This window comes from Heterodontus francisci, chromosome 4 (assembly GCF_036365525.1).
Source record: "Heterodontus francisci isolate sHetFra1 chromosome 4, sHetFra1.hap1, whole genome shotgun sequence".
NCBI lineage: Eukaryota > Metazoa > Chordata > Chondrichthyes > Heterodontiformes > Heterodontidae > Heterodontus > Heterodontus francisci.
This window is the reverse complement of record NC_090374.1, coordinates 49284599-49347442: the sequence shown is the minus strand read 5'-3', so window position 1 is coordinate 49347442 and position 62844 is coordinate 49284599. Positions and strand designations below refer to the sequence as shown.

The window sequence follows — 62844 nt, the reverse complement described above, 5'->3', positions numbered from 1 at the left end:
TACATTAATGATGCTATATAAGTATGATATAAGTTATCCCTCGTGTCCTCAATCAACATCATTAAAAAATATTATCTGATCATTATCTCATCAATATTTGTGGGAGCTTGCTGTGTGCAAATTGGTTATCACATTTCCTGTATTTGAACAGTGACTACACTTCATAAGTAATTCATTGAAGGTAAGGTGCTTCAGGACATCCTGAGGTTGTGAGAGCTACTACATAAATGCAAATCTGCTCTTTTTTTGTATAACTGTGAACCACAATGCATCAAATCATCTAGAGTCTAACCTTTGATTGACATTCTGCGATTAATCTTTGCTTAGATTGTCATAGAGTTTTACTTGTTATTATCTCCCTTAAAAGATTAAATGCATTGAGAAAATCAAAGACAATGCTTAATGTATACAAAAGTTGGGTATAGGGAAAACCATTAGGGTTATATAGAAGAATTGATATTGACTCTTCCTATCACAGTTCACAGAAAGAGCAAACTTGGTTTAGAGACTGGAAATGGATTGGGATTAGAATTGACAAAAAATATTAAGCTTGTTATTAGAGTCCAGTTCATGGCAATCTTGCCTAAGTTTTCGAAATGTTGGTTTAACATTTTTTACTATTTTTAGGAGACATGCTTTTGATACAGAAAGACAACTGGAGTTTATTTTATAGTCCAAATAAATCAGGAAGAAAAAATACACTTTTTTTAACGCTATCTTTGGCTGTAGCCGATTTAATTCCATTAAACATTTGACTGTAGGTTAAAGTAAAGGAGGATTTGATACAATAGTCAATTTTAAGGGTTATTTGATTTCTTAAGGATATTTTGATACAATACAATTGCACCCACACACCCCACCCCCACCCCCACCCCAAAGATACTGAACTCAGGATACTGAATGAGTATGATTGGATTACAATTGACCCAATAGATAGTTATGTATGGCATTATAAACTATGGTTAACACTCAATAATTTCTTAGCATGGATTTACGCTCCACGAGTTCAGTGTTGGTGCGAAGCTGAAATTGCTTCAAACCATCTGCCCAGATCTGAACCAACTCTGAAGTCAAGTGGAGTATTACTCCTTCCTTAAGGGGATCTCTTTTGTACTTTGGGGCCTCATTCTGCTTTGTTCAGGTCTTCCATCAGCCCCAACGACAGATTTAGGCCAGATTTACACGATAACTGTAATACAATATTCTTATGTTTAAAGTAGAGATTGACAGATTTCTAAATACCAATGACATAAGGGATTAGAATTAGAATTAGAATTAGAACATTACAGCGCAGTACAGGCCCTTTGGCCCTCGATGTTGCGCCGACCTGTGAAACCATCTGACCTACACTATTCCATTTTCATCCATATGTCTATCCAATGACCGCTTAAATGCCCTTAAAGTTGGCGAATCTACTACTGCTGCAGGCAGGGCGTTACACGCCCTTACTACTCTCTGAGTAAAGAAACTACCTCTCACATCTGTCCTATATCTATCACCCCTCAACTTGAAGCTATGTCCCCTCGTGTTTGCCATCACCATCCGAGGAAAAAGACGCTCACTATCCACCCTATCTAACCCTCTGATTATCTTATATGTCTCTATTAAGTCACCTCTCCTCCTCCTTCTCTCCAACGAAAACAACCTCAAGTCCCTCAGCCTTTCCTCGTAAGACCTTCCCTCCATACCAGGCAACATCCTAGTAAATCTCCTCTGCACCCTTTCCATAGCTTCCACATCCTTCCTATAATGCGGTGACCAGAACTGCACGCAATACTCCAGGTGCGGTCTCACCAGAGTTTTGTACAGCTGCAGCATGACCTCGTGGCTCCTAAACTCGATCCCCCTACTAATAAAAGCTAACACACCATATGCCTTCTTAACAGCCCTATTAACCTGGGTAGCAACTTTCAGGGATTTATGCACCTGGACACCAAGATCTCTCTGTTCATCTACACTACCAAGAATCTTCCCATTAGCCCAATACTCTGCATTCCTGTTACTCCTTCCAAAGTGAATCACCTCACACTTTTCTGCATTAAACTCCATTTGCCATCTCTCAGCCCAGCTCTGCAGCCTATCTATGTCCCTATGTACTCTACAACATCCTTCGGCACTATCCACAACTCCACCGACCTTAGTGTCATCTGCAAATTTACTAACCCACCCTTCTACACCCTCTTCCAGGTCATTTATAAAAATGACAAACAGCAATGGCCCCAAAACAGATCCTTGCGGTACACCACTAGTAACTAAACTCCAGGATGAACATTTGCCATCAACCACCACCCTCTGTCTTCTTTCAGCTAGCCAATTTCTGATCCAAAGCTCTAAATCACCTTCAACCCCATACTTCCGTATTTTCTGCAATAGCCTACCGTGGGGAACCTTATCAAACGCCTTACTGAAATCCATATACACCACATCCACTGCTTTACCCTCATCCACCTGTTTGGTCACCTTCTCAAAAAACTCAATAAGGTTTGTGAGGCACGACCTACCCGTCACAAAACCGTGCTGACTATCTCTAATGAACTTATTCTTTTCAAGATGATTATAAATCCTGTCTCTTATAACCTTTTCCAACATTTTACCCACAACCGAAGTAAGGCTCACAGGTCTATAATTACCAGGGCTGTCTCGACTCCCCTTCTTGAACAAGGGGACAACATTTGCTATCCTCCAGTCTTCCGGCACTATTCCTGTCGACAATGACGACATAAAGATCAAGGACAAAGGCTCTGCAATCTCCTCCCTAGCTTCCCAGAGAATCCTAGGATAAATCCCATCTGGCCCAGGGGACTTATCTATTTTCACACTTTCCAAAATTGATAACACCTCCTCCTTGTGAACCTCAATCCCATCTAGTCTAGTAGCCTGAATCTCAGTATTCTCCTCAACAACATTTTCTTTCTCTACTGTAAATACTGACGCAAAATATTCATTTAACACTTCCCCTATCTCCTCTGATTCCACACACAACTTCCCACTACAATCCTTGATTGGCCCTAATCTAACTCTCGTCATTCTTTTATTCCTGATATACCTATAGAAAGCCTTAGGGTTTTCTCTGATCCTATCCGCCAATGACTTCTCGTGTCCTCTCCTTGCTCTTCTTAGCTCTCCCTTTAGATCCTTCCTGGCTAGCTTGTAGCTCTCAAGCGCCCTAACTGAGCCTTCACGTCTCATTCTAACATAAGCCTTCTTCTTCCTCTTGACAAGCGCTTCAACTTCTTTAGTAAACCACGGCTCCCTCGCTCGACAACTTCCTCCCTGCCTCACAGGTACATACTTATCAAGGACACACAGTAGCTGCTCCTTGAATAAGCTCCACATTTCGATTGTTCCCATCCCCTGCAGTTTCCTTCCCCATCCTACGCATCCTAAATCTTGCCTAATCGCATCATAATTTCCTTTCCCCCAACTATAATTTTTGCCCTGCAGTATATACCTGTCCCTGCCCATCGCTAAGGTAAACCTAACCGAATTGTGATCACTATCACCAAAGTGCTCACCTACATCTCAATCTAATACCTGGCTGGGATATGAGGATAGTGTGGGAAAAAGGCATTGAAGTGGATGATCAGCCATGATCATATTGAATGGCGGAGCAGGCTCGATGGGTTGAATAACCTACTCCTGTTACTATGTTCCGATGACTATCTCGAACCTGCCACAAATTAAGCCATTTTAAACATTCATGGAATTTATTTTTAAGTCTACACCTCTGTTGTTGGATGGTGATATAAAATGACACAGGTTCTCCCAGAATATTCGGTAGCAGTGCAAGATATATAAATAAAGTACAAAGTATATAACTCTTCCACCACATTGATACATTCCCTATGGTGATTACTTAAATAGTCGACAACTATTTGTACCTGTACAAGTTATCAAAAGAATTTCTCGTGATTGCAGGTGTTATTTAATGTCGAGACCGCTTTATGAAATATCTATTAAACTCCCCTTAAATGGGTTTGCTCCCGGATCTGTATTCCTGTCGGTAAGTTTTGTTGTATTACTGTTTAAGGAATAGAATTCTATGGACGACCCTTCCAATTTGGAAAACTGATCAGGGTTTGTCTTTCATTTCATTTGGGAATGGTGGGCTATATCAGTCATGACAGCTCATGTCTTTGTGTATTCCGCTGAGAGAAACAGACATCAGATACAACCTGAACGTTCTAGATCTGTACATTTGTAAGGACATTTTAAGTAAGCATGCTTCATAAAGATGCTCACATTAAGCCCAGTAGCATTAACTGAAATGTGCTATTTTCCCCTTTAGCTTTTCCGGGACACAATGACAAGACGGAATAACAACGGAATGGGCACAACATTACCCGAGGGGCCCTTTTGTTTGGGAAGAGTTCGTATTTGTTTTTAATTCAAATTTAATTGGGTCGTTTGGCTAGTGGGGAAAAGTTCAATCAGATTATTTGGACATTGTTTTCAAATAAACAAAAAGCACAGAGAAAACTGGAAGTTATAAAGTGGAATATTTCCAACTATTCTCCAGGGTGGGAGTTGAGTGTTTTTTTTAATTGTATGTTGATGAAAGCCTGCTGTTCGCTTTTTCGCTACTGGTGTCATATTGCATCTAAAGTGAACATGTGGGCTGATTTTTTCATTCTATGTGATAATGAGAATCCGTGTTCCGCCACCGTCACATTCACGTAACTTAGGTAAAAGAGAGAGTAGCCTAGTAACTCGATTGCTATCAACGACTACTACCCACAACATAAATTACAGACAGCTTTCAACGCAGTATAAAAGGCGAATTTCAATCATGTTCACCAATACTCGTCAGTGACTGCAAGCTGCTAACACGCTGAGACAGAAAGAAAGATGTCTTCTGGCTTCAAGGTTCCGCTGCACATCGTGCTGCTGTGGATAGTGATTCTCCAGGGAAAAGCCAGATACATTGAGGTGGGACAGTACCATCAGTCAGTGTCTGGCAGACAGGGATTCCTCTGTCTATCCATGTATTCATCCAAACACTCGTCTGTCTCTTTTAGTCTTTATTTCTGTGATTTTTTTTAACTTGTTACAATATCAATATCCATCTTTCGTTCTCATTCTGTACTGAAATAAATCTTCTTTTTACTTTCAATTGATAACTAGCTCATGTGCGTGTTAATTTAGCTAATCCATTCTCAGTCGTATATTCCTTCTAATATCTGCGCCAACGTTATCTTGTGTTTTGCCATTTCATGGACGGTATGATGTGCGGACCATTAAAGCTTTCTCACTAGCTAATGAGAATCTTTACAGAAGGCGCTATATTTACTTTTTTATATAAAGTTTTTTAAACCCTCGTGTTGAATTTACATTGGGGGAATGTCTATCAACTCAGACTAGCAGTGTGCAGAAGTGATCTATAAAAGGAGTTGAGAAAAATCCTGATACAGGTACTGCACAATCGAGAAAGCTGGTTAGATGTGCTGAACTGGTTCTGAAAGATAAGGTGTAAGTTTTGTTCACATTTAATTGATAGAAATTATAGGGGAAAGGGCTAGTATCGAATCTACTTGTGTTCAGCACTAAATCTGATTCATCTCAACTTTTTTTTAAAGAAAGAAATCCACTTTAATATATTTCGACGAAAGTTTGCTAAAACTTGCTTTCCGCACACGTTTCATTTTCAGGGCAGCGTGACATGGCTCTATAATATGTTTTCTTTTTAGATTTCACAGATGTGTTTATGTTTAACATATTAATTCCAACTTTTTAAAGAAAAATGAAATAATCGAGGACACGCTAGGGCTTCTAAACTCGGAGCTGAAGCGAGAACTTTCTCAAGAGTACATGTACAGTCGAAATCTGAGTGAGTATTATGGGTTGGGTGAGTCAGAGGGTCTTCGTTGTTTACGATTACAGGCTGTGCTGCTGGGAGGATTCATGTGCCCTGAACCGTTCAGGCTCAGTCCATTACACAAGTTAAAGAAACAAGCAGAGATTCTGGAATTGCAGTCCGCCAATCAACACTAGGAGTGTTGGGCATGGATTGCTGCGACGTGCTTGGTTTCAGGCTGTTTGCCATATGAAACTAAATACCAAATTTGTTCATCTTTTTAACCCGCGCCTTGTCATAAATTATAATCTTGCCCACTGAATGACTCAGTACAATTGGTCAGGTTTTTTCCATTCAAACTGGTGTCCTAAACGAGTTATGAACATTAGCCCATCTTTATCTTCGCTTGTTTTCAATTCTAAATCACAGTCTAAAATCCGACCACCGTGTCTATGTGGTCCGTGTGTTGGCCAAATTTGAATCAACGGGGTTTGCATGTCGCCGGGCCTTTCTGAGCTAGAAACCAAAAGCAAAATACCGCAGACGCTGGTAATCTGAAAAACAAAAGATGGGAATAGTCTGTGAATTCTAGTTTAGAAAAAAATGTGCCTGAGATGGGGGCCAGAGTGGCCACAGGTGAAAGGGAAGCGTGCAGGGTGAACCTCACACTCTGCCAACAGCTGAAACTGTACCAGCACCATGTTGGCCCAGGTTCGTTTGGAGTGAAGATTCCTAAATGAGATTCCTGGCCGAGTGGGACTGAGGGTGGGGTGGGGGAGGTGGTGAGAGACAATAATTGCATCCATTAGTATTTAAAAGTAAGCTTCGGCATCAGTAACACCTGTATAACCATTCCCAAGATTCTTTAATTTTTGTTTTTAAATAATATGCATGTTCGAGAGTTGGTTTGGAGGAGTTACTGAATTAATACCAACAGCTCACCATACCATATGTAACCATTTTAACTGCTTCTGTTAATTTGACTCCCTTACAATTGAGGGGCTCGGTTACTGCTCCAGTCCTGTTTTCCGATTACACCATCATTGTCTAAACTGCATACGAGTTTGATTTGTTGAAAAGGAGCGTTGATGGTGAAGACTACTCTTTAATAGCGGATATCTTTGAAAAACACAGCTCTGCTGTGGATCTCAATCACAGTAATTTAAAAGAATTAAAACCATGTCATCTAAATGGTGAAAAGACAGGCTATTCACCAATTTGAAATCTTTATTAAAATTGATATAATCTGCAGATTGTTAAAATAAGTGATGTATTTTTTCCCTTTGAGAAGGCTTTTAATTTGGAAGCTCCACATGTGGATTTTAGTAAATGTAATTGTAGCCTTCCACTTGGGATATTAAATCACTTATGGTTATCTTAATGCAATCCTTCTGGCTACAGAATGCATTGACATGTTGAGTGTAGATGGACGGTTCACATTCAGTGCAGATCGACCACAGCTCCATTGTGCTACTTTCTTCATTGGCAGTCCAGATGAGATTATCTCCTTTGAATACAATTATGTCAACATAGACTGTCAAGGTGGAGATTTCCTCAAGGTAAGCATGAACAAGCTTGCTATTTAAAAAAAAATCAAACTTTTAAAAACACTGCTGTTTCAAATATTTTTTACTTAATTTTTGTCTAAAAGCCTAGTTTGATTAGTACTATTATCTCTTATGCTTGATGGTTCCATTCTTTGTTACTTTTTCATCTGTTGATATTGTTGTCCTTACTATTTCGTTTTTTTTTTCATTTTTAAAATACAGCACTGAAACAGGCCCTTCGGCCCACCGAGTCTGTGCCGACCATCAACCACCTAATCCTACACGAATTCCATATTCCTACCACATCCCCACCTGTCCCTATATTTCCCTACCACCTACCTATACTAGGGGCAATTTATAATGGCCAATTAACCTATCAACCAGCAAGTCTTTGGCATGTGGGAGGAAACCGGAGCACCCGGAGGAAACCCACGCAGATACAGGGAGAACTTGCAAACTCCACACAGGCAGTACCTAGAATTGAACCCGGGTCGCTGGAGCTGTGAGGCTACGGTGCTAACCACTGCACCACTGTGCCGCCCTTGATTCAATGGAATCCTCACAATTCCTCCAGTGCTAAAATTGTCTCCAAGATGATTAGTTTCCTCTTTCATGTCATAATTTATTTTCCCCTCCACAATTTTTAATTTGCTTTTAAAACTCATCTCCATCCAAGATCAGAATAATGCCCTCTGGGGAAAGCTCTTGTAATAATTAATGTATTAGATTAGAGAGATACAGCACTGAAACAGGCCCTTCGGCCCACCGTGTCTATGCCAACCAACAACCACCCATTTATACTAATCCTACATTAATTCCATATTCCCTACCACATCCCCACAATTCTCCTACCACCTACCTACACTAGGGACAATTTACCTATCAACCTGCAAGTCTTTGGCTGTGGGAGGAAACCGGGGCACCCGGCGGAAACCCACACGGTCACAGGGAGAACTTGCAAACTCCGCACAGGCAGTACCCAGAACCGAACCCGGGTCGCTGGAGCTGGGAGGCTGCAGTGCCAACCATTGCGCCAATGGACAACTGCACTCTCACCTCTAGTGTCCACTCTTTTTCTCTCTCTCTAATGAAGCCTTTCTAGGTACTTTATCAATAATATTAACTCAGAACTTTCCCTTCTTGATTACTACTGTCTCTTAACTCATTGGCGGCAATTTTAAACTAACATGCTGGATGTAAAATGGGCAGGTTCAAGTCAGATGGCCATTTTACACCCCATTCGATTGTTTCACTCCATTAAAGAGATTAATTAGGCAGGGTGTAAAATGGCCATCTGACTCAAACCTGCCCATTTTCCACCCAGCAAGTTAGGTTAAAAGTACTCCCATTCTGTCCCAGGAGAAAACCATATGGAACTCTTCATCTCCCTCAGTTGTTCTTTCTTCTTACAATCCACAGGCTCTTAAAACCTAATCAGTACTTCCTGACATAGTCTATATTTTCCTCTAGCACTGGGAAATAACCCACTGAGTGACATCCAGCCTCAGCTCATCAATTTCTGATATGCTCCAAGATCCAAGATCTGCAGGCTGGTTTATTTCTCAGTTAACTTTAGCTCTTCATTATTTGTTCTACTTAAACCAAACATTGTGTAACTCTTCTTTCTCCTTCCAAGGTTCTTTGTGTTTAAAGAAAGTATAATTTATTCCATTGTTTACAGAAGGAGAGGGGCACAGAAAAAGCTGGATGAGGCAGCTGTGTAATGCAGCCAGGCTCCATTTCATACTGACAGCTCTGCAAAGAAGTTGGCAATAGATGGAATCAGAAACAGATGTTTGGGAGTAAAGAAAGAAAGTTGGCCGGCGTCAGCCCTGGTAGTTAGAGAGATTTGCAGAGTTTGAGATAGTGAAAGACCTAAAGACAGGTTAGGAAGAAAGTCAGCATGATTGAAATAAGTTAGTATGATGGAAAAGTTGCAGTTTTTTGGGATGTGGGTATTGCTTGCATGGTCTGCATTTATTGTCCATCCTTTGATGCCCTTGAGAAGGTGGTGGTGAGTCTTCTTGAACAACTGCAGGCCATGTGGTGAACACAATGTGCTCCCACGATGCTGTTAGGGAAGGATTTCCTAGGTTTTTGACTCAGTGACTATGAAGGAGCAGCGATTATAGTTCCAAGCCAAGATGGTGTATAACTTGGAGGAGAACTTGGAGATGATGGTGTTCCCATTCGTCTGCTACCCTTGCCCTTCTAGGTAGTGGAGATTGCAGGTTTGAGGGTGCTGCTGAAATGTAACAAGAGGAGGGCATAAAAGTGGAAGTAGAATGATTAAAGAAAAACAGATGTTGAGAGACAGATTGAAAGAAAAAGCAGGATAAGATGGATGGTGCAATAGTCCATTCATTCAAGCAACTTCCTCTCTTTAATAAGCAAAAAAGATGGAGAAGAAATGAGACTTGGGCTTGAAATGGGAAAATGTGTGTGTGTTACAATCAGGTGAGGAAGGGGTTGAAGGCCTTCCCTTTTGACCCTCCCCTTGTATGACTGCATCAGGGTTTATTTCTTTTTTAAAGTGAATGTACTTGCCAATTCAGTGAATGTTTAACTATTTACGTGCTATCTTCATAGAAGAACAAATTTGACAGGTTTTCTTGAGTTTAACTTAAATTGATCTAAGTAAAATAATAAACTACACTCCAACTTCCACACGCACACACACTCAAGGTTCACACACACACAAATAGGTTATAGAGTGGGTAGGATTAGAGTCTGGAGCAATAAAATGGTGTATACAGTCTATGGAGTTTGTCGACGCAGCTAGCTTCTGGCTGAACTCGGCGGTCCTGAGGCTTCTGGCTTGCAGATGTGGCAAGCTGGTTCAGTGGTTCTCCTGGAGAACAGCAAGGCAGATGATTTCCTTCACAGGGTCTCAGTCTGCGGCCGCAATAGGCCTGGGTGGTTACAGCTAGCAGGCAGGGTTTGAAGCTTGTAAGGTGGACTAGAGAGAGAGGAGGGAACCCACTTGGGTCTTCCCTGGTCAGTGTCCAGTTGATTGTCTCGGTTGCTACAGAGGTAAAAACAGCTTCAACACACAGATGGAGGGTCTGTCACATGACTGTCACCCAGTGATGCAACCTGCTGGCTATCATTGTGTATTCTCTCTTGCAAATTAATCAATTCATGTGTAGGAATTCCCTTCTCTCAACCAGGGTCCCATTGTTCAAGTGATTAGGTTGGAGTGGTTCGTCTCCACCAGTTTAATGTCTGATGTGATTGTCTTAATGTCTTTTTAATGGGAACAGGACAGGTAATTCACTCAAATTCTCCCAAGTTATTGTTCTGGAAGGGACTGGCCAGACAATTCATTTCCACCTCGATGTATTGGAATATAGGATATAGTGATGCAAATTACGGTGCCATTTTAGTTGCTAGCACTCACCTTTTATCTGTTCCTTTTTTTCCTTTTTAAAAATTTAATTCAAGTTTCCATCCGGTGATTTAAAAAATCATCATTCAGCATAGCACATATTCGTGACAGTGTGGTTATCTGAAAAGCAATAAAAACAATGAAACCTGTAGTCTAACAGTGACAGACTTGTACTGGAGCAATAAAAATAGTCCAAATGGATAGATAAGTCTTCATGTCTCACAGGGCATGTGGCATTAAAGTTATCAAACCAGCCCCATTTTGTTTATGTACAATAGAAATTTCATGAGCATTGCCAGTTATGGCTGTATTGGAGAAAACAGAAAATTCTGGAAATAAACAGTATGTTGGTCAACGTCTTGTAGAAAAAGATGAATTAACATTATCCCATCTTTCACTTGCAGATGCTGACTTGACTGGTTGTGTTTCCCACATTTCTGTTTTATTTCAGATATCCTGCATTTGTGATTTTTTTTTCTTCCTATTTCTGGCTTTTGTTCAATATTCTTCTCAATTTCCTTGCATTACAACAGTGACTAACTTCAACACAGTTCCTTGGCTGCAAAGTGCTTTGCGATGTCCTCGGGCAGCGTCTGTGGAGAGAGAAACAGAGTCAAGAACTGATAGAAGGTCATTGACCTGAAACATTCTCTCTCCACAAATCCTGCTTCACCTGCTGAAGATTTCCAGCATTTTCTGATTTTTATTCCTTCTATTCTCTTAAATCATGTTGTATTGATTGACAGGTCTTTGATGGCTGGATATTGAAGGGGGAGAAGTTCCCAAGCGTAATGGACCACCCACTCCCCATCTCAGAGCGTTACATTGATTTCTGTGATGGCAACAACATCAGGACAATAATTAGGTCCTCTCAAAATGTGGCAATGCTGTTCTTCAGAATTCACATGCCTGGAAATGGATTTTCCTTAACAGTAAAGAAATTAATCAATCCTTTCCGTAAGTATAAAGAAGTATTTATTTTAAGGAATGTTTTTGCGTGATATGTACTGTTTAGAAACGATAAACTATCATGATGTCTTTTAGGAGTTAATTCTTTGCTTTCTCAACATTGTATTCCAAATTTCTCACTGTCTCCTGAAGGCAGTAATTCATGCTGGGTTACAGTTCCCTTACCAATGGCAGCTCTCACTCACTTAAGGGACCACTTATCATGTGGTCTTAGATGGTGAGTGCTATTTAACTGTGTGTGTGAGGTGGGGGGAGAGGGGAAACCTGGGTCGGGGGGAGGGCCATCACCACAGCCTCCCCTGACATCCACATGCAAGTATTATCCAAGATGGCTCACTGGATAACAAATAAGTGGGAACCCTGGTTGATTTGCCTTTTATTATTTCCCCCTTCATAGCATATGATGCTGAGGCCAGTTGTATCATCTCACTGCTGTTCAAGCTGAGGCCAACTAACTCAGCACAGACTTGTGATTGAAATTTGATATGTCTTTCAAGCATCAAGAACAGAGTTTCTGGAATGTTTAACTTGGTAGGGGTGTAAAATGGGAGATATTTGGATCATTTGCCCGTTATACAACCACCTAATTTTCCTTTCTATTGAAGTCAAATATTTTATACCCGTTTTACACCCCTCCTGAAGTTGAAATTTCCACCCACCATGTCTGCATTTTTAAGAATGTACAAAACTTAAATCCCATGTTAGATCTGAATTATGCTTCACAACTATCAGCCGATATGTCTAAACATTCATTCACCCCACCATCAGCATACCATAGCTGCAGTGCGTTCTATCTACGGGATGCACTGCAGCAACTTACCAGGCTTCTTTAGTCTTAGCCCTCGATCTCCACCACCTGGAAAGACAAGGGCAGCAGGTGCATGGAACACCATCACCTCCATGCTCCCTTCAAAGTCACGCACCATCTTGACTTGGACGTATATTGCCATTCCTTCATCACTGCGCAAAAATTATGGAATTCCCTATCATAGCATTGTGCTCATTCACCGCATGATGGTACTGATTCAAGAAGGCCACCACCATCTCAAGGGCAACTACAGTTTGGACAATAAATACTGAACTTACCAACAATCCCACATCTTGAAAATGAATTTTTTAATGGTGCTGTGAAATTATCAGCACTTTTTTATTCATGGGTTGTGGACTTCATTAGCAAGGCCAGCAGTTTTTGCCCATCTCTAATTTCCTTTGAGCTGCCACCTTGAACCGCTGCAGGCCATGCAGTATAGTTACTCCCAGCACTGTTGGGAAGAGAGCACAGCAACGATGAAGGAATGGAAATTTTTCCAAGTCAAGATGGTGCATGACTTGGAGGGGAACTTGCAAGTGATAGTATTCCCATGCTCCTGCTATCCTTGTCCTTCTAGGTGGTAGAGTCACAGTTTTGAGAGGTGCTGTTAAAGAAGCCTTGGTGAGTTGCTGCAGTTCGTCTTGCAGCCATTGGGTGCTGATGGTGGCCCTTCTTAATCTGCTGCAATCGCTATGCTGTTAGGTAGTGATTTCCAAGGTTTTGACCAAGCAGCGATGAAGGAATGGTTATCTATGTCCAAGTCATGATGGTGTGTGATTTGGAGAGGAACATAAGAGGTGATGGTGTTCCTGTGCATCTGCTGCCTTTGTCTTTCTAGGTGGTGGTGATTGCAGGTTAGGGAGGTGCTGCCAAAATATAACAAGAGGAGCGAATAAACACAGAAGTAGAATGATTAGAGAAAAGCGGATGCTGAGAAACAGGTTGAGAATAAAAGAAGCATAAGATGGATGGTGCAGTAATCCATTTATTCATGCACCTTCCTCTCTCTAGTAATCAAAAAGATGGAGAGGGAGAATTGAGACTTGAGCTAGGAATGAGAAAATGTGTGTGGTTACTTAAACAGTAAAAGCATTGAACAGACAATCAACAGATCAGATCAAAGTTCTGTAGTCCTGCCACATGCTCTCATGAATGGTGGTGGACAATCAAACATCCAATGGGAGGAGGAGGTTCCATGAACACGACAAAGCCCAGCACATGAGTGCAAAAGACAAGGTTGACATCTTTGCACCACCTCCAGCCAGAAATGCCAAGTGGTGGGGTGGCATGGGGATACAGTTGGGGAGACATATTACCCTCAGGCAGGATGCTATCCTTTTATATTGTCAAAGTGAAAGAATAAAGTAGAATGTAGATCATCTATGCAACCCAATCATCTGATAAATAAAGGATCTCCAAGGGGGAAAAATGTTTGAAAGTCAAACAAATTAAAATAAATCACTTACCAAAATAAGTTGTAGTCTGTGGCACACTCAGTCAAATGCAGCCTCTCACCTCACCTCTGGAACACAGCTCTTTTGCCCACGTTTGGACCAAGGCTGTAATGAGATCTGGAGCCGAGTGGTCCTGGTGGAACCCAAACTGAGCGTCGGTGAGCAGGTTATAGGTGAGTAAGTGAAGCTTAATAGCACAGTCAATGATACCTTCCATCACTTTGCTGATGATTGAGTAGACAGTAATTTTCCAGATTGGATTTGTCCTTTTAACAGGACGTAGCTGGGCAATTTTCCACATTGCTGGGTAAATGCCAGTTCTGTAGTTTGTCTAGGGGAGCAGCTAGTTCTGGAGCACAGGCCTTCAGCACTACAGCCAGCATGTTGTCTGGGACAAAAACAAGAAATGCTGGATTCACTCAGCAGGTCTGGCAGCATCTGTGGAAAGAGAAGCAGAGTTAACGTTTCGGGTCAGTGACCCTTCTTCGGAACTGACAAATATTAGAAAAGTCACAGTAATAATCTGTGACTTTTCTAATATTTGTCAGTTCCGAAGAAGGGTCACTGACCCGAAACGTTAACTCTGCTTCTCTTTCCACAGATGCTGCCAGACCTGCTGAGTGAATCCAGCATTTCTTGTTTTTGTTTCAGATTTCCAGCATCCGCAGTATTTTGCTTTTATTGTTGTCTGGGACCATTGCCTTTGCTGTATTCAGCATGCTCAACTGTTTCTTTTGTCATGTGGAGTGAAATGAATCGAATTGGCTAAAGGCTGGCTTCTGTGATGGTGGGGACTTCAGGAGGAGGCTAAGATGGATCATCCACTTGGCATTTCTGGCTGGAGGTGGTGCAAAGACTTCAACCTTGTCTTTTGCACTCACGTGCTGGGCTTTGTCGTGTTCGTAGAATCTCCTCCTCCTATTAGATGTTTAATTGTCCACCACCATTCATGAGAGCATGTGGCAGGACTGCAGAACTTTGATTTGATCTGTTGATTGTCTGTTCAATGGAAACATGAAGAGTGGGGTGGCATGGGGATACAGTCAGGGAGACATTTTACCCTCAGGCATGATGCTATCCTTTTATATTGTTAAAGTGAAAGAATAAAGTAGAATGTAGATCATCTATGCAACCCAATCATCTAATAAATGAAGGATATCCAAGGGGAAAAATGTTTGAAAGTCAAATAAATTAAATCACTTACCAAAATAAGAAAATCGGTGTGATGGGCGGGAGGTGTGGTTGTGGAGAGGGGTGGGGGCTGGTCAATTACTAGCTAACAGGAGATTTTAAAACTTGAACACAATGGAAAAGGTCCATATCTCACTCATGCTGATAAGTCTTAAGTCGCACAACAAATGCTTACCTGAGAGTGACACTGCAGGAATATGCAGAAGCACATCTTAACACTGTCATTGCTCCCCAGCATTGAACCCAAGATTGCCCATAAACCACACAAGAAGACTCACTCATGATCACAAAACATGCAATGCAAGGGGAACAATATAATGTACGAAAATGCATTGTAACATGAGAACAATTGAAATCTTTTAAAAAAAAATCTGTAATTGCCTTTTGGGAACATTTCAAGCATGAATAAGACAAACATTTAAAAATGAGGAAGGATTGGGACATCTTTGTTCCATTGAATAAACATAGCACATCCCTATGAAAAATTGTGGCAGCTAGATTTTAGTCATATACCATAAATCAGTTGAATAGCATTATTAGACTAACATCAGTAGCACAGACAGCTATTGGGAGCTTTAAAAATGCCCCCAGATGCAGTGTTTGATCATTCTGAACCCATTAGGTTATGGTAATAAACATGAATATTATACACATATTATATTTCAAAAAAATAATTTACCAGTGTGTCATTAGTCTGATCATCTACAAACATCCGATGTAATATTTTACAGTGGAGCTGTTAAATTATCTTTCGCTTAAAGAGACCCAGGAGATGTTAAACTGAGCTGTGAAAATTGTACAATGTTTACATTTTACCAAAAATTTTCATTTTGTTTATTATTGTAAAATAAAGTCAATGCAAACTGCATACCTAGCCAAGCTAGAGAGTATGGCATCGAAATTGGTATGCATTGTGCCTGCCTTTCTAGCATAAAACAGACGCAAAGCACATCACTTTAGTAAGGGGATAACCTGAGTTGGCATTGGTCCCACTGCCTAATTGATTTAAGCATTTAGAATATCCCAACCCCCCCAACTCACGACCAACCTGAAGGTTGGTGCCAGTGAGGGAGGTGGACCAAAATTGATGTCTCCTGTTCGGCGACCTGCCCGTGGAAGGATGACTAGCGGCAGCTCACCCCATTTTTTCAGATGAGGCCTTAGGACCAATTTCTATTGCTATTCGGGCCTCTTGCTTTGGCCACCTGCTCCCTCTGCAACAATGAGCAGGATACCCCCCCCCCCCCCCTTCCTGATGGGGGCGAGCATAGAGATGGGCGGGCATGAAAATTCGCACCACTGGTGTCATGCTGGTTTGTGGGCACAATCCCACCTCCAGGCCATTTTCCCTCAGGCAGGCTGGTGGTTGGCAGGGCTTCCCAGCACTTAAGGGGCCACTTAAGCACAACAATCGCTCAGTATGGCTTAATGTATGAAGTCTTTTAAACATTATACAGCCATTAATCAGTTTATGGCTCAAGGTGAGCAAATGCATTATGAGAATTGTATATTGCTTCCCCAGGTAAAGTAATACAACACACGGAACATCTTTTCCAGAGAAAACATTTGTAGGCTTATTCTAACACCATTCTAACAGATATAATATACAGAGCATAAAAATTGGAATAAAATCATTTATCCTTTCAACTTTGTAAACTACATTAACTGTGTGTGCACCCATTTTTGTGTGTTTATTAAATACAACCAGAATTGTTTGAAGTAATTTGTTTTATGCATAGTTTAAAAAGTTAATATGTGAGAATGGGGAGTAATCCAGTGTTAGATGTGTACTAAGAGGTACCATCTGGGAGAAATTAAACTCCCAGTACTTCAGGTACCAGCACAATTTCAGAGAAGATTGTGTGCAGGAGATCCATGACCCAAAATTCATCCCCGAGGAATGTTTACAATGATATTCAATTTGTACCTCCATATATCAATTGTGATGGGACATTACCCTAAAAAGGGCACACAGTATACCCATATTTGTTTGAAAGTTACATTTATGCTTCATTCAACTGACTTTAGTTGAACAGTAAATAGGAGCAATGAACTTCAAGTCTTTAGAATACCTTGGCCCACATTTTACTCCCTCGTGGAAATGGGATACCTCATTTATTCGCAAAATTGATGTGTTCCTGATTCAGGCCAATTATCCAGGCCATTAACTTGCTTTTGGTCGGCTGCCCAAGCTGTACTAGGGAGTTTGCCTGCACTGGGAACAGAATTTCACTTTGTAGGCCTCCAAGCTGATAGTAAAATCCAGAATTTCTTCTTCTAAATTTTGGAATCTTCCTTCTACTCTAAGCAACCAATTGATTTTACAGGCATTTAGGATTTTTAAAATGCAAAGTCTTTGGCTGAAATCTTACCAGCCCCTTGATGATAGGCAGGGAGTTGGGAAGGCTGGCAAAATGCCACAGGAAGGTGTCGGGGGAGGTGCCCGATGTCATCCCACCACCATGCCATTTTGCCAGCGGTGAGAAAGCTGGCATAGGTGTTGCCTGCCTGGAGCCCAATTGAGCCATTTAAGTGTTAAGCATTTTGCCAGTGGCAGGGAGACCCAGGCTGTGTGAAAAGACTGTCTGTTGCAACCTGGCAGACTCCCAGCAGGCTCCAGTTGGGAGGGGGCCCTCATTTTTGTGCACACCTAGGCCCACAGAGGGGCTCCCTGGCAGCAACAGTGCTACCTTCCCTCAGCAACCCCTTCCGACTGCCGAGGCCTGCCTGCCTGGCCCTGGAGCCCCCAGACACCGCTTACCTGTCTTCAAGAGCGCACGGTCATCAATGTGCCCCCATTCTGCAGGTGCAGTCCCAATATTGGCCACCACTAGCTGTGGTGCTGCTGAGGTTGCTGAGCTGCTGATTGGACCAGCTGTTCTTGTGGGTGAACAGGAATCCTTGGCACCCAGCATTGCTACGCCACAGATGACAAAAAATACACCAGTGTAGTTTTCCACCATTTGCATATCTGTTACATGGGCTCATCCAAAAATGGATTGGCATAGTACATGCCACAGGTGTCTCCAGATGGGAAATGGGAGGGACATGCCAAACACATCCATGATTCATTTCGCACTCCTACTCACCAGATCAGTGGAGGCAGGTTGAGAACTCTGTTTCACCATGTTTAGAAAACAGATTGGTGAAAATGAGTCAAATTATAATAAAAGTGAATGTAAATAGAATGCTCTAGCAAATAAAATAATACGGGGAAAAAACTTTGGCATATAAGGCATAACTCCATTGCAGACCTTTAAGAGCTGAAGAGTTTGTACTTTTGTTGCTATTCTTGCTCTCAAATATTGTTCGGTCTTCCACAAAGCTTGCAACGTGATTTCCCAGACCGCTGATGGAAGATTCACAATGGTCATTCCTCATCAGAAGAGAAACTGCAGCTTTTCCATCATTTACCCAGCAGAAATCATGATCTCTGAGCTGACCCTGGGACACTTCAATGACCTGCAGGTAATTATGATTCACAAAGCATTAAGGTTGGGTTGTAATGCCATGTAATTTATTATCACATAATAATTTAGCATGTACATAATTTATTTTTAAGATTTATAATTTAAAAAGCATGCTGCTGGATCCTGCAAAATCTAAAGTCTTCCAGATCAGGATGCTGCAGAAGTTTGGATATTTTAGGGACAGGAGCAAATACATGAAACACGTTAAAGCTGTTCACAAACTTCCTAGCAACTGAGAGCAAGAGGTTATAAAACTGCTTTCTCCAGATCAGATTAATGGAATGCCAGTCAGGAATTGTAAGTTTAGGCTATCTCAATCCTGGGCATGGCAATGCATGGGTCCAAACCACAGAATCATCCCTAGTTTGACACTAATTGCTATTAAGTTTCCAGTGTCACTCCAGAAATCACAAAAATGATTGATATTGCCATTGTCTTCTGTTCCCGCGACAAACTCTATTCCCTTTCCGCCAACTCCATCCCTTTCCCTGACAACTGTCTGAGGTTAAACCAGATTGGTCACAACCTTGGTGTCATAGCTGACACTGAGACAAGCTTCCAACCACATATCCACACCATCTTGCCTATTTCCACCTCTGTAACATCACCCGACACTGCCCCGCCACAGTTCATCTGCTGCTGACACCTTAATCCATACCTTTGTTACTTCTAGACTTGACGATTGCAATGCGCTCATATGCAGCCTCCCACATTCTATCCTCAGTAAATTTGAGGTCATCCAAAACTCTGCTGCCATGCCCAACACACACCAAGTCTCATTCACCGTTGATCCCTGTGCTCACTGACCTACATTAGTTCTTGGTTAAGTAACACCTTGGTTTTAAAATTCTCATCCTTCGTTACAAATCCCTTCAAGGCCTCATCCCTCCCTATCTCTGTAATCTCCTCTAGCCCCACAACCCTCCATGAAATCTGCACTCCTCTATAATTCTGGCCTCTTGAGCATTCCTGGGCTCAATTTTCTCAAGTTGTGAAGTCCTGCTGCCAGGACCCAAAGTGGGACCCGACCCCATGCAGCATTTTACTGGTGGCAGCCAATTTAATAGGCTGCCGTCAGGACCACCGTCAAATTGAAAGGTAAATTTTGCTTTATAAAACTCCTATGAAGCACCTAGGGACTTTTATTATGTTAAAGGTGCTATATAAATACAAGTTTTTTTGTTGGAATGGAAATTAAAATGTGACATTCCTGCTGCAGGGTTAAGGCATTATGTTGGGGTAGAATAGAAATAGTAGAGTAGAAATAGCTATAATCTGCTTAGACCTGACTATACTTGACCTAGAGTACTTGTTGCTAATACTTAATGCAAAAAGTGGAAAATGTTCTATTTCTCAGCATGATGAGCAAAATATTCACACCTACGCAAAAAAAAAAGCAAATTGGAGAAGATTTAGCAAATTCCCTTGTATGAGACAGCATCCTTAGACAGCACATTCCAAACCCACGACCTCTACCAACTAGAAGGACAAGGGCAGCAAATGCATGGGAACACCACCACCTGCAAGTTCCCCTCCAAGTCGCACTCCATCCTGACTTGGAACTATATCGCCGTTCCTTCACTGTCGCTGGGTCAAAATCCTGGAACTCCCTTCCTAACAGCACTGTGGATATACCTACCCCAAATGGACTGCAGCGGTTCAAGAAGGCAGCTCACCACCACCTTCTCAAGGGCAATTAAGGATGGGCAATAAATGTTGGCCTGGCCAGCGAAGCCCACATCCCATGAATGAATTTTTTAAAAATGAGTACATTGGGGATCATATTGCCCTTCACAAAGTAGTTGTTCACAGTATATACTAAAATAAGCCTATGTCACAAATCTGCTATGTATTAATTTTGTACAAGTATAACCAACCTACCATTTGAATGTATCTTGCTGCCCAGTTTCACTAATCAGTTATATTAATTGCAATCTACACTGCATATTCCCTTAGATAGAAATATTATATTGTTAATCTTCCACTGTCACACACACTAAGATTCAGCTCTTCATCATATTGAAGGTAGCTACTGAAAATTGACAAGGAGTCATTAGATGCAGTGTTATTCTCTGGCCAGTGAAAATAGATTTCTGCTCATGTGAGTTTGCATGCAGATACAAAACACTGCTCACTGGCATCCAAACGCTGGCTGGCTCTCTGCTAACAAAACAATTTTAACTTTCATCTTTGAATTATACTGTAGCTGGTGAGAAGCCAAAGCATTGTGACACAACCCCCTGGAGGTGGACTCGCAACACTTTGATAAATTGAATTCAGGCAACTTGACATCTGAATTATACTTCACAGCTTGTGTTGATGCAAAGCCAAAAACTGCTTCTTATTTATGCAAGCTGAGTAGTATAACTGGAATAGCAAAGACAGCTGTTTCAATACAGATAGAGATGTGAAGATTCTATCATCTCTATTCCCATGGCAGCCTACCTGCTAATGTTCAGAAAATTGAACATGAACCTCCTGCAGAAATATCACACATCCCCTGACACATATGACGTCTGGAACATGTTTCCAAGTTGTACCCTGTGGACTATAATGTGAAGTTCAATTTACATAATTCCATGTCGACCTCACCCGAGGAGACTGACTTTGGATGTTTTGCGAACAAATGCAGGATGAATTCATTTCATCCATGTAAACATTAACCAATATAAAGCTTTTAGGTTAGAATTTACATTTTCATTTAAACTAAACTGATGTGCCCAATGTCTTTATCTTCTGTGAAATGTGGGCCTGGGTAGATTATTTTGTTCTGTTTTGTGATATGCCCTCTATGGAGTACCATACATGAAAGAGCTTTAAGGGTTTTGTTGTGTTGTCTCCATTAGATACCTGTTAAAAGTTGTGGTGGAGCAACTGATTTTGTGCAACTTTTGGGAGGGAATAGACTGGACCCCAGCAGAATGTACCCAGTGGCTGACATTTGCTATTCATTCAGTGGACCAGGTGAGAAAAATTGATTCCGTAAATCCAACCATTCCATTCACAGATGAATTAACAGTGCACTTCGACTTTAAAAAATATAGATTTTTCTGTGTCTGGAAGGACATTTTTTGCAAAGGTATATATTTCTGTCTATATATTTTACTTATTAATTTACTCATTAACAACTGCAATAATTACTTCTGTGCTGCTCTTTTTGATGTTTATTGGGATTTGTAGGGCTATTATGAAAGCGCAGAAGAGTGGGAATATTGGATAGCTCTTTGGGCTGAAAGGTTTCCTTCTGTGCTCTATGATTCTATGATGTCAACCTTTTAAATTCAGTTTTGTCTTATCCCAAGTAATCTTTTCTATCAGAATTTTACTTCCTTTCAGTTTATGCCTGCCCATTGAATCTGGGATATGAGAGCGATTTCTGATCTAATGAATAAGTACTCACTTTGTTTCACCACATAAAACATGAGTGTCTGATAGTTTTAATAGAATCCTCATCGACAGGTTAGTTTCTGGTTAATTTCTGCTGGCTCTGTTTGAGTTTGAGTTTGTCGAAGTGCTTGGTGGTTTGCAGATTTGTTTAAAGTAGGTGAGGTTGACAGGGAGTAGTGCTGCATGTGGAGAAGGCCTTGGCTCTGACTTCAAGGGTTCTGGTCAGACCACTTGCTTCCAATCATGGGTGCTGTAGTAACCATCCCCTTTCGACTGTAGCATGCAGAGACAAAACAGAAGAGGACAAGCTACATACAGAGGTGGGGGTGGGGTGGGGGGGGTGATGGGGGGATGTGGTGGGTGGGGTGGGCGAAAGGGCTCTCAAGGTTCTTTCCACCCAGGGTCTCCCAGGAGCATTTCTGTTATCTCAGGCTAACCCAGAAGCACCGTGTGTGCTGACTCCATTTTACAAAGGAGGTGCTCACGGAAATCGATCATCTCTTGCAGAAAGACCTGCAATCTCAGAGGAGGGCAAGAACAGTGCTGCCAGTGGCTGTGAAGGTGACTGTGGCTCTGAATATCTTTGTGTCGGAGGTTGGAGGGGACTGACGCTCTTTAGCTAGGAGAGGGGAGTTCATTGTCTTCTCTTCAATGGCTTTGCCACAATAGCAGGCTTTCCCATGGTTCAGGGTGCAGGTTGTCATCAACTATAGGCTTTGTAGGGAGGTAACCAACACATCCTCTTTTCAAAAGCAAAATACTGCAGATGCTGAAAATCTGAAATAAAAACAGAAAATGCTAGAAACACTAAGCAGGTCTGGCAGCATCTGTGGATAGAGAAAGGATTAACGTTACAGGTCGATGATCTTTCATCAGACTTCAAGATCACCAACGTGAAACGTTAACTCTGTTTCTCTCTCCACAGATGCTGCCAGACCTGCTGAGCATTTCCAGCACTTTCTGTTTTTATTACATCCTCCTTCCAACCTGTCTGTCCATGATCATCTCATTCATTTAAAGTTCCACTGAACACAACCCAAAATCCCCATTCTCCCACCTTACCATCCCTCTGTTACTGACCATCACAGCATCACCTTGGCCACAATGCTGAAATAAAAGCAACCATAAAATTGTCATCCAAACCAACTCTATCAAACAAACCATTCAACATTCCATGCAAAAAACAACTAATCACCCTTGTGTATTCCCTTAGTGCCTGGCATGTGGGTGCTTTAGTCTGGCCTGGTGCTCTTACACAGTGCTGCAGAAGGCTGCTGACTCTCAGTGGAGGAGACTGCAGATGGCCTTGCAGGATGTCCTCAAGCAGCTCTGGACCAAGTAGACATGGGCAGCAGCAGCCTGCACTGGCTGGCTGACAGGCAACAGCAAGGGCACTGGCAGAGTGGCATGATGAATGCTGTCTTCCTGAGAGAGGACGGCCGGTTCATGATTCATGGAGCCACTGGCACTCCCCCAGTTTCAGCAATTCTAGTAATCTGTTGGATGACAAATTGCTGGACTGCTGTGAGACCCTGTAAGCCTCTTTGAGCTCTGGTATCTGCAGTCATGAAGGCAGCATAGCACCAAGCTGCCCTTGCAGGGCAACAAGCTGAGATTTCATATCCTCAGTCTGAGCTTCCACTGCAGCACTCAGACATTGGGTGGCCACTGGTTGTACTGCAATGGAAGCTGAGACATTGGCAATCAAATGCCACATCATGGTTGGGTCTGCATGTGCTATCATGAGGTTGACCATCACTGCCATGTGGAAAGAATGGGCTCCAAGCTCTGCACAAAACCCTGCACTAAGTCGGTGCCAGATCTTCCATGCTCCTAGACAAACACAGCAGGCTGTCTGGCAGGCTTGCCAATGCAACAAGCATCCACCCTGTCAAGTCCCCTCAAGATCTCGTATGTTTCAATAAGATCACCTCTCATTCTTCTAAACTCAATGGATACAGATCCAACCCATTCAACCTTTCTTCATAAGATAACCACCCCCCCACACCTCACCTCATCTCAGGTATCAGTTGCGTCTTTTGGACTTCCACTGTTTATCATTTTTGACCATTAAGAAAGTAACCTGTACAATCCATTTTAGGTCCAAAGTGGATGGCCTCACAAGGGCTAACATTGAGCAAAATTGTGGCAAATGGATTTCATTCACTTAATCTATCAATATCTCTTTGTAATTTTATCCTTCTATCTACACTGCTTACATTGTTGCTTGTCTTTGTGTCAGAAGCAAATTTGGATATGTGGCTTTCTATTCCATCCTCTAAGTTGTTAATAAATATGGTGAATAGCTGAGGCCCCAATGGGATACCACTAGACTCATGATGGCAATTATCCCTACTCTGTGGCTCCTGCCGTTCAGACATGTGTCAATAACTTACCTTCAGTTCTATGAACTTTAACTTTAGCTAACAGTTTCTTATAAGGTTCTTTGTCAAATGCCTTGTGGAAGTCCATATAAATAACACACATGAGACATTGCCTTGTAGGGAGCTGGCAACTTCTCTACCCTTTCTCTCAGCCCTCTTGTGACTCCAGACCACTTGTGACCAGTGATTCACCATTTGCAGATCCCAGCTCCACACTCCCTCCTAAAGTTCACACAGTGCCAGCATCTGAGCTCGTGGTTATGTGTGTGAAATCAAGTGACAGTGTTTCTTCATAATCAGTGTCTACTCCTCTTGCACTTCCTTCTTCCACACCAGTGCTTGACCAGGTGGCAGTTCTTGGGTACCTGAAAGGAGAAGGTCACAAAGGTGGTGTAATGGGTTCTACAGGTAGGGTTGCAGTGATGGAAAGGGGTATTGGTTAAGCAAAAGGTCCATGCTTAGACAATCTGCAGCTTGTATATCAGAAAACATTGTGGAATGAGAGGGAAGGAAGCTGTGAAAAGCTGGATTAGCTAGGAACATACTATGGTTTCAGCCTCGCTGCTCACCATGGCCTCAGTCATGGGCATTCCAATGATGACCTCCTCTAAGGGGGTGAGGATATGCAGACACACCTGTCCCCGCCAGTTATGTGCCACCTCGTCCTGCAAGAAAGAGGAATTGTGTCAGTGACTGTGGTACAATGTTTTTGGGTATGCCTGCCATAGTTGAATAGCTGGCAGTGTGTGAAAGCTGAGATGTGGCTTGCAGCAGTGTTAAGTGTGTGAGGGTGAGGTTATTAATGTTGGGTATGAGTCATGTTTGAAAGAGAATGTTGGTAGGTGAGTGAACTGTGGCAGGTGGTCATGAATGGAGCAATGTGGGAGGCAGCTGGTTCATTTGTAAGGATATGGCATTTGAAGATGCATTCACAGACCTTGACTACTCCTGTGAGGTCATTAAACTTCTTCCTGCACTGTTTCCAAGTCCTCAGGGCTATACCGCTTGCACTGATGGCCTTGGCTAGCTTCTCCCACTGCCTTCGCAGTGTCTGTCTGAAGGGTCACGTGGCCCCCTTTGGTAGAGAACCTCTCCCCTCCTGATCACCTCTTGTACCAAGGCCTCCAGTGCTGCATCAGAGAACCTTGGAGCACGCTCCCCAGGCACTTGCAGCACCTTCTGCAGCCAGAATGTGATAGCCTTACACCAAGCTGCACCCCCTGCTGAGATGTGGAGCCACTCAGCAACACATTTAACGCTGGGCTGCATGCTGCTACCATTATAATTAGGAGGCAGCATGAAGATTGTGTGCTGCCTGCATCGCAACGATCGCATTGTGGTCCACAAACCTGGTTTTGGGTCTTAACCAATTTCTCCCCCTATGATTCTATAGTATAACTTTGCTAAACTTTAAATTGTGGGAATTTACATTATTGTTTAGTTTGCTGTACAGTTCTGTTAAATCCTTCTGGGCTTGCAGGTAACCACTACAGTTGCCTTTGATTCTTTTTAGTACCAGTTGGAAGTAATTTTTTAAAACTTAAAAATCTTTCATTGCAGCACAAATGAAGATAGGCTGTGACAACAGTGTGGTGCGCATTGTGTCCAGTGGCAAGTATATAAATCGCCTGACGTTTGAGTACCGCCAGCTGGGGCAGCACGAGTTGGATAAACAGAATGAAAACGGGGTTGAGGATTTCTGCTACGCTGCTGATTGAGTGAATACCTCTGTGCAGATTCCTCCTGCTCTTCAATTAAAGGATTAAAGCTGTGGCACAGCTGTAATTTTCTCAAAAAATACATTATGGGATCTATAGTGGACGTCTGTTACTACTTTGTTAATTCATTTATTAGAACTTTGCCAGATAGCTGCTGCTTTATCTTTCTGATTAATTAATGAACTCTGTGGTGGGTTCCCGCTGCTTTGCCAGTCAATTAGTCAGCAAATGTCTAGTCAGATCAACTGCCAGAATGTTCAATAGGCGACAGAAAAATATTCCATTGCTTGCTATAGCCTTTATTTGATTCAATTGTGATGGCAAAGTATACTTACTTTATATTTATTGTTTAGAAATGATTGTTACACTGGATCACCAGCACTGTATAAAACACTTTGTGAGGCAAACAAATATTCTTTAAATAAAGATAATTAATAGCAGTATCTTTATTCTCTGCCATGTGCTGGAAAGAGTGGTCATTTTGTTTTGTTCTGACAAAGTGTAAACTCAGTATATAGTTGGACAGTGTTAAAATCCGTCAGAGGAAGGATCAGTAGTCCCTCTTCAATTGTGGCAAAGACACTATTGGTCAATAATAATGAGATAGCAACATATTTTTTTTTCAGGGATCAAACTTATATGAAAAGTTCAAAAGCGAAGCATATTTATATTTATTCTATTGACTTGGAAGACCCGTGGGGGAGTGGAATTAGAACCTGCGTGAATAGGGGGGGGGGGGGGGGTGGTGGTTGTGGGGGGAGTGCGGTTTAAACAGGAAAAATTTCTGAGCGCGTTCGGAAGTCAACTTTTGGGTTTTACTGAGGCAGGAAAGAGGTGGGCAGCCAACCCACTCCCAGGAGGACGGTTAACATTTTAAATATGTTAATGAGGCTGGAAGCCTCAGGAATACAGCCTCTCTGCCTCCTAAGCTTCCCCCACCGTCAGACTCACAACCCCTCCATACAAACACCCTGTGGATGGACCCCCCTCTCCCCCCGGGTCACTGATCAGACCCTCCCCCTAACCGGGTCAGGGATTGCATTCCCCCCTGAGTTTGGGGATCAGAATCCCTTTGGGTTCAGATATCCCCAGGGTCATGGACCAGACTTGCTCTGGGGTCAGACACCCTCCAGGATCGGGCATAACTGGTCCCCTAGCCTCTTTTGGAATGCTACCCGCCTGACTGCAAGCCAAGCCTGTTAAAACTTCACCACATGTGCACATTACCAAACCCCGAACCCAACCCCAACTCCCAGCATTTTAATAAGTAAAATCCCCCAAAAGAGAGCAAGGAAAGTTTAGACGAGTGTTCCCGTTTAACTGGCTGATGCAGCATTTCTAACAGATTATATCATTATTGAGTATAGTCATATTATTTAGCATTTAGTCGTAATTAAATCCTTTTTCATAAATTTTTAATGGCATGAGAATCTGTATATTGAAGTCTAATTATCTATAACCCAAAGACAAAATAAAGTACTATAGACCGTCAATTTTTTTCAAACGTATTGTTTTATTGACAATGAGTCTCATTCGTCACGACTACCTCTTTATTCCATGCAATTCACATGAAAGTTATTGCACTCAGTAAAACAGTTCAGGTTGCATTATATTATCTCGAGCTGCAATCTAGCACGATTTCTGGATTGACTTCTGCATCACTCAATTTTTAAAGGGTCATTAGCCAGAAGGTGATCAATTCACTCTCAATAATCCCTCGATCAATAGGAAACCTTTATTAAAAATAGAAAATGCATACCAAGTGAAAGAGAGCTGCCCTTCTGCACTTGAAGGTATAACGAGATCAATTTAGCTCCGAAATTATACTACCGGATATTATCGCACAAATTCTTAACTCTTAAAATAAACAATCTAACACCCCTGCTGAAATGATGAACAGAGGAATATCCACATGATAATATCACTGTGTAATTTCTGTATTTATCACCCGAATATGTATTAGGCATCCTGAGGGGAAATTGGAACGTGCATCTCTTGCGGGTGTGAAAAGCATCCACAGCAAGGTAATTGGGAGCATTGATCTCATATGACTGCACCAGAGGTGTGGTGGAAAACCCTGGGGTCCTCACGGTAGCTATTTCAGGAATGTCTGAAGTGTTCAGACAGGTTCCAGTATCCAGCAACAAAACCCACCATTGTGTTGTGTGGTACGACTACTGTGTGAAATGGGACCAATTTCGAACAGATCTAGCAACTCAAAACTGGGCATCCATGAGGTGCTGTGGGCTATCAGCAGCAGCAGAATTGTATTCAATCACAATCTGTAACCTGGCATATCCCCCACTCTACCATTACCATCAAACCGGGGGAACTAACCCTGGTTCAATGACGAGTGCAGGAGGGTATGCCAAGAGCAGCACCAGGCATACCTAAAATGAGTTGTCAGCCTGGTGAAGCTACTACACAGGACTACTTGCATGCCAAACAGCGTAAGCAGCATACTATAGACAGGGCTAAGGGATCCCATAACAAATGGATCAGATCTAAGCTCTGCAGTCCTGCCACATCCAGTAGTGAATGGTGGTGGACAATTAAACAACTAACAGGAGGATGAGGCTCCACAAATATCCCCATCCTCAACGATGGGGAAGCCCAACACATCAGTGCAAAAGAAAAGGCTGAAGCATTTGCATCCATCTTCAGCCAGAAGTGCCGAGTGGATGATTCATCTCGACTTCCTCCTGAGGTCCTCAACATCACAGATGCCAGTCTTCAGCCAATTTGCTTCACTCCATGTAATATCAAGAAATGGCTGAAAGCACTGGATACTGCAAAGGCTATGGGCCCTGACAACATTCCGGCAATGGTACTGAAGACTTGTGCACAGAACTAGCCACGCCCCTAGCCAAACTGTTCCAGTACAGTTACAACACTGGCACAGACATGATGGGCTGAAGGGCCTGTTTCTGTGCTGTATAACACTATGACTCTGTGACTGTATCTTCCCCTTGACATTCAATGACATTATCATCGCTGAATCCCCCACTATCAACATCCTGAGGGGTTACCGTTGACGAGAAACTGAACTGGACCAACCACATAAATGCTGTGGCTACAAGAGCAGGTCAGAGGCTAGGAATTCTGCAGTGAGTAACTCACCGCCTGTCTCCCCAATGCCTGTCCACCATCTACAAGGCATAGGTCAGCAGTGCGATGGAATGCTTGACTGGATAGGTACAGCTCCAACATTCTAGAAGCTCGACACTATCCAGGACAAAGCAGCCCACTTGATTGGCACCTCACCCACCACCTTAAATACTCACTCCCTGCACCACCAATGCACAGTGGTAGCAGTGTATACCATCTACAAGATGCACTGCAGCAACTCACCAAGGCTCCTTAGATAGCACCTTCCAAACCTGTGACTCTATCAGCTAGAAGAACAAGTGCATGGGAACACCACCTGCAAGCTCCCTCCAAGCCACACACCATCCTGACTTGGAACTATATCACCATTCCTTCACTGTCACTGGGTCAAAATCCTGGAACTCCCTTCCTAACAGCAATGTTGGTGTATCTACACTCCAAGGACTGCAAAGGTTCAAGAAGGCAACTCCCCACCACCTTCTTCAGGGCAATTAGGGATGGGCAATAAATGCTGACCTTGATGGCAAAGCTCAAATCCTATGAATGAATAAAAAAAAAGGGTTCTACATTAGTTGTAGGACCATAACTGCAGTTCTAATGTTAAAAATGGACTGAGCCATGCATGCCAGTCCCAGTTGTACAAGGAGTTGAGTGGCTTAAACAAGGATCCCTGAGCAGGAAGACGCTCAGAAGAGATATGTTGTTCTAAGGTTTTGTGGGGCCAGAAGGAACATTGATGATGCTCTGGCCCCACAAAAATCTTCCAGCCTTCTGCCTACCTGTTCTTGCCTGGCTTTCCCTGGCCTGCCGGCAGGCTTGTTGCAGATTTTCCACCATCCAAAGCTGGCACTTTCCACTGGAGTGACCGGAACTCATAAGGTAAAATTCAAATGAGACCCAATTCTGAAAATGGTTGAGGTCTCCTGATTGTGACCTTGGCAAGCTCTGCAGACACACACTGCCTTCCCGTCCAATTTGGGCCAAAGTTGAAAATCTGTCTGCAGGGTTACTATTTCTCCAATTTTATTTTAAATGCTTTGCGTATTTGCATACATACCACTTAATCCTGAATCCAATTTATAGGAACATTGTGGGCTGAATTTTACCCTTGGAGTTGGGAATGAAGGCAGGGCGGGGGGCATGAAATCGGAACAGGAGATGCCAGACTGGAAGTCAGACGTCGTGATGTCCCATTCTGATTTTATCAATTGTGACAAACATGGAGGGCAGAGATCTAACATCGACGTGGTGAGCAGGCAACTAAGGTAGTTAGAGGCCTTTTGACAACGATTTGATTCTCAGTTTTCAGTATTGCTAATGGCACTTGGGAATCTTGGGGCTTCAGAGCATCACCTGGTTGAGGGAGGCGACATGGAGGTGGCAGCACATTGCTGGCTGCAAAAGGTGTCCATCAGGCCAGGCAGCATCAACTGCCAGGCAGGATGGAGAAGGGAGGGCATTGGGAATCATCTGAGCAGTGGGGGAAAAGATGCCAGCACTGTGGGGATGCCATACCAGAGGGTAACAGGCAAGTGCCACCTGATCAGAGATGACAAGTGGGGGGAAGGAGTGGTGGGGACCGATGGCAATGAAGGCCTTGAACTTAGGGAGACCCCACCTATCATGGGCTTCATTCGTCCAGGCTTCAGGGACCCCATTGAAGAGAAGGTGCAGCAGAGCAGGAGGGAGGTCTAGGCAACCTGTGAGCCCACAGGGTCAGCATCGGCTGCCAGACAATGGAGAAGGGCACCAGCAGCCTCCTCCAGCAGAAGAAGCTACCCTCTAGAGAAGGTCTATTGGTCGAAGCTCAACTACCTACAAATGTCCGAGAGGCAGTGCCAATGAAGATTCCGCCTCTCCAGGGAGGCTGTCACTGACCTATGTGCTATGACGCAGGATAGCTTGGTGGAAATCCAATGCCAGTGGCACTGAAGGTCACCGTGGTGCTGAACTTCTATGCCTCTGGATCTTTCCAGGGATCCATTGGGGACATGTATGGAATCTCACAGACAGCAGTGTATCAAAGAGGTCAGCAGTTTTTCAGAAGAGCTGGCGAACATGTGCGCTTCCACTTAAGTCCCAACTCTCAAGCTGAAGGGTCAATTGGGTTCATGGCCATTACTGGATTCCCCCAGGTGCAGAGTGACATTGACTGCGTGCATGTGGCCATCAGAGCTCCTGGGCACCAGCCAGCAGCATTCATTAACAGGAAGGGCTTTCACTTCCTCAACGTAGAACTTGGCTGTGACCACCATAAATGCATCCTGCAGGTCTGTTCACGCTTCCCAGGAAGTTGCCATGATGCCTACATTTTAAGGCAGTCCCAGGTGCCAGAGCTCTCCTGGTCTCCTGCGTGCCTTCAGGGATGGATTCTTGGAGACAAGGGCTACCCACTGAGGACATGGCGTCTGACACAGATGCGGAGGAAAGGTACAACACACCTTCCACGGGACAATGCAAGTGACCGTAGAGCAGGCCATTGGTTTGCTCAAGATGAGACGGTCCAGTGGAGCCTTTTAGTATTCCCCAGCGAGGGTCTCACATCTCGCGGTGGTCTGCTGTGCACTGCACAACCTGTCGCTAGGTGGGAGGCATTGAACAATAAGAAAATTAAGGAGCGCGCTGCCTCCTTGGACAATAAGGATGCGGAGGAGGAAGCTGGCCAAACATTACCAGATGAAGGATCACAAGGACAGCAGGAAAGATGCCACAAGATATGTGTAAGGGAGCCTCACGATGCCTTTACACATTCAAGTTTTCTATGATCCTTACTAACAGTTGTAAGTTGACCAATAAAGCCTTATCTTTTTGCAGCGCTGTTGTTGCCTTCCTTTAGCAAGCCATTGCCCAACATTCAGGTGCACAGCACTCAGCTGGCAAGGCTCAAGACTTGTCTGCTTGCAGCATGATCTCTCGCCTCGAGCCTCTTGACAGAGGCAGGGTTAAAATGAAGCACCAAAGGCCCGAAATATGAGGAAGGATATCTTGTAGATAGAAGCTTATTTTTATTATCCCTGACAACAAGTGCTACCCTTTCTACTTACATTAGACATGGTGGCATGGTGGTAATGTCACTGAACTAGTAATCCAGAGGCTCATGCTAATGCCCTGGGGACACGGGTTAAAATCCCACCACAGCAGCTGGTGGAATTTAAATTCAACTAATTAATAAAAATCTGGAATTGAAAGCTAGTCTCAGTTAGGGTGCGAAGAAGCTGTCATTAATTGTTGTAAAAACCCATCTGGTTCACTAACATCCCTTCGGGAAGGAAATCTGCTGTCCTTACCTGGTCTGGCCTACATATGACTCCAGACCCACAGCAACGTGGTTGACTCATAACTGCCCTCTGAAATGGCCAAGAAAGCCATTAATTGTCAAGGACAGTTGGGGATGGGCACCAAATACTGCCCTTGTCAGTGATGCCCACATCTCATGACAGAACATAAAAAAATTCGCCTGTGAGTCCTGTGTGCTTCTAGATGCTCTGCTTTATTTTCTTGTGTGCACTCCTACATGGTGTTCCCCCTGCATTGTCAGCTGAAGTGGAGGCAGGTTGCTTACCTTGATGCCCCTTGGCTATGGATGACCTTGGCGATCATCCTCTGGATGCCTTAGGCCTGGAGGACCCCAGCATGCTGAGGGCTTCCTGCACAGAAGCAGTACCAGCCTCTGGTGTCAGGGATGAAGTAGGACCTAGCATCACTGGCAGAGGGGCAGAAGAACTGCTGCCGGCACCAGGAGCACCCCAAGAGGAGGCCCTAGCTGGGGAAGGCAACCACTCCTCCTCCCTAGTCAGGTACACGTGCCTTTCTGTTGAGAGGATAGAGGACCTGGTAGTGACTCCAGGGCTCCAGGGCCCTGTCCCCCCTCTTGCCTTGTCACTGCTGATTCAGCTCATGGCCAACACAAGGGGATGCAGGCCTGCACGAATCTCCTGCAGACACTCTGCTGGATGTGGTCTCCACGAGAGCTGTCAATCTGTCAATGGAGGGTACTGCTCGCGCAGCAGTCAGAAACAGTGCATCACCCAATACCTGGATGGTCTCCTCCATCGTCCACGTTTGGAATGTATAACTTCTGGCATGTCTCCCAGATATTGCCTGATCTCTCCCTGCAGCTGCAGCGTTTCCCATGATGCTGGCAACACCAGACACACATCAAGAGCCTAGGGCTCAGCATGGGCCTGGCCTCCTACAGTCCTCTGACTGTCAGGGGCTTGGGCTGTCACAGCCTCCATCAACTGCTTGGGCACACCTGTGCTGTTTTCACCAGGTTGTGTGCCCGAATCTAACCATGAACACATACCCACTGACGTGAGAGTATCCACTGGTGGAGTGTGCAGGGTCTGAAGTGATGATGTACCCTTTGAGTCTCCGTCCTTCCCCTCAGAGGCAGGAGGCTCCCCCACAGTCTCGACAGAGACATTGAAGGGTCAAGTGCCTCCCCTCCTGACATAGTAAACACCCTTATGTTGGAGATCCTTGTCGGCACTGGATGCCTGATGAGCAGCATGGCTCCATTACTGCTGAGACACCTTTGTGTCCCTTGGTGACCTTACTCATTGTCTTGTGAAGGTGCCCTGTCTCTCCATCCACTATGCAACGTTCATCCTGTGGCCATGACAGCTCCATGGTCTCCTCCTCCATCTGCCTCAGGACACTGAGAGTTGACAGTCCACTGCCGGTCTTAGCCCGCTCTCTGTCATTGTGTGCAATTTTCTCCTGTAGACACAAAGATGAATGTTGTTGGTCTCCCAGCAGGGGCAAGCCCAAGAGCTACACTGATGGTAGTCCGGCAGTTACTAATTGGGGCACACAGATGCCTCCTGCATGCACCCCTTTCCAGGGACTTTGTGAGGGTTTCCACAAATGGCCGCCTTTCAGCATCATTTAACAATGCCTCCGGCTGCTTGTCTTTATATCCTTTGCCCACATCTGTGTGGACACTCGCTCTGCAACCAACACACTCTCTTTCTCTGACAAATGCAAGGCCCAAGAGGTCAAGGGTTCATGAGGTACTCACTTTCGCTGCCCAGATGAGGTAATTGAGCTGCTTGCAGCACTGGATCCAGATCCTTGGGGTGACCCCACAGCTGCTGACCTCCTCTGCTATCTGCAGCCAGGCTTGCTTGGTCAGGTGCCCAGCTCTCCTCCTCCTGTCCCCGGGGAGGAGGACCTCCCACCTTGCCCTGGTAGCCCATAGGAGAACCTGGCAGGAGGCATCACTAAAGCATGAGGCCACCCGGGGTCTTCTGCCATTGTTGTGTTGCCTCTCTCCCCTGAAGAAATCCTTACAGTTCGCAATCAAATATTGAATTCAGGGCTGGCAGCCCTTTAAATATGGCCCCGGCACCTGCCATGGCGTCAGCTGATGCTGGTGGCACCGCCTCCTTCCCTGCCACCATCCACTTCATTGGACGGCCCCCGCACCTCATTCCCCTTAATTGTCCGGCCACCGCTGGATCACGTGCAGCCGGCCTCTCATGGGCTCGACGGAGGAGCCACACCTGCTTCCAGTCCCGGTAGCTTCCGAATAAAATCCGGCCCTATATTTTTCCCTTGTTTCCTCATATAATTTTTTGATATCTGCCTTGTTCAGAGCCTGTTTTTCCCCACATTTTCTTCTGATAGATTTTTTTCTCACTAATTACTTCAGCGAAGCTTTCTACTTCTGTAGATTTCTACTTCTGTTCCAATAGCTTTACAATGCCTGTTCATTCTCCAGTCTCAAACCTAGGCTTTCCCTATCCCTCTGCCAAATTGGTTTAAAATCTCCCCCATTGCTCTATTTACACTCTCTGGAAGGACAATGTGCTATTTAATTTCAGGGGAAGGGCATCCCATTCAGTATATCCTTCCCTTGTTCCAGGAATCACTCCAATGCCTCAAGGATATAAATCTTTCCCTCCAAGCAATATGAACAGGTACCTTCAATATCTACAGAGGAACTGCCACAATATTTCATTTCATTTTATCTTATTCTATCATGTGAAGCTCTGTGCTGGGAATACTAATTCTTAAAAGTTATGCCTAAAGGGATTAAGGGATAGGGATAAAGGCAGGAATTTGAATTAAAAAGACACAGCTGCCACAGTTCAGAAAATGGAGGAGCTGGTTAAATGAGCTACTCTGATCCTACGATAAGGAATACTATTTAAATAGAAATATCTCTTACAAGCTGGTGGAGACCCGGCTGGGAGTGCGATGAAATGATTTGGGATTTATGATGACACGATATCACATGAACCGTCGTCTTTTTGCCAAGCTCCTTTGCTTCCTCTTTCTACTTTACAACAGTGACTACATTTCAAAAGCACTTCATTGGCTGTAAAGCACCTTGGGACCTTCTGAGGTCATGAAAGGCACTGGGCTGAATTCTACCAGCCCCTCGACGCCATGGGTTGTGGTGGGGAGGCCTGTAAAATGCTAGCGGGAGTGGCCCACCTGGACCCACGATGCTGAGAAGGCCCCGCCGGATATTTGCGGTGACAGCGAGGCCTCGGTGTGGCCCCCCCGCCGCCAAGCGGCGGGGCCTTCATTAAAATATTGAGATGAGTTAAATTAAAATGCAAATTAACCTACTTGCTGCCAGCGGCTGTCCCATGCTGATTTTATGGCTAAATGGCTGCAACTTGCACGTCTTCAGAACTCCGTTGGAGTTCCGAGGCGACACACAGGTGGGGAGGGGGGAGGAATAAAATTAATCAGGTCAGGCGGTGGTGGGGGGGGTGGGTGGCTGGGGGAGCAGGGAAAACTATTTCTATTGGTTGTGGGGATGGTGGGAAGGGGTTGAGGGTCAAAGATATTGCAGTTCGGCGGGGGAAAGTTCAGATTTTCATAAAGTGTATTTTTGGGGGAATAGGTCAATTTATCTGTTTAGGACTCAGTGCAGGGGGGTGGGGGGTGGTGGGAGAGGGGATTCAATGTTAAATTAAAAGTTTATTAAATTTTTTTACTCACATCGGCCCCTTTAAATATGTTAATATATCCTGATGGGCTTGAAACCCTTTAAAAATGGCGCCAGCGCCTGTGCGGGCGACACGGCGGCCGCCCCCTCTACATCACTGGGGGTGGCCTCTCCGCCTCCTCCATTTATATAAGCCCCTGTGCGTAATACCGTAGGGGCTGTGCGGCGGCACTTTCGTGTCAGAAGGCCGCTGACTTCACAGCGTGCTCCTGCAGAGCTGATAAAATTCAGCCCACTATATAAATGCAAGTCTTTCTTTTCTTTTAGCCTCTTGAAAGTGAAATGTTAGATGGTACTGCTTGGGCTGAATTTTAAGGGCCCCCTAGGGACAGGAACGAAGGCAGGGCTTCCCTTAAAATTGCGTGAGTTGGGGTGTTGGGGGCAGAGAGTCTGTTGACTTCCTGACACCTTGGAATTTATTTCGGGGTGGGGAAGGCTGAAGACGTCTTTCCTGCCCAGAAGCCAATTGAGCCCCGTATGGCCAATTAATGGCCACTTAAGGGCCTCTTCCCACCACTGCTGGTATTTTAACAGCAGTGGGGTGGGTTGGGGCCTCCGCCACATGGGAAAGTCACCCAGTAACTCCAGGTGGCCTCCCTGTAGGCAAGGGTGTGGGGCCTCCTCCATAGGGAATGTGTGGCCCACGGAGGGCCCCTGGTAGCAAAGTGCACCCCCCCCATGCTAATAATCCCTCAACCTTCAATGACCACCCTACCCCTCTGCCTCTCTCCAGGCCCAGCAACCCCACCACACTTACTTGAGGTCCAGGGCTCCTGTGCTGGTCCTGGTCCCGGGCCTCCTGTAGTACCGGCTGTGGCCATCGCTCCCAATGTCGCCCTGTTACTACTAAGCTGCCGGCCCTCTGATTGGCTGGCAACTCTTGGAGGTGGGATCTCCGTCCTTAAAGGGATGGGGACGCCGGTGCCGGGCAGTTAATTGCCTGACACCTATTGAATAGATTCGGTGGCTGGGGGGGTGTTCTCCAAAGGGCTGAGACAGGGTTCCCCTTGCCTTTTGGGCCTGGCTTTGGGATCCTGCCAGCTCCATAAAATCCAGCCCGTTGTGTCTTTAAAGTGGCCAAGTATTCTGCTGGCAGTCATTTTGAGGCACATTGAGGAATGGGACAACACACACAGTCTAATTACAGGGCACAGTAATTGTGCCAAATCAGCTGCTCTTTTTTTCAGCCTTATCCTTTGGAAAAAGCTTCAGAAGTCAGAAGCAATCCCACTGAAAATGAGAAAAGATTACACTTATTGTATTCTAAGCTCTCAGTAGATTTTCAGTTTTAAACATGATGTTTGCCAGCAGTACATTTTAAGTAAATTTTCCTTGATATTATCAACTGAGCTTGTCGAGATAGCGTGTTGATAACCTGCTTCAGAGATGCATTACCCATTTTGTTCTGGTCACCGCATTACAGAAATAACATAATTGCTCTGGAGAGAGTACAAAGGAGATTTACAAGAATGTTGCCAGATCTTGAAATTTACAGCTATGAGGATAGATTGGATTGGCTAGGGTTGTTTCCCTTAGAACAGAGGAGGCTGAGGGGTGACTTAATTGAATAAAAGCAAAATACTGCGGATGCTGGAAATCTGAAATAAAAACAAGAAATGCTGGAAATACTCAGCATCTGTGGAGAGAGCAGCAGAGTTAACGTTTCGGGTCAGTGACCCTTCTTTGGAACTCATATTGGTGACTTAATTGAGGTGTACAAAGTTATGAGGGGCCTAGATAGAGTAGACAGGAAGGACCTGTTTTCCCTAGTGGAGAGGTCAATTACCAGGGGGCACAGATTTAAGGTGATTGATAGGATTGGGGGTACATGAGGAAAAACTTTTTCACCCAGAGGGTGGTGGGTGTATGGAATTCACTGCCTGGAGGCAGAAACCCTCAATTTTTAAAAAAGGTACCTGGACATGCACCTGAAGTGCTATAACCTGTAAGGCTATGGATCAAGTGCTGGAAGATGGGATTAGATTGGGCGGCTAGTTTTTTCAGCCGGCATGGACACAATGGACTGAATGGCCTCCTTCTGTGCCGTAACTTTTCTATGGTTCTATGGTTCTATTTTTAGGTATCACTTCCTTGTTGGTTAACATGGTTCCCCAGATGGCGGCTGCCATCTATGGGAGATGCTCTACCAATATGATTTCTGCGTAATACACTTGCTTTTCAGTTATGAAGTCACCTCTACCGTAAATTGTTTATGGTTGTAGCCCCTATACCTGTACTCACTACCAACTACCCAGTTCTGCGGGCAGTAAGTGTTTCCCCCTCCATTTCCTGTTCATTACAGAATTGGGCTGTCTGAAAAAAAATGAAGGCTACATCAGGACAAAGTGGTTTGGCGAGGAATTGCATGTTGTGAGACTCAACTGGAGTCTCTTGCAAAGAGGACAGCCAGGCAGAATGTTCAAGCAGGAATTTTTGAGATGGCTAACTGTGCCTTGTACATTCCAGAGTCTGATTTAGCACATTTTCATAACTTGAGGACATGGAAGGATTACAAGAGCTTGGAGTTTTGTCTTTTGCTAGAATGGAATCCAGTGGTTTGAAGTCCAGTTCTATCCCTCAGAAGGTAATTGAGGTGCAGGGCCACATTTGGACCTTCTCTAGCAAGCAAGCCACATTATTTGGTCATTACCTTTTGAACAGCAGTTGAGAATTGATAGCTAGTCCTCTGGTTGTACTGAAACAGTATTTAGATGTGCTAGAATGGATGATATAAGGTTAGCAATGCCATCTATTCAGTTTGAATCAGTCTGTTTAATTTTTGAGTCGGAGCTCTGGAATGTCTAGCATGTAAACCAAACAATAGATCTTTTTTTTAAAGTTACTTCTGCATCTTATGAGAGCAGATTTTCTCCCGTTAGCATTTCGGCATAAAGGAATGCCTGTTGGATGTGCCAAGAGGAAAATCAGACAGGGAGGATCGCTCACCTATAACACAACCTGCAGGATATTCCAATTTGCTCTCTACCTAGTGATCCTTTACTAGGATTTTTGGTCACTAAGGGAATCAAGGGATATGAGGATAAGGTTGCAAAGTGGAGTTGATGCAGAAGTTCAGCCATGACCTTATTGAATGGCAGAGCAGGCTCAAGAGGCAGAATGGCCTTCTCTTGCTCTTATTCCTTATGCTCTTTGCACCCAAGCTCTAAAGGAAGACAATCTGACCTAAGATGTCGATATAGAAGGGAAAGATGTCAACCTCTGTACTCCTGGAATGAAGCTGCAACCACTGGGAATGCAGAACCAGAGAATCTACCCTGTAATGTACTATGACTTTCAATTAATTTTCATAATCAGTGAAGAAAATATTAGAAAACAAAAGCCATGATCCCACCACTGCCTTCCCTATTCTGTCTGCTATGTAGTTCTGGACTTGGCAAAGGTGGCAAATCTAGGTGAGGCTTCAAATTTTTTATTAATTTCCATTTAGACAAATTATGAACTTCAGCTCTTTGTAAAATGAGAGCCAAAGCTAATGTAGACATATGAAGCAGCAGGAGTTGCAGGAGTTGCAGGTCCTTCAGTGAATAGCTCTTTTAGTTCCAATAATTTTGATGATCAGTGCTATTATTTGATAGGTTTGACCTTTTTTAAAAAAATGTCAAGTATAACTATTTCATTTGATAACATTGATAAACCAGAAAATGAGGAAAAGGCAGAGAGACATTTCCGAGCTTGATTCATTCTTTCTTCAGCCTGTAAGTCTTTGAGATACAGAATAACTCATTAATAACACAAAGAGATATCAGATACAGGCAGTGAAATGCTTTTCAGTTAATGGTATCAAAATAATTCATGTATGCTCGTGTGATGGAGGGCTATCAGGTTCCACTGGAACAACCAATAACAACATTCTACATTTTGCTGGTTGTAATTAACTTTAATATCCTCACAATCCATTTAGCAATTTTTTCATTGTTACGAAATGTCAGTTGTATGGTGAATGCAGTCACTTGCACGGATGTATTTACTGAATGAATTCTGAGAAGAAAAAATGTTTTTTTCTATAAGGGCCATGTGGGATCTATACAATATCTCAAGAATTCAAATCAATGTCCTTTAATTTGTTTGGCCTTTCTTTCTAGAAAATGCTTTAAAAGGTACATTTACAATACATTGGTTGAAATTACTCTTGTTTGAAAATGCTATTGTTTGAAAGTTTAATGTGTTCGGATCAATTATGTCTCATTCCTATTTCAACAGAGGCATTAAACTGTCTAAAATACTGTGAGGAATTTGTTGCAGTCCAGTATTTGGGCATGTTATTTCAAGTTTTTATTTTAGCAAAATGTATTTTAATATAGCCATCAGATTCATCAACCAATATTTAAACCTACTTGGTTAAAAAAAAGCATAGAATTTAATTCAAGGGCTGTTTTATTTTTCTAAAGGAGGAACAAATGTTAGCCACTGTCAGCTCCCATCTGAGGGAAAAAAAAAGTCAGATATTTGGCCAGACTTTCTTTAACATTCCTTTATAGTCTTTCTGCTTACTTTTATATCTGCAGCAATTCACACCCCCAAGTTAAAAGCTGTCAGATCTAGTCCTTGCAATGTATTAATTACACCTTCTAATGCCTTGTACTAACTAAAAAAGTATCTGCTACAATTGGGGAATTGTGTTACCATTACTTCCGTTTTCCAAAACAATTGTAGTGGTTTGTTTCCAATAAACTGGAAAAATTATTGTTTCTCACAAGTTCTCACAAGTAATAGAGCAGTATCAAAATATGCATGCTAGTGTTGAGTGTATGCAAATCTTACATTGACAAGAAAATAACTGCTTGTTTCTGAATAATAAAAGGGCTTAAAAGGACCATGCATACAGTGAGTCTCACTCGTCACAAGTATTTTAATCACTGTATGGTTCAGTTATTAGCAAAATGTATTTTTAAGTCAAATGGAATGCAGATACAGGAACAAGTTGGTACTTGTAAACAGGAGATGAATTAATGAAGGAGCATTCAGTAGGGAAATTGTGATTTTGTGCTTTCTCCCATCCCATCTGGTTAATGACGCTGTCGTTATCGGGGACACTCTCCAAGGAGACATGTTAAATGCTGCAATCTATATTAAACAAGGGTCTGCTGTCCTAACATAACTTTTTGCATTGATCAAATATAACTTTTACTGAGTCAGCGGTGACATCGCTGTCTGTTATTCACTTCAAAAATGAGCTACCCTGCAGTTTAAATAATTTCATTATGGTCATGGCATGAATAATATGTCAACAACAAAATGCATTTACATAGCATCTTCAATTTATCTAGCGCAACATCTCATGGTGCTTTAGAAAGAGGACAGGCCAGAGAACAAGAGTTTGATAGGAGGGTTAGTGGAGGCAATTGAAGAGGTAGGTATTTAGGCGGCTTGTGAAAGTGGGATGTTAATGCAGCATCGTCAGCAAAGAGGAGTTCCCTGATGAGGACTTTCCATACTTTGGTCTTCACTGTAAGACAGGCAAGGTTGAACAACCTGCCATCTGATCTTGTGTGGAGGAAAATTCCTTCTTCTGAAGACTTGAACGCATGTGACAGCAGCAGGGAGAAGAAGATCCCACACAATGCAGGTGCGAGAACACAGCCCTGTTTCACACCACTCAGGATAGGAAAGGGATCTGATGAGGCACCGCTGTGCTGAATTGTGCCTTTTATATTGTTATGGAATGAGGTGATGATACTTAGTAGCTTTGGTGGACATCCGATCTTTGCTAGTAGTCTGAAGAGACCACGTCTGCTAATGAGGTCAAAGGCTTCTGTGAGATCTATGAAAGCAACATAGAGGGGCATCTGTTGTTTGTGGCATTTCTCCTGGTAGCTGTTGAAGGGAGAACAACATGTCAATGGTGGATCTCTCTGCCCGAAAGCCACACTGTGCCTCAGGGTAGACACGCTCAGCCAGCTTCTGGAATCTGTTTAAAATGACTCGAGCGAAGACTTTCCCCACGATGCTGAGCAGGGAGATTCCACGGTAGTTGTTGCAGTCACCACGGTCACCCTTGTTCTTATAGAGAGTGATGGTATTGGCATCGCTCATGTCCTGTGGTACTGCTCCCTCATCCCAGCACAGGCAAAGCAGTTCATGGAGTGCTGAGAGTATGGCAGGCTTGGCACTCTCGATTATTTCAGGGGTAATGCCGTCCTTCCCAGGGGCTTTTCCGCTGGCTAGAGAATCGATGACATCACTGAGTTCCAATTTTGTTGGCTGTTCGTCCAGCTCATCCATGACTGGCAGAGACTGGGCTGCACTGAGGGCGGTCTCAGTGACAACATTTTCCCTGGAGTACAATTCTAGGTAGTGCTCCACCCAGCGGTCCATTTGCTTGCGTTGGTCAGTGATCGTGTCCCCTGATTTAGACTTGAGAGGGGTAATCTTCTTGATGGTTGGCCCAAAAGCTCTCTTAATGCCATCATACATTCCTCTGATGATTCCGGTGTTGGAGGCCAGCTGGCAAAGGTGTTTCCAGTAGTCATTTGCACAGCGCCTGGCTGTTCTTTGTGCAGCGCTTCTGGCTACTTTAAGTGCTACGGGTGTTAACTCACTGGGGGCTTTCTTGCAGTTCAACAGTGCAATGTGCTTAGCGGCTATGACAGGTTCCAGCTCTTCAAAGTGAGATTGAAACCAGTCTGCATTCTGCTTCTCACGTTTGCCATAGGTGGTCATTGCTGAGTCATAGATGGCTCTGATGTGGGCCCATTTGGTCTCTGCATCCCCTGTAGGAATGTTTTGAAGGGATTTTTCAAGTGAATTTAGAAACTTATGTAACAGCACTGGATAAGAAATTCTGTTAGTGTTGATGCGCTACCTCTTCAATTGCCTCCACTAACCCTCCTATCAAACTCTTCTGCTTAGAGTGATGTAGTTTCTTTGGTTTGAGTCTAACTTTGCTGCAGACCAGGGAGTGGTCGGTGTCGCAGTCTGCATTGTGGAAGCTGCGTGTGATTTGGACACTGTTTATAAAGGCTTGACTTGTGACGGTCCAGCTGGTGCCAACAAAGTGATCTTGGGTGCCTCCATGAAACCCGGTGACAGGGTTTTCGCCGGGTGCTCTGGTTTCCTCCCACAGCCAAAGACTTACAGGTGATGGTAAATCGGCCATTGTAAATTGTCCCTAGTGTAGGTAGGTGGTTGGGAATATGGGATTACTGCAGGGTTAGTATAAATGGGTGGTTGTTGGTCGGCACAGACTCGGTGGGCCAAAGGGCCTGTTTCAGTGCTGTATCGATAAAAATAAATAAATAATAAATAAATAAATACAGAAGGTCCTCATCAGGGAACTCCTCTTTACTGACGATGCTGCATTAACATCCCACACAGAAGAGTGTCTGCAGAGACTCATCGACAGGATTGCAGCTGCCTGCAATGAATTTGCCCTAACCATCAGCCTCAAGAAAACGAACATCATGGGGCAGGACATCAGAAATGCTCCATCTATCAATATTGGTGATCACGCTCTGGAAATGATTCAAGAATTCACCTACCTAGGCTCAATTATCACCAGTAACCCGTCTCTCGATGCAGAAATCAACAAGCGCATGGGAAAGGCGTCCGCTGCTATGTCCAGACTAGCCAAGAGAGTGTGGGAAAATGGTGCACTGACACGGAACACAAATGTCCGAGTGTTTCAAGCCTGTGTCCTCAGTACCTTGCTCTACGGCAGCGAGGCCTGGACGATGTATGTCAGCCAAGAGCGACGTCTCAATTCATTCCATCTTTGCTGCCTCCGGAGAATCCTTGGCATCAGGTGGCAGGACCGTATCTCCAACACAGAAGTCCTCGAGGTGGCCAACATCCCCAGCATATACACCCTACTGAGCCAGCGACGCTTGAGATGGCTTGGCCATGTGAGCGCATGGAAGATGGCAGGATCCCCAAGGACACATTGTACAGCGAGCTCGTCACTGGTATCAGACCCACCGGCCGTCCATGTCTCCGCTTTAAAGACGTCTGCAAACACGACATGAAGTCCTGTGATATTGATCACAAGTCATGGGAGTCAGTTGCCAGTGATCGCCAGAGCTGGCGGACAGCCATAAAGGCAGGGCTAAAGTGTGGCGAGTCGAAGAGACTTAGCAGTTGGCAGGAAAAAAGACAGAGCACAAGGGGAGAGCCAACTGCGTAACAGCCCCAACAACCAATTTTATCTGCAGCGCCTGTGGAAGAGCCTGTCACTCTAGAATTGGTCTTTATAGCCACTCCAGACGCTGCTTCACAAACCACTGACCACCTCCAGGCGCTTACCCATTGTCTCTCGAGACAAGGAGGCTAAAGAAGAAGAAGAAAGTGGAGAGAGTTGCAGTAAAAGAGAAGTTTTTTGGAGCTGGGCATGATGACTGTCAGTGGAGAGAGAGTGGGGGTGGCGCAGAAGGCCAAAGTCAGAAAAGCAGTGGTTACAAACTAGTACTAAGTTTGGAGAAGGTTACAGAGGTAGACGGGGCAAGGGAAAGAGGGGTTTGTAGACAAGGCCAAGGATTTTGAAATCAATACACTGGGGGATAGGGACCCAGTGACGAGGATCGAGGTAAAGTTTATTTTTAAGACAAACATAGGTGACTGTGGTATGATACAGAAGGGATCACAGGGCTGAATAGCTGTTTGCAGTATTAATTCCAAAATGGTAGACCTGACAATATGAAGGAGATAAGATCAAAAAAATGGATCACTTACTGGAGCTGAAAAGAAGTAGGAACAATGGTTGCAAGATTCTATAGGGAAATTTTTCTGTTCAGCATGGCTGGTGGCCATGGCATGGAACAGACCAGGAAATCAGGAGGAGAACTATATTGCCAGATCACTGCCTGTTTTGTAAAGTATTCAACCTTTAAACTGGCCTTTTACTCCAGCCTAAAGTCCTCTTCCTCACATAAGAGCTTAATTAAGTGCATGGTAATGTCAGTATAATGATGATAATTCTCCAATTTTCTCATACTGTGAGGGTTTTAGAAGGCTCATTAAGCCACTTCAGGGCAGTTAACAAGTGATTGCTTAAAGAAAAATCAATGTGATGTTCCCCATGCTCACTTTGAAAAGTAAACCTTAACAGTGAATTTGTGAGAACTGGATTTCTAAAAGTTTGGTTTTCTTGAATGCTTTTAGCAATTTTTTCCTCAGATTTTTTGCACCACCATTTTGAACTGCTCCAATTACAAATATGGGTATTCCATGGGGTGTTCCTCTCAGTTTGTGTTATACGGAGGAGGAAAAGGACTATGAAAGATGTGATGCATGGCACTTCCTCCTCCTGGTAGTTTCCTGGTTGTCGACCACAATTCTCGACTGAAGTGATAGAGCGATAAAGCTTTGATCTGAATTGGAGGTGTGCGACGACTTAGCTCTGTCTATAGCATGTTTAGCTAGGAGGTAGCCCTGTATGGTGGCTTTGCTACCTCCTTACCTCATTCAAAGCTATGTATCTGGTGCTTTGTCAGCTGCGGCTCAGTGATAGTGCTCTTACTCCTAAGTCATTAGGCTGTGAGTTCAAGTCTCACTCTAGTGTCTTACGTACATAATCTAGACTGACAGTCCATTACAGTACTGAGAGAGTGCTGCACTGTTGGAGGCGCTGTATTTCAGATGAAACATTAAACCAAAGCCCCGATCTGCTCTCTCAGGAGGATGCAAAAGGTCCTGTTAAGTGAAGAAGAACAGAGGAGTTTTCTTTGGTGTTCTGGTCAACATTTATTCCTCAACCAATGCCTAAAATAGGCTATCAGGTCATTGTCACATTGCTGTTTGTGGGAGTATGCTGTTACTACATGTCAAAAGTGATTCATTGTTGTAAAGAATTTAGGGATGGCCTCAGGTTGTGCAAGGCACTATATAAATGCCAGTCTTTCTTGCTTCTTTTATGCCCTTCTATATTCCTCATTGAAGCAGCATTGATCTCCTGGCTTACCGGTGATCATGGAGTGGGGATGCGCCAGGTCATGAGGTTACGGATTGTGATATTATACAATTCTGCAGCCACTGATGGCTCACAGCTCATAGATACCTAGTTTTGCACTGATAGATCTGACCTTAGTCTGTTTCCACAACCTTCCCCTTCACCATGAGGACATCCACCATTGTGCAGTACAGTGTTGTCCAATACATTAGTTACTGAGGTAGTATGGGCCGAGGTTAGACACAGGAGAGGAGAGGTCACCCTGATGGGAGTCTTCTATAGACCTCCGAATAGTTCCAGAGATGTAGAGGAAAGGATAGCGAAGATGATTCTCGACAGGAGCGAGAGTAACAGGGTAGTTGTTATGGGGGACTTTAACTTTCCAAATATTGACTGGAAATACTATAGTTCGAGTACTTTAGATGGGTCAGTTTTTGTCCAGTGTGTGCAGGAGGGTGACACAGTATGTAGACAGGCCAACCAGGGGCGATGCCACATTGGATTTGGTACTGGGTAATGAACCCGGCCAGGTGTTAGATTTAGATGTAGATGAGCACTTTGGTGATAGTGATCACAATTCGGTTAGGGTTACCTTAGCGATGGGCAGGGACAGGTAAATACCGCAGGGCAAGAATTATAGCTGGGGGAAAGGATATTATGATGCGATTAGGCAAGATTTAGGATGCGTAGGATGGGGAAGGAAACTGCAGGGGATGGGAACAATCGAAATGTGGAGCTTATTCAAGGAGCAGCTACTGCGTGTCCTTGATAAGTATGTACCTGTCAGGCAGGGAGGAAGTTGTCGAGCGAGGGAGCCGTGGTTTACTAAAGAAGTTGAAGCGCTTGTCAAGAGGGAGAAGAAGGCTTATGTTAGGATGAGACGTGAAGGCTCAGTTAGGGCACTTGAGAGTTACAAGCTAGCCAGGAAGGATCTAAAGGGAGAGCTAAGAAGAGCAAGGAGAGGACACGAGAAGTCATTGGCGGATAGGATCAGGGAAAACCCTAAAGCTTTCTATAGGTATATCAGGAATAAAAGAATGACTAGAGTTAGATTAGGGCCAATCAAGGATAGTAGTGGGAAGTTGTGTGTGGAATCAGAGGAGATAGGGGAAGCGTTAAATGAATATTTTTCGTCAGTATTTACAGTAGAGAGAGAAAATGTTGTTGAGGAGAATACTGAGATTCAGGCTACTAGGCGAGATGGGATTGAGGTTCACAAGGAGGAGGTGTTAGCAATTTTGGAAAGTGTGAAAATAGATAAGTCCCCTGGGCCAGATGGGATTTATCCTAGGATTCTCTGGGAAGCCAGGGAGGAGATTGCAGAGCCTTTGTCCTTGATCTTTATGTCGTCATTGTCGACAGGAATAGTGCCGGAAGACTGGAGGATAGCAAATGTTGTCCCCTTGTTCAAGAAGGGGAGTAGAGACAGCCCTGGTAATTATAGACCTGTGAGCCTTACTTCAGTTGTGGGTAAAATGTTGGAAAAGGTTATAAGAGACAGGATTTATAATCATCTTGAAAAGAATAAGTTCATTAGCGATAGTCAGCACAGTTTTGTGAAGGGTAGGTCGTGCCTCACAAACCTTATTGAGTTTTTTGAGAAGGTGACCAAACAGATGGATGAGGGTAAAGCAGTGGATGTGGTGTATATGGATTTCAGTAAGGCATTTGATAAGGTTCCCCACGGTAGGCTATTGCAAAAAATACGGAAGTATGGGGTTGAAGGTGATTTAGAGCTTTGGATCAGAAATTGGCTAGCTGAAAGAAGACAGAGGGTGGTGGTTGATGGAAAATGTTCATCCTGGAGTTTCGTTACTAGTGGTGTACCGCAAGGATCTGTTTTGGGGCCACTGCTGTTTGTCATTTTTATAAATGACCTGGAAGAGGGTGTAGAAGGGTGGGTTAGTAAATTTGCGGATGACACGAAGGTCGGTGGAGTTGTGGATAGTGCCGAAGGATGTTGTAGGGTACAGAGGGACATAGATAGGCTGCAGAGCTGGGCTGAGAGATGGCAAATGGAGTTTAATGCGGAAAAGTGTGAGGTGATTCACTTTGGAAGGAGTAACAGGAATGCAGAGTACTGGGCTAATGGGAAGATTCTTGGTAGTGTAGATGAGCAGAGAGATCTTGGTGTCCAGGTACATAAATCCCTGAAAGTTGCTACCCAGGTTAATATGGCTGTTAAGAAGGCATATGGTGTGTTAGCTTTTATTAGTAGGGGGATCGAGTTTCGGAGCCACGAGGTCATGCTGCAGCTGTACAAAACTCTGTTGAGGCCGCATCTGGAGTATTGCGTGCAGTTCTGGTCACCGCATTATAGGAAGGATGTAGAAGCTATGGAAAGGGTGCAGAGGAGATTTACTAGGATGTTGTCTGGTATGGAGGGAAGGTCTTTAGAGGAAAGGCTGAGGGACTTGAGGTTGTTTTCGTTGGAGAGAAGGAGGAGGAGAGGTGACTTCATAGAGACATATCAGATAATCAGAGGGTTAGATAGGGTGGATAGTGAGCGTCTTTTTCCTCGGATGGTGATGGCAAACACGAGGGGACATAGCTTTAAGTTGAGGGGTGATAGATATAGGACAGATGTTAGAGGTAGTTTCTTTACTCAGAGAGTAGTAGGGGCGTGGAACGCCCTGCCTGCAACAGTAGTAGACTCGCCAACTTTAAGGGCATTTAAGTGGTCATTGGATAGACATATGGATGAAAATGGAATAGTGTAGGTCAGATGGTTTCACAGGTTGGCGCAACATCGAGGGCCGAAGGGCCTGTACTGCGCTGTAATGTTCTAAAAAAAAAGAAAACACAAAGTGTGTGAATGATTTACTTTCTTGATTACAGAATGGTGGTGGAAGGTTTGCAGGAAGGATTGCTGGTGCTGTTGGGGATGGTTTAAACTAAATTGGCAGGGGAATGGGAACCTGAGGGCAGTTTGAGGTAGGACAAATTCAGAGCAGGGAACAGGCGGCAGAAAATTAGCGAGTGACTCTGAAAGACAGAAAAGCAAAGGTTAAAAAGTGAAAAGCACAGGAATTTGGCTGTGTTAAAAGGTATTTATTTAAATGCAAGGAGTATAGCAAATAAAGACGATGAGCTGAGGGCACAGATAGACACATAGCAACATGATATCGTTGCTATAACAGAAACTTGGTTTAAAGAGGGCTAAAAATGGCAGCCCAACATCCCTGGATATAGAGTTTTCAGGCGGGATAGAGAGGGGGATAAAAAAAGGTGGGGGTGTAGCATTATCAGATGAAGAATCAATTACAGCTGTGAGCAGGGATGATTTTTTTTTTTATTCATTCATGGGATGTCGGCAACGCTGGCCAGGCCAGCATTTATTGCCCATCCCTAATTGCCCTTGAGAAGGTGGTGGTGAGCTGCCTTCTTGAACCATTGCAGTCCATTTGGGGTAGGTATACCCACAGTGCTGTTAGGAAGGGAGTTTCAGGATTTTGACCCAGAGACAGTGAAGGAACGGAGATATAGTTCCAAGTCAGGATGGTGTGTGACTTGGAGGGGAACTTGCAGGTGGTGGTGTTCCCATGCATTTGCTGCCCTTGTCCTTCTAGTTGGTAGAGGTCGTGGGTTTGGAAGGTGCTGTCTAAGGAGCCTTGGTGCATTGCTGCAGTGCATCTTGTAGATGGTACACACTGCTGCCACTGTGCGTCGGTGGTGGAGGGAGTGAATGTTTGTGCATGGGGTGCCAATCAAGCAGGTTGCTTTGTCCTGGATGGTGCCGAGCTTCTTGAGTGTTGTTGTGCCTTGTAGATGTTTCCCAAATGCCCTACAGAATTTAACTGCAGGACTCCTTTAAGAGGGGCTTCCACCGACAGGCATCCTGATTGACAGGCTGAAGGCCTTTCGGCAAGGACGCCTGCTCCACAGGACCAAAACCTACTACAGCAGGCAGGTTGGGTGAGTGAGAGAGATAATGTGGTGAGGTGGGGGTTTTCGGGATCACGGGCAAGGGTCCAATGGTGTCCGTTCATGGTTTGAGAGTCCAATGGTAGTCTGGGAGGAGGCCCGATCATTGAAAGTTATCCAATGGTGATCCAGTGGGTCCGATCGTGGTAAAGGGGGAGCAGGTAGAGGTTGGGGGGGGGTCCAATAGTGATCCGGTGGGTCCAATGATCGCTGTGGGGAGCAGATGGTGGTCTGGGGGTCCAATAGTGATCCGGCTGGTCTGATGGTGTTCAAGGGGGAGCAGATGGTGGTCAAAGTAAGGGGGTCCAATAGCAAACTGGAGGGTCCAATGGCGGTTGTCAGGGGAGCAGATGGTGGTCAGTGTCAGGATGGTCCAATAGTGATGTGGTGGATTTGTTGGTGGTCGAGCGGGAGCAGGTAGTGGTCAGGATTGGGGGTCCAATAGCGAACTGAAGGGTCTGATGGTGGTCGGGGGGAGCAGATGGTGGTTGGGGGGCATCTTTTGGTGGGGGTGGGTGGGCAGCAGACAGAAAGCAGGTGTGAGGGAGTGTGGTTTATTGGGTAGCTTGTTGAACCTGGAAGAAACACTCCTTCCGACCCAGAACTAGTGCTGTAAAGGCCCTTACCTCATGGATTCAGCCCTTCTTGCCTCCTTTAAGCTACCTAGACTATTAAAATAAAGGCACACAGCCTCATTAAATACTTAACTGACCAACCCACCTCCCATGAGCAGATTGGTCACCCGCCTCTTGTCCTTCATTAGCTAAAACCGGAAATGAGTGGGTTCAAGGTGGAATTAGTTCCTGTTGCAGATTTTTTGCATTTGAACCACTGGTACAATCCCACACACCACCCACCCCCATTTTTAGGAGTTAAGATTCAGTACATACACTCTGCTGGATAGGACATGACTGAATTGGTTCTGACTCAACATGATGGATAATGGATGCAGTGAAATTTTGAGTCAGATAGTGAATTTACAGTGTGGTGGCAGAGATACACCCTGATCTGCATGTGCCTGTTTCGAGAATGGGATCAATTCATCAAGCAATATTGTGGATTGGTTTGACTGAATCAAGAGAGATTGTGGTCTTCACTGAGGGGACAGTATGGCAGGGATGAAAGAATCTCATTTAGCCTTATCTCAGGCATTCAGTGTTTGTCAAAATTGTGCCAAAGCTTTGATATGATGACAGGGCATTGACTCTTCGATCATAGAAAGTATTACACAGCGCTAAACCAACATTTGTGTTTTCGTCACTTTATTACTGTTTCGTGTATTAAACCAGCAGTGAACAGAACTCCTACGATGTCTCAAACATCACACAGAAAGATTGGTCTATTTGACTGCAGGAGAAAAGTATTTATGAATATTTAACAAGCCAAATGACATTATAACAAAGGTATACAATTGCTTTAATCTGATGACAGAATAACTGGTGAAAAGAAAGATGTGCATTTATATGGCACCTTTCACAACCTCAGGACATCCCAAAGCGCTTAACAGCCAATAAGGAACAAGTCACTATTTTAATGTAAGAAACACAGAAGTCATTTTGCACACAGCAAGGTCCCACAAACAGCAATGAAATAAATGACTGGATCATTTATTTAGGTGGTGTTGGTTGAGGGATAACTGCTGTCCAGGACTACCAAGTATATTTTGTTCCCACAATCCATGACGAAAAGCCTATTTTCCAACTGGCACTTTAAGTCATGGTAAAAATTTACTTGTGCTTGGAAAATAGGGCTCCATGATTTTTTCCTCACGATGAGTCTAACATATCAGTTCCTGGATAACTAAGAGGTTATAACTACTGCAGTTACTATTCAGGGAATTGGCAAAACAAAAGGATTATTAGTATTGCACCTGTACCTGTTTAATTGCTGGAAATAACATTTTCCATTCAAGTGAAATGGAGTTCAGCTCAACACTGGTCACATTATGGACTTTGTCATTCACTCATATTGTCATTTATCTGCCATTTACTCAATTTGCTCAAAAGCTTGAAGAAATCTTCCAGAAATGAACGTGTGCAAATCCTGAATGGCCTCAAGATTCAAAAAGGCTGAGGCTGTGAATCACTTACAAGACAAGCAAATCAATCAAGAGGGATTTGATGATGTCACAAGTTAGCAGAAAGCAGGTTTGCACCTGCGGCTTCCCCACAGTGAATTCTCCATCCGAGTCACACTGCTAGACTGAGCGCCATGTGGAGGTGCTTCGCCAGAGAGCAATCTGTAAAACATAGGTTCTCAAGTACCTCCTAGTGACTGAGCACAGAACAGCAGGTAGAGACAGTAACATTTGGATTTCCCAACATATTCACCCACAATTTCAAGCAGTTGCAGGGCAGGATGGTCCACAAAATGAAATGATGATGGTAAGCAGAACATCTGTCCTGAAATTCCATCAGCCATTTTACAGCAAAGGTTGTGTCGGTGGGGGTGGAAGTACCCATCCAAAACCTGGCAGTTGAATTAAAATGGCATTTAAATGAAATGGCGACTTCGGACATCCAGGTGACAGGCTAGGAGGTTGGGGAGGGCGGTGGGGGGGAAACCGGTAAAATGCCGGGAAGCTGCGTTAGGAGAGCTCCCCAACGCAGTCCGGACCATTTTACCAACAGCAGCGGTTCGCCAATTTGAATAATTAAGACCGCAATTGTTGACAACGCGATCGGTAGGTGGCGCTGTTTTGGCACATGCGCAGATACAGCATGTGCCACGAAAACGTCACAGCCTGCGACTGTTGCAGCTGCCAGGACTAAAGATGGCGCTGCTCAAAAAATCACAGAGATGAAACCTAACAAACACGTGGCAGAAATCAATGGCCGGAGTGAGAGAGTGGAGCGGGCCGGGAAAGGCAGCGCGGGGGGCGGGGAGAGCAGCGCGGGGGCCGTGGAGATCAGCTCGGGGGCCGTGGAGATCAGCGCGGGGGCCGGGGAGAGCAGCGCGGGGGCCGGGGAGATCAGCGCGGGGGCCGGGGAGATCAGTGCGGGGGCCGGGGACACCAGCGCGGGGGCCGGGGAGAGCAGCACGGGGAGACCAGCGGTAGCGGTGCCGGGGAGGGGGGGGGAGGGAGAGGGAGGGGGGGAGAAAGAGGGAGGGGGGGAGAAAGAGGGAGAGAAAGAGGGAGGGGAGGAGAAAGAGGGGGAGAAAGAGGGAGGGGGAGAAAGAGGGAGGGGAGAGTGGGAGAAAGAGGGAGGGGAGAGGGGGAGAAAGAGGGAGGGGGGAGAAAGAGGGAGGGGGGAGAGAGAGGGAGGGGGGAGAGGGAGGGGGGAGAAAGAGGGAGAGAAAGGGGAGGGGGAGGGGTAAGGGAGGGGGAGAGCTGGGGGGAGAGGGAGGAAGGGGAGAGAGTGGGGGGGGGAGCAGCGGAACAGAAGAGGAGTGCCTTTTTCTGTGCATGCGCCATAAACACAACAGCAAAAGACTTACTGGCCAGTCCCTGGACCCGGTGACACCAAGGTCTTCGCACGCTCGCTCCCCGCGGCTCTCTACGGCCTCTCGCTTCCGGCCCTCTCCATTCAGCCGTTCCCTCCAGCTGCGGATGCCCAATCCAGTTGCTTTCTCCCCTACCCAGTTGCTTTCTCTACTTCTCCTCAGTACTTCAGGCATTGCAACTGTTTGGTCCCTGCATTTTGCATGCTCCCTCTCCCCACCCCTCCCCGCACTCCCCACCCCTCCCCCTCTTCAAACACCCCTCCCTCTGCCCCCCCACCATAGTTGAATATCTGAAGTGCAGTTGCAAAGTCGGGGAAATAGCATGCAAAACAAAACCTCAACAATTCTGGGTTTAATTATTGAAAAGTTTTATTAAGTTCATTAAGTTTCCGAGGAACTGCTGTGCATGGATACATGAGTATTGTGTCCAGCATTCCCGTTAGACAGACAGGCCGAGTCTCTGCTATGCACAGCTAAAGAGATTGTTCCTGGAGAGCCTTGTGGTGAATAAAAGCTTGGCTCTCTATTCCACTACTGTATTGTCCATGTGAAGAAGGCAAAGTCACAAGAGTCTGAACTCAGTCTATTCTTGGTGAATGTTCCCCAAGCGCATCCCAATGTGCATTCCCAATTCATCCATAAATGCAATGTTCCTTTCCACATCGTGACGAGCTCCGCAGCATGATCTAGTTGCCTTCGTTGCTTGAATGCTGACCTTAAGTCTCAAGGATTGTTTTCTCAACGGCATGTTTTACATGAAAAGAAATAAAGCAAATCAGAGTCAGAGCTTGCCTCCCTCCATTCACTGAAATTACTGTTGTGCACACCTTTTTAAGTTCTGCAGTGAAGGCACCAATTGATAACGTCGCCAATGAAGCACTTATTACCCACCTCAGATGCAGGAATCAGCACATCCTTGCGTCCTCTCCTGCACTGCCTCCTTTGCTTGAATGCCGTCCTTAAGTGTCAAGGATTGTTTTCTCAAGGGCACGTTTTACATGAAAGAAAATAAGGAAAGAACATCAGTGTCAGAGCTTCCCTCCCTCCAATGAAATTACTGTTGAGAATGCTTTGTGTTCTGCGGTAATGGCATGTACTGATAACACCGCCAATGAATCACTTAGTACCCACCTCAGCTGTAGGAGGCAGGATGATGTTACTGCCCCTATCTCGTGATGGTTCAATGCTGCTCTCAGGGAAAACATGAATGATGTGAGGGTGCTGGAAAAGAAGCACATTTCTTTTGGGCTATGAACATAAAGCTGGCCATTTAGCCCAGCAGTTCCCTGCTAGTGGTTATGTTACTCGTGCGTCTTTCCATCCATTCCCATTTAATCCTGCCTACGACTATCACCAGTTGTGTTCACAGCAAGAGCATTCACATTTCTGCTACCACTGGACACGGCATGCTTGTTTCTTTTAGTGCTCAGTCTCTTCTTGCTGAATGTTCCCCAAGTGCTTGACCCCTTGACGTCTGCGCATGCGCAAAGCGGTCCTGGAAAGTCGGACCGCAGCGCATGCGCAAGGGGCATGAGACCGTCTGCGCATGTGCGCAACGCGGCGCATCCTGATGACGTTCTCCGATGAAGTAGCGTTGTCATGAATTACTTTGTAGAATTAAAGGCTCAATTGACAGCCATGTTCCTGGGCCGCTGGCATCTTGCCAGTGGCATGCAGCACTCCACCACATCGGGAGGCCGCCAGCTGCATGGATGCGGCCTCCCAGTGACTTCCTGGTGGGAGACCATCGCATCCGGAGGCTCCGTGGCCCAAGGAGGGGCCCCTGGGAGCAATGGCTGCCCTTGCGGCCTCAACGTCGCCACTGGAGGAGTCACCCCTCCGATCACTGGTGCTAGCCTGCCTGGCCCTGGCAGTGAAGTGATTTTTATTCATCCCCAGTGAAATGGAGGCACCCTCTGGTTCTTCTTGCAGCCTCAGCAGCGACCACTTCTCTCGGCGGCCTCAGGAAAATTGCCGCCACAGACCCGCTGCCTGCTTGCATGGGCTCTGGATCCACATTTGGTCCTGCATCAGAACATACCCCCGACAGTAAAATCCTGTACCTAGTTTTGTGTGCTGCTTGTTTGCCACCTGACGCTTGAGTCCACTTGGATAAACTATAAAGTTTAGCTCAGCCCTCTCATCAATGTGGAAGTGATTTAAAGAGACATTGGACTAGAATTTGTTTAGTTACGATTTTTAGGTGTGGGGGTCGCGTTTTGCTGTTGCCTGCTCCTGAACACAGCCTGCAGCCTGTGCACACAGCAAGGGGACCAGGCAGCGTTGTTAGCGGACCATGTGGTCAATAAAGGCTGGCTGTATCTTAAATGGAAGCTGCACAAAAACATTGCTGCAATGTAAATTAGTGCAAACTGAATACCATCGCAGACAGAGGAGGTCCATAGCGACAGATGTGGTGCTGGATGTATTAGTGGTGCAGGTGGGCAGGAGAGAAGTCCATGAGGGGCCACCCTCAGAAGGACGTGGAAGCAGCTGGCCAGGAATTCAACTCCCGGAGTCTGGACTGAAGGACTGGCAGCAGTGTCACAAGAAGTTTAATGAGCTCACGTGGGCGGTCAACATCAGTGAATGGATCTTCACAAGACATCTCCTAACCACCACAAGAAAGGAGGAAGAGAGAAAATGGGAAATTACAGACCTGTTAGCCTGATGTTGGTAATAGGGAAAATACTAGAATCTATTATAAAGGATGTGATTACTGGGCACTTAGAAAATAATGGTCTGATTGGGCAGAGTCAACATGGATTTATGAAGGGGAAATCATGTTTGATAAACTTGTTAGAATTTTTTGAGGATGTTACTAGCAATGTGAATAAGGGGGAACTACTGGATGTGGTGTATTTGGACTTTCAGAAGGCTTTTGATAAAGTCCCACATAGGAGGTTACTAAGCAAATTTAAAGTGCATGGGATTGGAGGTAATATTCTAGCATGGATTGAGGATTGGGTAACAGGCAGAAAACAGACAGTAGGAATAAATGGGTCATTCTCAGGTTGGCAGGCTGTGACTAGTGGGGTACTGCAAGGATCACTGCTTGGGCCCCAGCTGTTCACAATCTATATCAATGATTTGGAAGTGGGGACCAATTGTAATATTTCCAAGTTTGTGGAATGTGAGTTGTGAGGAGGACGAAAAGAGACTTCAAGGGGATTTGGACAGGCTAAGTGAGTGGGCAAGTACATGGCAGATGGAATATAATGTAGATAAGTGTGAGGTTATCCACTTTGGTAGGAGGAACGGAGGTGCAGAGTATTTCCTAAATGGTGAGAGATTGGAAAGTGTTGATGTCCAAAGGGACCTAGGTGTCCTTGTTCATGAGCTAGCATGCAGGTGCAGCAAGCAATTATAAAGGCAAACGGTATGTTAGCCTTTGTCACAAGAGGATTTGAGTACAGGAGCAAAAAAGTCTTGCTTCAATTGTATAGAGCATTGGCGAGGCCGCATCTGGAATATTGTGTGCAGTTCTGGTCCCCTTGTCTGAGGACGGATACACTTGCCATAGAGGGAGTGCAGTGGAAGTTCACCAGACTGATTCCTGGGATGATGGATTGTCCTATGAGAAGAGACTGAGGAGACTGGGCCTGTATTCTCTGGCGTTTGGAAGAATGAGAGGCGATCGCATACAACTTTACAAAGTTCTTGGATAGACAGGGTAGATCCAGAATGGATGTTTCTCCTGGCTGTGGAGCCTAGAACCAGGGGACACAATCTCAGAATAAAAGGCAACCCATTTAGGACTGAGATGAGGAGGAACCTCTTCACTCGGGGGGTGGTGAATCTTTGGAATTCTCTGCCCCAGAGGATGGTGGAAGCTCAGTCACTGAGTAAGTTCAAGACAGAAATCGATAGATTTCTAGTTGCTAATGACATCAGGGAATATGAGGATAGTGTGGGACTATGGCATTGAGGTAGATGATCAGCCATGATCTAGAATGGCAGAGCATGTTTGAAGGACTAAATGGCCTACTCCTGCTCCTATGTTCCTACAAAACCAGCCTCTCACGCTGCTCAATACACACACATCCCATCACTCATCCAGCAGCATTCCCTGCCATTCAGGACTCACACCTATCATCCAGATACTCCAACTCACCTTCAGACATCTGCCAATGCTGCCAGCCTCACAACCACCTTTCACTCCACATTCCTCCTGCTATTCAGCTATGGTAGACACTGCACCCAAACACAATGTAACACAACCGCTGATATTATGCCCTCGCTCTTGCGGGACAAGGAGGCACACAATAGAAGGGAGCAGAGCAGAACCAGTGGGGGATAAGGACACCTGCATCTCCTGATCCCTATGGAGGTGATGGCTCTCAGAATCATGGGGCCGACTGCGACAGGGCCCATGGGATCTGATGTCGTTGAGAACATTGAGGATGATGGCATCTTCCTTGATGCCCCTTCTCAACTCCCAGCACACTGTCATCCTGCTATCTGATATGATGAACAAGCTTCTGATGGTGTGACCATGGACCTCTTGCTTCGGACCCCAACGTCGTTCGCTTACCCTGACCTTCCCCTTCTGATTTCATGCTTTCAAACAGCCAAGAGCTGCCACCTGCCCAGTCACAGGAGCCCCAGGAGGAGGAAAGAGAGATCAACAGTACAGCACTAATGAAGAAGCCCATCACTTGATCTGATACTCGTAACTACCAGCTCAGATACTGGTACTGCACATACCTTGTGGGCTAATATAGAGTTGGGATCAGCATGTATTGCATCACCAGGCAGAGAGGCCTGCAGCCAGGTCAGGGGTAAGGATGGTTCGTTTCACTGTAAGGTGATGTGGCAGATGAGTACTGCTGCAGAGGACTCAGATGAGGACCTTGATGGGACAGCATACAGCAGTGCTGAATGCACACTGAGATGCTGGGTGCATCGTCTGGCCTACTCTGTCCCCATGCACCCGCCCCTCACAGTAAACATGCAGCAACACTCTCTGGAAAATCCAGAAACTCACCAAAACATTCCAGAGTAATTCCAGACACTTTGCAATAGAATAAGTTACAAAAAAATACCTTACCCACAATCAGGAAGCCTGGCAATTTAAATAATGTGACTGCAAGGCTCATCTTGCAGTTTAACATTTGTTTTTTTTCTTGAGTAAATAATACAGATGCTGCCTGGACATTCCTTGCTCTAATTTGGGATCCTGGCATCCCATCAGCTGGTTGGGCTGTGTGACGTCAGGATAGCACCAAATCAAGGTCTTCTGGTGAACACAGGGCACGTACCTGCGAGCACCTTTATCTTCGGGGAATGCCACACGGGCTGCGCAGGAAGCGGCTGGCGGTGTAGAGGACAGAAGTAGAATGGCGCACGGCCTCCATAAAACAGATAAAATTCTAGCCCATTATGTACTCTTGGGAATATCTTGTTAGATCAGAATTTCGGAATCATTTTCATTTTCTTTGCTGTTTTTTGTTGAAACACTACAGTTTCATCATTGGCCTTTGTGTTCACCTCAGTAGCTCCCCGTTTCTAAAATTATGCAGGGAAAAGTTCTCCAGACAGTTCACAAGATCACAAGGTAAGTACAGATGAGGAAAGCCAATTGGCCCATCTAAATCTGGTCTTTCTCAGCACTCCCTTCAGGGCTGCTGCATTAACATGTGCTACTGCCTGGCTTTTAAAGATGGCGCCAGCAATTGACACTCCGGAACTTTCCCACACCTGCCCCATTTCACTGGATGCCTCCCCCACCTGCCAGCCCTTAATTGGCCTGCCCTGATAATATCCGTTCCCTGCCCGCATGGCCACGCCACCCGCTTCAAGCCCCAACAGCGGGAGTTGTTGCCTCCACATAAAATCCAGCCCCCTATCTCACACAAGCTTGTGAGAAAATGATGAAGGATGCATCTGGCCTTTGATGAGTAACAGGACCAGTTAATACCCTTTGCTCAGTTTGTGAATAACGACATATAACTCCTTAGTTCCTCAGGATTCTCCTCCAAAAGAAGATATAGTTTGAGCCAGTTCCATAATTTTGTAGAATCTGGACAGAACTATGTGACATCATCCTTTTCAGGAATGAGTACCACAAAGAGTCCCTGAGGTTCTTCAAAATAGCTGCCAAATAAAGGATGCTATGCCTTTTTCCTATGTCATCCTAAATGCTACATGGTACCAGATGAGGACATCAGCATAACTGTCATTTGTACAAATTGCCACGCATGACCAGATTTAACCGATAACAGTATCTGAAGGTTCTGTAATGATTCAGAAGCCTCTGCTTTCTGTTTATGCAATAACAACAGTTCGACCTTATCAATTCCAAGGTGCTTCCTTTACTCAGAACTACGATACAGTGATATATTTGTTACTCAAGAATAGTTGAAACCAAGTTCTAAGTGTGTTAATAATTTTGTTTAGGAGGCAAACAGGACACTTTTAGGAATATTTAATCGACTTTGAGCAGAAGTTCAGCTCAGTGACCTCCACTGAATCACCTGCTCTGTGGGATGCAAGAATTTCCATACGTAGAGGTCATAAGGCACAGTATTCAAGTCCAGCTCCAGACTGTCCTGGCGAGAGGAGACCAGAGCTATGGCTTTGAATTCCATGTTGACATACAGTGGGTGTGAGTGTGGGTGCCCCCCCCCCCCCACCCCACCCCAACATATGGGTTGTGGGAGCCCATAAAACACTCCTGCCACACAGGATGAACCACGCTGTCAGCCAGTATACAGATGGCTATGGACATGGAAAGAGCATTCACATTGTGGCCTATAAGACTGTTTATCAGCCTACAAAACCTTCCACTATTCTGCAGTATTCTTCAATGGAGGAGTGTGAAGGTATGAAAACAACAACAAATGGCAGGGGAAAAAAAAGTAAATACTTAAATTAGAATTTAAAGCAACAGTTGAAAATTACTGCCTTATCAATTGGAAGTGAGCCATGTGACCTGGACAAATGACTCTCATTTCTATCCCACAGAGGGAATAAATGCATAATATACAAAATATACGAAAACAATCTAAATTCTCAGTGAGTTTCATTTCACAAAATTTAAAAAGTGTATTCACAGGCACTGATTAAAATAGCCAAAGCATTAAATGATTTTAGATAGACAAGGGTAAATGCCTTGCTTAGAGGTTTTTATGGGAACAAACTGAATGTTTATTTACTTACACACAGTGGGATACAAAATAGCCTCTTGCAACAATGCTCGACAAACTTCGAGCATCTTAATGCTCCTTTCCATTTTGAGGACAAAATAGCTCATTATAGGATGGAACAAACTCCCACTGGAGGGGGACTGACATCATTTGATGTGGCCAGGCTGGCCATCATCAACTGTGAATGTAAAAACAGTCAGAAAAGTGAAGCAGGATTTCTTGCTGGGATCATTGGAGTCTGTTCTAAACACCTTTCAAGGTCTGGGGCAATGTGGAGGTGTTTGTTCACTATGTAGTGGCACTGCAGTTCACCAACAAGCTTTCTCTCAAGCAGATGCTACATCAGCAGCCCTTCCTCATGTAAGTCGCAGTGGACCTGAAAGTGGGAAAAACCATTAAACTATCACAGCTATGGATTTGGCAAAAGCGATCCCAGGCATCATTTCACCCACCTAAAGGAAGTTCAGACCTACCTGAATTCCAGCCATGCAAATGGCAGGAACCTACATCAGTAGGAGCACATGACTATACGGCTGCCCCAAAGGGAGGAAAATCATCTGTCCTAAGCCAGGTTTGGGGGAATGTCCCATGCCTAGGATGGTCACATATGTACTGCATATATGCTAAAATAAAAGCAATATATTATGGATGCTGGAAATCTGAAATGAAAACAGGCTGGAAATACTCAGCAGGTCTGGCAGCATCTGCGAAGAGAGAAATAGAGGGCTGGATTTTATTTTCCCGCCAGCACTCCCGGCAGCAAGTGAAAAACGCCACAATCTAGGCTCTCCAGAATCTGGAGTCACATATCGGAGGAGGTAGTGATGTAATGGTAATGTCACTAGTGTTATGATCCTGTAGTTTTTTTCCCGGGAAGTATGCGGTGTGCCTTTAAGGCTGGAAAAGGAGCAGTACTGCCTTAAGGCAAGAAGCTCCAGCGACTGAGTCAAAGAATGCATCCTTGTTGCCATAGGATACAGCCACTCAGGACCAAAGACATAAGATACATTGTTGCCAATTGATGTTTGAAACTAGTTGAACAACTGGCTTTTGAGACACAGTTAACAGAAAACAGACAGACTGTCAGCCAGCATATACTGAAGGAAATGAGAGCGCTCTCTTGGTTTATTTAAACCCTATTTATTACACTCTCAGAATTCTGATGCTAGATTAATTTCTTAAAAGAAAATAACCAATTCCTTTAACTTCTGAACTGTAATTATTAAAATTCATCGCTGGAAAAGAAGAGCACCAATTCAACTTCTGAATTAGACTATGGACTGTTCTACTATTGGAGAACCTTTTCTTCCCCCCATCAGACGGCTGTGAGGACTTCAAGCAACCTTAGACTGTTCCACGTTGGAAACTTTCACTTTGGAAGGAGCATAAATATGAAAGGACACTAATTTTTTCCACTTTAAATGTTGTTTATATCTTAGCAGTGTTTAAGAATTTAGTTTTTCTAATTAAACAGTTAATTTGTTGATCTAAAGACACCTGGTTTGGTTAGCTTCATTCAGGGGTTAATAGATGGTATAATTTGGCTGAGTCTTCCTTTAATTTGGAAAGTTTAAAATGATATGTTAGGCTATCTGTGGAGGGATGGGACTGAATCAACGGTGCATTTCTCCCACCACATATTTTGATTGAGGGCTTTGACTTGAGCGGTCGGTCGTAACACTAGACTAGCAATCCAGAAACCCAGGCTAATGCTCTGGGAATATGTGTTCAAATCCCACCATGGCAGATGGTGAAATTTGAATTCAATTAATAAACCTGAAATTAAAAAAGCTAGTCTAATGGTGGCCATGAAACCATGGTCAATTGTTGTAAAAACCCATCTGGTTCACTAATGTCCTTTAGGGAAGGAAATCTGCTGTCCTTACCTGGTCTGGTCTACATGTGACTCCAGACCCACAGCAATGTGGTTGACTCTTAAAATGCCCTCAGAAATGGCCTAACAAATCATTCCGTTCAAGGGCAGTTAGGGATGGGCAATAAATGCTGGCCTAGCCAGCGACGACCACATCCCACGAATGAATTTTTAAAAAAAAGTAAGGATGGCAGATTTCCTTTCAGAGGAGCAAGAGTTTAAATATAATTTATAATTTATATTAAGTAGCAGTTTAAATATGATGATGCATAAGATAAATAGACAGAAAAGACATATGATCCATTACAGATTGAACGAATTACTGATCCTAGATCATACAGTGGGGCAGAATGGTGTTGGCAGACA

General features: G+C 44.5%; 1 protein-coding gene across 1 annotated transcript; it reads left to right on the top strand.

The window, feature by feature from the left end:
- Positions 1 to 4620: 4620 nt before the first annotated feature.
- On the top strand, positions 4621 to 27606 carry crhbp (corticotropin releasing hormone binding protein). The gene is made up of 7 exons (XM_068029490.1): positions 4621 to 4929; positions 5737 to 5827; positions 7196 to 7353; positions 11476 to 11686; positions 18480 to 18622; positions 21471 to 21588; positions 25956 to 27606. The coding sequence occupies exons 1-7, from the start codon at positions 4849 to 4851 to the stop codon at positions 26111 to 26113; spliced, it is 960 nt and encodes a 319-aa protein (XP_067885591.1). The 5' UTR covers positions 4621 to 4848; the 3' UTR covers positions 26114 to 27606.
- The last annotated feature ends 35238 nt before the right edge of the window (positions 27607 to 62844 follow it).

Bases quoted from the DNA above. Each gene is read 5' to 3' on its own strand.
- crhbp (XM_068029490.1), top strand. From the start codon at position 4,849: ATGTCTTCTGGCTTCAAGGTTCCGCTGCACATCGTGCTGCTGTGGATA. The intron at 5,828-7,195 runs GTGAGTATTATG...TTCTGGCTACAG, and splicing joins CATGTACAGTCGAAATCTGA to AATGCATTGACATGTTGAGT. The intron at 11,687-18,479 runs GTAAGTATAAAG...TCTTCCACAAAG, and splicing joins GAAATTAATCAATCCTTTCC to CTTGCAACGTGATTTCCCAG.